At 42.2% G+C, this 72,089-nt stretch overlaps 1 long non-coding RNA gene and 1 pseudogene across 1 annotated transcript; both read right to left on the bottom strand.

Annotated features, from left to right (window-relative positions):
• Positions 1-13,203: 13,203 nt before the first annotated feature.
• LOC139018268 (importin subunit alpha-1 pseudogene) lies at positions 13,204-14,793 on the bottom strand (annotated as a pseudogene).
• Positions 14,794-33,978: 19,185 nt separating this feature from the next.
• On the bottom strand, positions 33,979-41,898 carry LOC139018267 (uncharacterized). The gene is made up of 3 exons (XR_011472900.1): positions 41,808-41,898; positions 38,043-38,252; positions 33,979-35,719 (listed from the first exon to the last, which is right to left on the bottom strand). It is a non-coding gene; the product is annotated as an uncharacterized lncRNA (long non-coding RNA).
• Between the last annotated feature and the right edge of the window lie 30,191 nt (positions 41,899-72,089).

Below are 72,089 nucleotides of genomic sequence, written 5' to 3'. Positions count from 1 at the left end.
TGGGACAGCTTGAGAGGAAGGGAGAAGAGTTATCATTCAGCATAGGAGAGACATTATTGACTTCACAGATATCTAACATGGAGGACTGCAGGGAACCTTTAACCAAGGAATTATGGTAGGTTTTGTGTCTTGTGAGGAAGAGAGTGACATTTATAACCATTTCATGTGCCTGGAGCTATATACCAAAGAATGGTCTAGCTGACGGACTCTCCAAATATGAAGGCTAGAGACCTTGCTATCCTGGCTCCCCCACACAACCAGTGTGAGCTTAGGCCAGTCATTCAACCAGTCTGGCCCAGTTGCCTCACTGGGCATGGGAGTAGATGAGCTCAAAGGTTCCAATAGGAAGGATTGTTCACATCTTCATGGGCCATCATGCCAGTGGCAGTCAATCTCATGAACACTGGCCTGAGAGAATAAATGATGGGGAGAATGACACCTCAGAAAGGAAGCCCCAAAGCTGTAGTGATGAGAAAGAAAGTCAGTCTGGGCTGGTACAGGGAAGGCAGGGCGCTGGTATCCCACAGGGTCTGGGACTCTTCAAGGTGCTCCTCTGACCACTTAGCTTGTATAAGTAAAGATATTGTCAAGTCAAATGCCCCACAGATTTTTAAGCCACTGTTATTGCTTTTTCTTTAAACTGCCAATCTTCCCAAGGGTTCAGATTGCATTATTATTATTATAATGAATTCTTTTTTCATAGCACAGTTATTTTAATTAGTTTTATTTTCTGGTCTCTTCCCACAGGGATCAGTATATGACATATGATGGCACCTGCATGCCCAGGAAGGCTGGGATACAGGGACGGACTCTGTGAGCTCATAGCTCTGGGAGAGGGTGGCATAGTCAGGGTGGGGAAGCTGTTGGGAGAGGAAGGAAGAGCCCAGCAGACAAAGCCCGCTCTGGCAGAGGCTTCCACATTGGCACTCAGTGACCCAGCCATGAATAATGCTGTTGGCCTGCAAAGACCACCCCTTAATTGAGTCTGGAATATTTTCCTTGCCTTGCATCAGCCTTGTTACTTACTCATTCTTTGTTTCCTGGATGATCTTGGCTGGAAGAGCTTTAAGAGTTGATATGCCCATCTAATTATAATTCATTAGGCCAGAGGCTACTCTTGATTTTCCTACCTTGCAGATGGAATCAGGCCTGACGAATAAGGAGCCTGTCTGACCTCGGTGACCTCAATGTCAAACATTTTGGGATGTTCCGTGGGAAAGTGGATGGTTGCATTTTTTTAGGATTCAACTTTTTTTTTTTTTAAATTTCAGGCAAAAGTCTTCTAAAGTTCCAGGCCAAAGAACAAGATATAGTGTCCATTGTGCCTCTCAATAGCTGTATGTTCTTGGCCAAATTCTATAATTCATCTAGTCTCAGTTTCCTCCCCAGTGAATTGGAGCTAATAATAATACCTACCACAGGGGAAGGCAAAGGGGAATTAGATAAGATAATGCAAGTTATGTGGCCAAATGGCTACATGTCACCAATAGTTTAGACCCAGGAAAGCCAAAATCAGCACTGTGAGGACTGAGTGGCAGGAAGGAAGAGGGAGGGGTAGGGCAACATAACTGAACCTCAATTAGGAAAAAGCGCAGCTTAGTGGGCCTAGAACACAAGTTTTATAGTCAGACCTAGGACCAGCTCCCAGTTCCACTATTTACTACACGGGCAGTACTTTCTTTTCTGAGCCTCATTTTGCTCACCTGCAAAATTGGAGTGCAAATAGTATTTGTTTTCTCGGGTTATCTTGAGAATTAAATGAGATAATGCATTGTGGCAGAGACTTGCTAGGTACACATCTTATCTGTTCCCTCTTCTTCTGGGGTCATCAATAGACTACATTTCTTAGCCTGCTTGCATCTAGATGAAGCTGTATAACTAAATTCTTGTCAAAGGAATGTAGGTAGAAGTGATCTCTGATACGTAATCTATGGCCCTCTCCTAAAACCTCTCTGTGATCCTTTATACTCTCTTTTCTCATCTGCTGGGTGGATACAGAGGATTCAGGGCTCATTAAAGGCAGAGCTACTATATGGAAGGAGCCTTGGTCTCTGAATGACTGTGTGGAGCATAGCACTCCTCCTTCTGGCCCTATTGACCTGTGTTGGGTCATGGCTTGAACTACTGAGACTTTTAGAGTTTTTTGTTACAATATTTAATCTGTCCTGATTTATTCATTCTCATAAAGCACATAGTAATTCTTCAATAAATGTTAGCTATTATTGTGTTTGCTCCCTGACTGGAATGGATGAGTGGGTAGTGTCAAGCACACCATACACAAATAAGACTTAATACTACATGTGTATTTTTGTTCTCTCCTCTGGCTAGAAGATGGACTCCTAAATATCTTCAATCTTCCCCAAAACAATTTATATGATTCATTCCTTCATTCACTTCTCTAATCAATAAGCATTCACTGGATGCCTGTTACTTACATAGTTTGATCAGGTGCTAGAAAATGCAGAGATGATGGCACCATCTTCATGGAATCTTCAATTTTATAAAGAGATGGACCATATTATCATGCAGAATCAAATGTGTGACTTCGCTGTCACCTAATCATCATTAGTTGTGGCTTATGACACTACTTCCTAAGAAATGAGTAATATTCCTTCAGACTTCAAGCCAGGGCAGGTCTATGGGAAAGTTTTGCCACTTTGCTATCAACCTTCACCTTGACCTGACATGCTCAGGGAAAGAGCAGGGAGAAAGGTTAAGCAGGAACTGTCGTTTCATTGAAAACCAAATGTGTGCATGTGTGGTGCTGCTCTGTGGCAACTTGCAGCCTTCCCAGCCCTTCCTTTCCTTCCTTCCTCCCTCCCCAAGATTGAGGGCCCCTGGACGCCTGCTCCTTCTGCACTGGGCACTGTGTCCTGCTTTCAATTGTGACAACCCAGTCATGCTGGTTCTCCTCAATGTGCCACGGCCCTTCTTGGAGCTCAGCTGTCCTATGTGTAGAATAGACTGCCAGACTGGAACTCGGTCACTGGACATGCAGAATTCCCTTCCATCCATTACAAACCACACTGAGGCTTCAAGGCACTCATTTCTGCTGAGCCTGAACTCTGCAAGTCATTGCAAGCTTCCTTCCAGACAGCTGCAGCAGTCAATCACCGTTGGCCCCAACGTGAGATGATCTCCAGGCATCTTTGGTAACAACAAAAATCATCTCTCACCCCCTTAAACTTATTTTTAAAGCACTTTTAGATATATAACCTCATAAGCACCTTGAGGGTAGCAACGTGTCTATTATTTCTGTACCTTTCCCCCCCTGTGTTTGGCTCTCATGAAGAGCTCAACAAATATTTGAGGATTGAGGAGGGACACACACACACACACACACACACACACACACACACACACACATTCCTGTTCCCCTCCTCTGCTCTTTGCTTCTATTTCCTTACCAATAGATTCTTTCTCAATCACAGGAACCCATCTCATTAGCATTGCCTGCTTGACCTGGAACTACATGACCTCATAGATTTATCTAGTCTATCCCTCTGCCCCCAAATAACCTATTTCCACAGTCATTCCAGGACGGACAAGTGCTGAATCTGTTGGAGAAGGTCAGCTGTCAAGGCCAAGAGTTCATTCTTGAAATGCCTGCTGGTAAAACCAATGCAAAGTCTTTGGATCTGTGTGCTGAAGACTAGTGGCCCAAAGGATTCCAAATCCTGATCTTGGATTTTTATTTCTGAATATATCATTAGGTCTCTGATTCTGTGCCAGACAGGCTCAGCGGCAAGACTCCGTAATTGTGCCTTTTCACTCATTATTATTTTCAGGGCAGCTATGTTTCTTATTGACGGGGGCTTATTGGACCCCTCCCTTGCCTTGTCGTGCTCAGGGCAGTCCGCTTGGCAACCCACCAAGGACCATGGTTTCCCGGAGGTGCTATCGCCCGCCTCTCTGAACTGGCGGGTACAGGCCTGAGCTAAGGCTGCCTTTGTTCTTTCACAGTCGGTTGCTTTTTCTTGAGCTCGGATGGCTCAGCAAAAGTTATTGGATGCTCTGCAGGGTGGGAGCCCTGAGCTGCACCGTTTATGTTGGAAACTCTGTACATTGTTCTGGGTTAATCTTGTGGTGCCTGCATTTTTCCTTTTTTTCTGACAGGGTGAATGGTATGGAATGGGAGTGGGGTGGGGAGGGGTCATGCACAAGTCAATGCAGTCTGCGTTGTATCATGGAGGGCTCGTTCCCAGCACAAGGGGAGAGGGAGCCAGTGAAGGTGTTGGTGAGACAACTGTTTAGACTCAATCAGTAAAACTGTAAAGCTACCCTCCAGCACAGGCAGGGGGAGGGGGAAAAGAGAAAGATAAAAGGAAAACAAAAGAAGGCTTTGGATCAGGGAGGTAGGGAAGAAGGTAAAAAAAGTGGGAGAAAATGCTTCTTCCGTAAATCCCATCAAGATTTCTTCAGCCATATCATTTGAGGTCCTATAGAATCTCTCATATACACCAAAATAATTCACCTCACACTGTACACAGATGTGCGACCTAAATGCCACTCTAGGCCTGCTTTTCCCTCAGAGATTGTACTACTCTTTGGCCTGAATTCCACTCCACAGCAAGTGACCATCGAGAGCCTTTGGCTGTGCTGTCTGTACCTCCCAACCTACTTCCTCAGGCTTCTCAATGTCCCCACTGCTGAGACTGCAGCCTCCCCAAAGCCTCCTCAAAGCTGCTGATTTCCTTGGGGGAAAATAAAATCCACTTATGCCAAGAATCTCATGAATGCAAAAAGCTCACTGAGAGTTGGAGGGTAAGATGTTATTCTAAGTCCACTTCTGGCAGCCATCTTGCCATTAGTTCACTTTGTGCTTTGGCATCTTTCTCCCGGGTCTTTGCCTCCTTTTCCCACATTTCCCTCAGTATGAAGCTAACTCCCTCTTCCCCCCTCAGACACTATTTGACAGTGGGTATTTCCTCAGTTATTTCTCTGGAAAATGAATGTCCTTATAGCACTTCACAAGCCCCATTAAAAACAAATCTTCAAAGCAATCCTATGAAATCCAGATATTCATTTAGTTTCTGGTAGAACTGGGCCTTGAATCTAGGTTGTGCTACCCCATGCCCAGTGTCCATCCACCTCTCAGGAAGAGCCAGGGACTTCTGTAGAGTGAGGAAGGGGAAGTAGGAAGCTGAGTCTCTGAGGTGGCGTAGAGGATGAAAATATATGAGGAGGTAGAGACCAAGGCTGTGCTCCATACAAATCTCACAGGAAACTTCTTGGTTCCTCAGAGACCTTCTTTGCCTATAGCTTTCTTGGTGTCTTTACTTTCATTTTCTCATTCATTGTAGTTTCTAATCATGGGTACTCTTCACTTATCCATCTGTTTCCTCATTCACTCACTTTTTACCCAATATTTCTTGTTGTCTACAACATTCCAGCAGAGGTATTTCTCTTTCCTTGTCTTTTGGTGGAGGAGCATGGACCCCTACATAGCCACAGGGCCAATGGTTCTATCCCAAGAGCCAGAGACAACCTCTTGGAGAATTCTAGCAACAGGAGGTAAATGGGGCCCTCCTCTTCAACAGCTCAACCTCCTGATACCTTCGGGCAAAGACCAAGGCTACCTGTTTTTCTATTAATAAAGACAAGATTAAGGGAAGACATCTCTTCATTCCAGAGAAACACTCCAAGCATTCCATCTTCCAAGAACTCCTCAGATGGAAGCAGTGGTGGTGATCCAGCTTATTTGCTCAGCCCTCCTTTATGAGCTTTCCACACATGACTTCCATTTACATGTCACCTCATTTTCCCTCCACCTCAGTGGCTGTTCTTTCTCAGGCTTCTGTGAGTTTTTCTTCTCTTCATGTTGGAGGTTCCAGGGCTCAGTCCTTGTCTTCTCTTACTATACTCACTGTCTTGGTGATCTCATCCAATCTTATACGGTTAAATGCTACCTATGTGCCCCAACCCCCCACATTTATTTCTTTACATCAAAGTCAGGCTGGCGTGTAACTGTGTAGCCAACATTGACACTTTGATGTTTAATAGACACATCAAGCTTAGTAGTCTAACAGAACTCTGAATTGTTCCTCATAGACCTCCTTTGCCTATAGCTTTCTCCACTTCAGCTGATGGCAACTCTACTTTTCCATATGCTCAGGCGAACAAACTTGAAGTCATCCTGGATATCTCTCTTCCTCTAATTCACATCTAACCTAATGGCTTGACACTAATTTCATGCAGAATCGCCCACTTCTTACAACTCTGCCACTAGTATCATTTCCCAGGTCACCATTAGCTCTTTCCTAGTTTGTTGCAACACTTCCTAACTGGTCTCCCTGCATCTTCCCTTGCCCCCCCTCCCCTGACTCCCAACCCTCACTGTCTATTCCCAACACAGGTGCCAGAGAGACTACTTAAAATATAAGTTGAATCATCTGAGATCCTTCTTGCCCTTAGTGGCAAATCTTAATGGAATACCTTGGTAGTCACAAAGTCTACAATGGTTTGGTAAACTGATTGCATAAGTGGCTGCAATTCTTCACCCCTCCCTGTAGCTGCCTCCTTTGCAAAGTAACTCTACAGCTGCTCCCAGCAAAAGGTGGAGTCTATTTCCCCACCCCTTGAATATGGGCTGGCCCTGTGATTTGCTTTGGTAGGATGTAGTATAAAAGAAAGTGTGCCACCTCTGAGCCTGGGACTTTCTTGGAACCCTGCAGTGCCCATGTCAACAAGCCCAGGCTAGACTATAGGCAGCCAGTCAATGGTCAGACATGGGAATGAGGCCATTCTAGAAAAGCAAGCCTTGGCCCAAACTATCACCTGACCCTCAATGAGCCAGTCTAGCTGAGATAAGTTCAGCCTGATCAAGACCATCAGAGCCCCGCTGAACTATGAACTCATGAACAGTAGCTTATTGAACTCATGAGAAGAAGCTTATTGATTTAAACCACTAGGTTTTGTAGTTGTTGTTTTTTTTATGCTACATTTTTTGTGACAATAAAAAACTGATAAAAATAACCTACAGGGGCCATCATGATCCACAATTTTCCTTATTTCTCTGACTGCATCTTCTACTACTTTCTGGAAGCCTTGCTCACCATACTCCAGCCACAGTGGCCTGTCTTCCTGGACTACACCAAGTATGCTCTAGCCCTGGGGCCTTTGCACTGCCATTTCCTCTGTCTGTAACACTTTTCTCTACACATTCCAATGGCTACTCCTATCATTTTTTCCAAAACATGCGTAAGTAAAATTTCAGCAAAGGTGACATTCAAAATATTTTTAAAATATTATGGTATGAGGGCAGACCAACCAAAAACAGTCGAGGTCACAGAGCAGGATCAAGGTCCTGGTTGCCTGCCTGCTGAGCTAAAAATTCCTCTTTTCATTGTATTGTGGGGGATGTTTCAATAGAGGGGCCAAGACAGCCACTTTGGTAGAGAGGGTAACTGTCATAAGTGTTTCCCTCCACGTCCTGCGTGGTTCAGGGTTCGGGTCTGGAAGTGGAACCGCACACAAATGAAATAGAAAAGACACAAGATAATTTGGGAATATGGGGGACCAGGCGAGCAAGTCCAACTCAAGAGGAAGGATTTCCACTGTGCTCAGGCCTCACCAAGCTTTTATAGTGACAGGTAAACAAGGTAGTGATTACCATAGTTACACAGTTCTTGTGAGTTTCACTTGTTTTGACCATGGTTACACTTCCTGCACTTCCTCATCCCATTAGCTTTCCCAGATAAGATCTAGGGAGTGTTATAAGGTCAAGCCTAATTATGCTAAGAGGACTGTGCCCTCTAAGCTAGGACTTGTTTGTGACTTTGCCAGCAGGTCAGTCCGAGGCTTAACCCTATATCAGTTTCCCACAGGTAACAATAGAGGGGTTCAAGACTGTGCCTTTTAGACAACTGGCAAGGAAATATTTTAAGAGAGAGCAGCTCTGATTCCCAGGAAGATATTTCTCCACCACCCCATCTTCCATCTTCCTCACCACAGTGTACTCTCTAGCCACCTTGTTTAACTTTACATTTCTCCAAAGTTTAACACTATCTTGTCTATAATATAGTTGTTTATGTACTTGTTCATTGCATTTCTACTCTTCTCCTCTCTCTAGAGCAGTGCCATCCAATAGAAGGTATGTGATGTTGGACATGTTCTGTTTTGAGCTGTCCAATGCAATAGCCATGTGACTATCAAGCACACTACTATATCCTCAGTGCTCAGAGCAGAATGTGACCCAAAGCCTTGTTGAATGAATGAATACATAGTGAATGAATGAATTTGGCAGGTCAGTAAGACTGTAGATTACAAGAGGAGATGTCCACACCAAATGTTTCAAGGTCCCTTGGAGACTGTAACCATGATGGAGTATGGTTTGAGGATACAGAATATGGGCTTCTCACCAGCTCCCCACATTAACCTCTCAGTTTGGCAAGATGTACTGAGTAGGGGAAGATTCCTCCCTTGCATTTATTTTTTACTCGGTTGTCTATTCAACCAGATAACAAATGAGATGGGTAGAATATCAATGGGAGAAAGAGGGACCCCATGACACTGAGGCTTTATTAGCCTATCTTTAGGCCACAGCTCAGATGCTGCAGGATGACTTCCCTACAACAACTGAGAGAGCCTGTACTTGGGAACTGTGCTTGGAGCTGGAAGGTCAGTGGGGGATGCATCTCCCCCTGAGCTTCGGGCAGTGTTCTGTGACTCTAGTGACCCAGGGAGCTCGTCCCAGGCACACCGATAGTCATTGACTTCCAGCCACTAGTGCTTCCATGCCCAACCCCATGATCAATAATACTAGCTAATATTATATCCTTGTTACACTATCCATCCCAGTTTGCTTGTGACAGTCATGGTTATACCTGTTGTCCTAATGCCCAGTCTGTTTAGTGCGCCTTTCACTGTCAAAAGTGTCTGGATAAATTAAAGAAGATCATAAATTATATGGTCATCCTACATCTAGTGACATTTTACTTTGCATCAGGCATTGTTCTAAGCCTTTCACACATTCCTTTTTTTGCATTTACACCTTGTAGCCCATGGGGCAAATGTTACCTCCACTATCCTAGCACATGAGAGACTAAAGGATTGGTCTGCTGTCCTGGAACCAAAAGGTTTAGACCTTGGTTGTGACCAAATAAATAAGCACCAGGAGCCTCATTCCTAGGGATTTCAGGAATGGACCAAGCAACTCCTCCCTCCTCCTGAAACATGTTTCCATTGGAGAGGAGGCCCTGTCAGGGAAGAGTCTCTCCCATGGCCGATAATTGCTTCTCTCTCAATTGCTTCTCTCTGCAATCAGTACCAGGATAATTCCCAGGGCGAAGGCACGGTGTCTGCTGGTGTGGGATCATTTCCCACATCCAGTAGAACAATGCCCACACTCTGGCCTTATTTAATGAGAGCTGATGTTTTGTCCATGGGAGGATTCAAAACTCTTGGGAGGAGTTGGAACCTTCCAGGGTGAGGTCCAAAAAAAGCTAAGGAGAGGCTCCAGTTCATTCCAAACCCGGTGTCTTCCCAACTGACTCTGGGCATGTCAAGTCAAGGCAGAGGAACAGCTGAGCAAACCAGAATGCACCAACCTCAGTGCTGCGATTCAAAGTGGAATCAAATTCACTCGTGGAGTTGGATGATTGCCAGATTGCTTATAAATGTCACAGAAAGGCAGTAGCAGCACATGGATATATTCCCTCTTTTTTCACTTTGGAATCTTTTAAAAAGAAGCTTTCAGCTCAATGTATCATTGAAAATGCTAACAATGGCTTACCATTGAGTAGCTCTTTATATTACATACTAGAGGCCCAGTGCACGGATTCATGCACCGGTGGGGTCCTTTGGCCTGGTCTGAGGGGATCAGGCTGAAATCAGCTCTCTGATATCCCCTGAAGGGTCCCGGATTGCAAGAGGGCAGTTCTCGGGTGACGCACCCAAGAATTGGGCTCCCTCCTCTCTGGTTCTGGGTACGTCACCCGAGAACTGCAGCTGCCAAGTCACCGCAGCTTGGCAGCTCCTGCGTTGAGCATCTGCTCGGTGATGGTCAGTGCGCGTCATAGCTACTGGTCAGACGGTCGCTTAGACTTTTATATATATAGATAATGTCTTTCACATCTATTATCTCAATGGGTCTTTCTTAGACCAACCTTAAAGTAGACAAATCTGTAATAATAACTTTGTTTTGAAAGTGAGCACACTAAGGTTCAGTGAGGTTAAGGGATTTTGCTCAAGTTCACCTGAGTTATGATAATAATAAGTATCATCTACGGAGTGATTAAGTGCTTTACATACATTATCTCATTTAATGCTCAGGGCCCCACTATGAGGTGGAGATGTTATCCTCTCCAGGGACACTGAGGCTCAAGGAGGGATCTGCCCACAGTCAAGTCATCCAGAGAGGAAGAGGTGGAGCTGGAACAGGAACAGAGTCCCCACTCAGAAGCCAATCTGACTTGAAATCCTCTGTCCTTTCCCATATGCAGGGGGTAAGAGCTCTTTCCAAAGCATTTTTTTAAATGGGAGGAATTGTCTTACTGAGAAGCCTGAAGTTTTTATTGGGCAAAGCAAGGTGGGTTAGAAGGAATCCCAGAGAGGAGAAAGGAAGAAGGAGGTAGGTTCTGAGAGGTGCAGCAAGGAAGCTGATCACGCTGCTGAAAACACATATGCCTGTGTAGCCACCACCATAATTAAGATTTAGAACATTTCTGCCATCCTAAAAAGTTCCTGATACCCAGTCCAGTCTCTTTTTGTCCCTCCCCCCCCCCCACCCCCCCAGCCTCTAGTTGCCACTACCGGGACTCTCAATGTCCTGTAACTTTTTGTTAACAGCCTTGTGATATTAATAGGTAATATTTTTATTTTCCAGCATATAAAAAAATGAGGCTCACATTAAATCACTTTCCCAAGAAAAATTAGGACTAAATTATTAGCCTGGAAAGGAGGTTAGAGTAAGAGATTATGATACTATGTAGGGAAGGGTTGGTGATATCAAGTAGTCTGGCCTTCCTATGGCAGAAGCAGGCAGGAGCGCGATTATACAGGTCCTTGTAGGCCATGCTGACCAACAATGACCTCTGTCTAGTAATTACAGTTTTGTTTCTCTATGTCAAAATGATGGGTAAGCAGACAGGAAGCTTCTCTCTGCGAGAGAGAGAGAGAGAGAGAGAGAGAGAGAGAGAGATTACATATGAATGGGTTTGCCATAGAACCTCATCCAAAAATATTTTTTATTGGCCTGTTAGCTGCCTAAATTATTAATATTATTGTTTGTTTTTCTTAGTATATAACTTAAGGCAGTTTTTTAAAAAAAGAATACAGAATTAGGATTCAGAAAAATTGAATGAAGACTTGTTCATTGTGTCCATGCTGTTTCTCTTCCCTGTTTCTCATAAGCCTCCTTGGTAAAAAGTGTGTAATAATAGTTGTCCTGATGGTGTAAAAATTCTTGAAAAAGTAAGAGCCCTTTTACAGCTGGTTCTTGTGTCCTCCTGAGCAAGGAACTCAATCCTTCCCTTTCCAGTCTGCTTCCTCCAGTTCAGAGAAAGGCCTATTAGTTGCTGCTGATTCATCATTTAAATGGAGAGCAAACATGTCTGTCTCAAACGTGGACGTAATATCTAGAATGATCCAAGGCTTTCCCTCAAGGACATTTGTTTTATCCCTTGTCAAAGCAAGGAGGGGGATGAAATGAAATTTCTAATTACAAAGAGATATGCCGAAAGGAATAGCCTTTTTTTGTGGTGAAACTATGGCAGGGTCAAGGTCAGTGATGGCGAACCATTTGAGCTCGGCGTGTCAGCCTTTTGAAAAATCCTAACTTCACTCTGGTGCCGTGTCACATATAGAAATTTTTTGATATTTGCAACCATAGTGAAACAAAGACTTATATTTTTGATATTTATTTTATATATTTAAATGCCATTTAAAAAAGAAAAATCAACCCAAAAAAATGAGTTCACATGTCACCTCAGACACGCGTGTCATAGGTTCACCATAACTGGTCTAGGTGACTTCTCTTGCAACTTTTAGCATTTCATAAGCACAGAAAATCAGAGAATCTTAAAAATACTTAAATATTTACACATACAGAGGAACATTTATAGCTTATGAGCCAAGTATAAAAAAGGACAAAAATGAATATCTGCACACTCACTACTGCAGTGTAAGAAAGGGGTTATTACCAGTAGGTCATTTGAAGCCCCACTAAGCCCTCCCTGCTGCACTCTCCCTCCCTCCCCAGACTTAACCACTATGGTGACTATGGTGTTTATCTATCCCAGGGCTTGTTTTAAAACCACAGATGGCAATGGCTCTTAAGTTGTTTTAAGTGGACTCATGCTGAGTGTACTCTTTTGCAACCTGCTTGCTATGTTCACGTTGACATTTGTGAAGTTTACCTGTACGGATGCATGTGAACCTACTCCAGATCTTTTCAAACATATATATGACATTAATATAGTGCTGCATTCTATGAATATACTGCAAACATATATATGTGATAGTAATATAGTGTTGCAGTCTATGAATATACTGCAATTCGGTTACTGTTTTTCTGTTGATGAAAATGCAATTGATTTCAATTTTTATTATTACAAACAATGCTTTTTTGAGCATTCTTGTCCATGTCTTCTGATGCAAATAAGTTTTTCTAGATTGTAGTCTCAGTACTGGAACTGCCAGGTCTCAGTATATGACATATTCAACTTTAGTAGGTGATGCCACATGGTATTCCAGGGAGAATGTACCAATTTGCAGTTCTACTAGCAATGTGCAAGGGTTGCCATTGTTCCTCAGTCTTACCAACTGCATATTCTGAGGCCTCTTAATATTTTCCAAACAGATGGATATAGAATGGTTTCTCACTGTGATTTTTCTTAATGAGGCTGAGCATGTTTTCATATGTTTATTTGCCACTTGTGTTTTCTCTTCTGTTATATACTTATCCATTCTTTTTTTAAATTTTTGTTTTATTGCTTAAAGGTATTACAAAGAGTATTACATATGTCTCCTTGTTTTTGCCCCTTGACCTTTCCCCGGCCTCCCCTAACCCCCAGTGTCTTGAGTCCATTGGTTATGCTTATATGCATGCATGCAGGTCCTTCTGTTGATCTCTTAACCCCGCACCCCCACTCCCACCCCTCCCCACAGTGTTTTAACAGTCTGTTCGATGCTGCTCTACCTCTGTATCCATTCTTTTCTTTTTCTTTTTTCACAACAAACAACTTTATTCCTCAGTTGTACAATCTAAAAGTTAAAGGTCACAGGAGTGCCATACTGAACTCGGAATGTATAACCTTCACAGGGAGTTTCTGGCACAACATTTTGATCTTCCTCTTCCTCTACAGAAAAATGGCGCTCAATCAATTTTAGTGACGCTTCGTACACAGACTCATTTTCATGGTATTGTAGAGCTTCAATTCTGTCCAAACCTCCACATTCTTCAATCATTATACTTAGTCTCTCAGTTTCACCTAGTTTCTCAGCATCCTGAAATATATTTGAAATGGCATCCAGAGTAAACAGAATAATTTTGGCATCTTTGGCAGTTAAGAGGTTCATCAGTGGTTCTATTACGCCACAATGAACGAGGTATACAATTTGTTCAACTGTTCCACCACTTGCATAGTTGGCCACAGCCCATACAGCTTCCTTCTGTGTCTGAAAGTCTGCCTTAGCAAGAACAACAATGAGGAATGGGACTAGTCCATGATCCACAAATTGCTGTATCTGGTCCTGGCGGCCAGCTGTGATGTTTGACATTGTCCATGTAGCTGCCTTCCGAATGTTAGTTTCGGAGTTCATTAGTAGGCTGGGAAAGATGGCCAGTGCTCCTGCATCTATTACAGCCTGCGTCTGTTCATCTGTGCCAGCGACAATATTTCCTATGGCTCTTAGCACAGGGGTCACAATTGGCAATTCAGTAGCTCCTAGGAGCTTCACACGTTGGAGTACAACTCCCGTTTTCACAATCATTTCAATCCGTTCATTTGGACCATTAGTGAGGTAGAAAATGGCCCAGCAGCTATCTGCTAATACTTCTGGATCATCATGATGCAGGAGACGAACTAAAGTAGGAAGAATCTGCTCAACAGCCTCTAACGGGGGTACAAGATTCTTGTTGCGACAAAGGTTTAAAAGTGTCCAGGTCAGAATACGTAAGTAACCACGTGCTAAAGACGACATATCAGGAACTGCAAGAAGAGCCAGCAGTAGGTCAACTGCACCGTACTGGATAACCAAGTCTCGGAAAACTGAACCATCACCTGCAATATTTCCTAGAGCCCACACGGCTTGTTCACGGATGTGAGCGTGGGGAGATGCCAACAGAGAAATGAATGCTGGAATAGCGCCTCACTCTACTACAGCCTTGGTCTGTTCCGAAGTCCCGGAAGCAATGATAGCTAGGGCCCAAGCAGATTCAAACTGGGTGGGACTACAGTCATTTCTGCCCAAGAAGCGCACAAATTCTGGGATCAAACCAGCCCGGATTATGTTGTCTATGGGTGGCTGTTTTTCCCTCGAAAGCAGTTTCCTTGCAGCCCGAGTAGCTTGGAGCTGGCTTCCCAAATTGTTGCTATTTATGCCGTTGACAATGTCCTCAACGGACCAATTTACAGTGCCCTGGTTATTGCAGTTTTCCTGCATTGGAGGCGTAGCATCATCCGGAAAGGAGCTCAGGTTTCTTCTTTTCAGCATCTGGTCATCCTTCTTAGCTTTCCTCAGCTCCACATTAACTTCTATTCGGCGCCGCCTCATTTCTGTACTGTCTTTCCCCTTGTTCTTGAATCTGTTAAGGCGGGCAGTTGGCAAATGAGCATTCTCGTTGGTGGGCATGGTTATAAGACAAAGGGAGAAGCTCCACACAGGGGCTCAGGCTTTCACAGGAGGCCCCTGAGCGGAGGACGGGCTGCGGTTCGGTGGCTCCGAGAATGTCTACAGCGGCTCAGCTCTCAGACAGGTGTGTTGGGGTCCAACCCCAGCAGATCCGTGGGCTCCCAAAGGTGTGGATGGAGTCGGCGAAGAATGGAGGACACAGAGACAGTGTTCAGTTGATCAGCAGCCTAGCCAGGATCTCCAGCCAAGTTCTGTCTGGGTCTTCCAGCCAGGTTCTGTGTTTTAGTGTCTGGTTACATCTGTATTTATACCAGTTGATTTTAATCCTCTCAATTTCTATTCCAAAGGTTAGGGCGTTTCTTATCTCCCTTCCAGGGAATAAAGATTATGTAGCTTAAGCGTGATTGTTCATAGTTAAAGGGATTAACCATCCCCCCGTCACTTAGTTAAGGGGTTTTACTCCCTCCCTAACTTCAGAGAAAAATCCCTACCTGGGGAAACAACCTTTCTCGGAGAGGTACCTTGGTTAAAATACTAGCACCAAGAAGGGGAGCAAACACATTAAGAACAGTATGCCATATATTCCAGGTCCCTTGAAACATATGCTGTGCAGATGCTTCTTCCCTGCAGCAACTGTGTCAAGCAGCAAGGATGGACTGGCTTCCCGAAAACTCCCCCTTTTTTATTTTTTAAATGATAGCTCATGTAAATCAGTGGCCACCTCTCAGATTGGTAGCAAGAATAGCTATAAACATAGTGGATAGAGTGCACAAGGAGCCTTGTTCCTGTAGAAGATTGCTGGCCTCTTCAGTCAAGGGATTTCAGCTGTCTTCAAGTCGGTGGTTTGGTTGTCCTTGTTGATCTGGCTAGCGGGCGGCGTCATTGGCGAAGGGTTTCCTGAAGCTTCAGCAAGTTGAAGGGCTGCATCAAAGGGTCCATCAGGGCTACTCTTGATGATGGTGTCGGTGTCCGGGGAGGAGTCAGCTGTGCCCTCTGGGTCGGCTGATATGGAAGATACCGGGGAGGAGGAGGAGGAGGCGGAGATCTCTGTATCCATTCTTTATTGTGTGATTAGGTTACTCTGATATAAAGAAGTTAGGAGCTCCTTATATATTTTATAAATAGTAATTTTTTATTGGTTATATGCCACTAATATTTATTCCAGCTTCTGGATTTTCTTTTCATTTCCTTTGTTGCCTTTTCACAAACAGAAAAGACATTTTGTTCATTAAGGAACAAAAATTTTAACTTAGATATAGTTGAATTTATCATTCTTCTTTTATGGCTGGAATGTATTACAGAAAATTCTTCTATAAACTGAAGTCATAAATATATTCTCTTCTATGTTACACTAAATTTTACATTTTGCCTTTCACCTTTGTGCCCTAATCCATTCAGAATGAGGATAATATTGTCTCTGCGCTATTTATTGACTAGCTGGTTCTTTCCCCACTGATTTGCAATGACCCCTATGTTATATGTAAGGAGAACCTACCTATACATGCAGGTCTGCTTCTGGGCTCTCTCCATTGAACTGTTTGTCTCTCCCTTAGCCAATATCACTCTGTTCAATTTTATTATCTTTATAATAACTCTTGATATATGTTAGGGCAATCCCTCCTTGTGCCATATACTTCTTTTTTAAAGGACATTTGGGAATTTCTTGGCCCTTTGTTTTCAATTTAAATTTTATAATCATCTTGTGAAGGTCCATAAAAATCCTATTTGGGTTTTAATTAGAATTGCATTAAAGCTATAGATCCACTAAGGAGAATTGACATCTTTGGGATAGTAAGTCTTCCTTATCCATTTATTTAGGTATTTTTTTAAATTAATCTTATCATTGTCTCCATAAAGTTTTCACATAATTTATTAGACTTATCTATGGATACTTCATACTTTTGAAAACCTTATGAATAGCATTCTAAGTTATACATTTTAAATATATATATTTTATTGATTTTTTTTACAGAGGGGAAGGGAGAGGGATAGCGAGTTAGAAACATCGATGAGAGAGAAACATCGATTCAGCTGCCTCTTGCACACCCCCTACTGGGGATGTACCTGCAACCCAGAATCGAACCTGGAACCCTTGAGTCCGCAGGCCGACTCTCTATTTGCTGAGCCAAACCAGCTAGGACCTAAATTATACCTTTTGATTTGTATAGCTGGTATTTAAAATTCAATTTATTTTTTTTTCAATTGATTTTTTATTAATCCAGAAAGCCTGATAAATATTCTTTTTAATTAAAATGTTTTCCCCTAGTTTCTCTTAGTTTTTTTTTTTAATGTAGTCAATCATAGCATATATGAAAAATGCCAGTTAAGATAAGATTTATTGGAGCCTTGAGACAACAGACACTGCATGTGGCTTTATAAAGTATAGACTTTTGATCTTGTCTCTTTTGTAAGTTACCTTATATAACTCTGACAGTTTTTACATTTACAGAACTCTTCAAAGTTTCCATTTATACTATGAATTTATTGCATATAGAATCTAGCTTAAGGAAAGGAAGTAAAGCTTTGCCTTTGGTACTCTTGGAAGGGCCCAAAGGGTGATCTCATCTCACTTCATCACTTCATAGTTAAATACACTAACACTCAGAGACACTGAGTGACTTGGGAAAGTTATATTGCTAGCTAGGGGCTGAGCTTGGATGAGAACCATGTCTCTTGATTCTTGAGCAGGATTCTATCTGTTACCCCAGATAGTTTTCACCTTTCTCCTCCACTTTTAGATCCTATTTGCCCAACAGGACCCTGGAATCCTCATCTTGTTCCATCACAGGGCCCTACTGCCTCTGCCCTCCATTACCAACCCTTTTTAACTGAAGGGTCACACGCCACTTCCTCCATGTCCCAGCCATAAAAGTACTACCTGAGCTCAGTGTTGAATCTAAAGAGCCATTATTAATCTGAGTACCAGTGACTGTTTATGGCTCAATGTGTTGCTCCTTATCTAAAGTAGCTCGAATGCCTCACCTCATGTGAACAACTAATCATGTTTCTAAGAGTTAAATTTATTGACATCTCACTATATGCCAGACAATGTGCTTAAGGATTGATATAAATTGTGTCATGGATATTGCGTGCATGATGTCATTATCTAATTGGAGCAATGAGTTGTAAGGGACAAGTCCAGTGAGTGATATATGTAGGGACAGGTGGGGTTATTCTGCCCCTTTTCAGTGATATCACTCAGGCCCTGATGCCTTGGGCATGGGGCCAACAGATGAGAGAATCCTGCCTCTCTTCCAGCTTCTTCAGCCCTCTGCCTGGTGAGTCCTCTGTGCATGCTGCCAAATGCCCAAGCAGTGAAAATTGCTGCCTAGGTGGGATCACCAGAGCTGCTGTTCTAGACAAGATTCTCAGAGCCTGGATTGCCAACATGCCTAGGGTTTCCAGGGCTCTGAAACTCATTGTTTGCCAATGAAGTGGGGAGCTACAGGACACCATATATGACTTAAGTGAAGAAGCACCCAGAGAAGAAGCCTTTGATGTAGAATTTATCATGATTTTATACCTATCAGGAAATTGCTTTAGTACCCATCCTACTGTTTGTCAGAGCAATAACAAAACAAAAGAAAACAATTATCAAATAATAACAGTAAAAAAATAATCCAAATCTCACAAACTCTCTGTGGTGCCATTATTGTAGCTCTAGTTGAAATAATTATTTTAGGGTTTATTTATATCTATATCTATAGTAAAAGATCCAATATCTGCACAGCGCTTTGTGATTCAAAAAGCAGCACACTATAGCAACTTTGACTTTCAAAGCTGGATGTTTTTGAAGGCTCATTGCTCAGGTGCCAGTTTTAAAAGTTGGGGTGCCAGGTGTGGGGTTCAAATCCATTGTTTCTCAGGGAGAACCTTGGGTTAGTGAGTTCCCTCCTAACTGTGGGTCACCATACTGGAATAGATTCTTGGCAAGATTGTGTCTTAGGCTCTCTTATCTGCTTTGATGTGTATATGTGTGTGTGTGTGTGTGTGTGTGTGTGTGTGTGTGTGTGTGTTTCAGTCTCCCAATGTGCAAGAGTTGCTCAGCTAGTTTTTGGTGTATTTTCCCCCCAGAAGAAATTGTTCTGTATGTAGCTGTAGATTTGGGTGTCCATGGGACTAGATTAGTTCAGGATCCTCTTACATTGTCATCTTGAACTGGTCCCTTACAGCAACTTTGAGAAGATGGTTATGAGGAAACAGACTCTAAGCAATTAAGTAAATGACTGAAGGTTGATGTTTGGGTCTTATCCAAATACAGTGGTCTCTTCTTACCTACCTAATATTGCCATTGCTTTGGGAAAATCAAGCCATGAATATATACATGTTCTTATGACCCACTAGGAGTGGGTGAATTTATATTGAAAGCAACTTATTTAGTGCCTTTTGAGAGTGTGCTCAAAATTCCCAGGATACTCTGCATTGTCTTATTTGAAACAGTTATAACACTGCCTCTTAGACAAACCCAGTCTTCTCCTATATGTGTACTAATTTCTGCTGTCCATATTTTTATTGTCAGATTTATCTATCATTATATTATAAAGTATAATATGAAGACTTTTGAAAAACCACTCCCTTTGTATCTGTGTGTGTGATTTGGTCGAATGAGACTATAAAGAAGAATTCATTAATTAATGGTTTTCAACAGATAAACTGTATCTGATAATCTATGCCAACAAAGCTTAAATCATCCACTGGGGCTAAGGTGTTAATCATCATCTCAGTTTGTGTCAACAATGAGCAGAGCTCAACATTCAGACTAGAAAACAGAACTGGAGTGGGAGGGTCCAAGTGGGTAAGGAATATTTTAATCGGGGTATTTAACTTTTGGATGTTTTTACTAAGAGGACAAGATTTTTGCTAGATGAGCTCCCAGATGTGGGCTAGATGACACTGGAAGACATACAAGAAGCTAGAGACGTTCTTAAGTCTCTATGACTCTGAAGTCATTATTCTCCAGGGAATCACTACTAATTGATCAGAGCTGGTGACTAATATGAAATTTCTTTGCCACACATGACCTAGGTTAACCACATGATTTTTTCATGAAAGGTAAAAAGAGTCTAGGCAGTGGTTCTCAACCTTCCTAATGCTGCGGCCCTTTAATACAGTTCCTCATGTTGTGGTGACCCCCCAACCATAAAATTATTTTCGTTGCTACTTCATAACTGTAATTTTGCTACTGTTATGGATTGTAATGTAAATATCTTATATGCTATATGTGTTTTCCGATGGTCGCGACCCACAGGTTGAGAACCGCTGGCTCTAGAGAGTTTGAGTAATGTAGGCCTTGCAAATTTGTAAGGAATGCTAAAGGTGTTCATTGTTTTTATCAAGGACAAAAGCCAAGTTAGTTTATAGCAATTCTCAAACTTTAGTGTGCATCAGAATCACCTGGAGGGTTTATCAACTCTGGACTCACCTCAGAGTTTCTGATTCAGTGGGTTTAAGGGCTGGCCCCCAAATGTGCATTTCTCACAAATTGTCACTTAATGTTGCTGCTGCTGGTCCACAAACCACACTGGTTTGTAGGATACCTGAACTCAAATATGATTACCATGAAAGTTCTCTTTTGCATTGTTTCTAAGGCTCAAAAATATTTTGTAAAATACCGTACTTCTCTATGATTTCTAGTGAATAAACTTTAAGACAGGAGAAGAGAATAAAACCGGTTTTTGTGATGTTTTTCTGCTGCTCTTAAGGCTCTGCTTTTGTGTATTCAATAAAACATTCATGTTGATTAGTGTAAATGTTTAATCATTGGACAGGAGCCAGCATGGAGTTTAACACTAATTGGAAGAAAAATCAAACTGAGGTATATGAGAAAAGAATTAGTCAGAGGCCAAGGTAAGAATGGAGTAGGACATAGGAAACTAGAAAATAGGAACCATTTGAAAAAATATATATTAGACAAAGCTTGGCATTTGGGAAGAAAGTGGAAAGATCTGGACACCAAAAAATAAGATAACTCAAGTGTTATCAGATGACTTATCTTCAGTGGACACATTCATTGCTCACAGCAAATAATTGAATGAATTACAGCTTGAATGTTTATATGGCCACCCCATGATATAGGGATGAGGCTTTAAAAAAAAAAAAAATTAGTATTGATTTCAGAGAGGAAGGAGGAGGAGAGAGAGATAGAAACATCAATGAGAGAGAACCATGGATCGGCTGCCTCCTGCATGTCCCATACCAGGGACTGAGCCCAGAACCTGGGCATGTGCCCTCACCCAGAATTGAACCATGACCTCCTGGTTCATAGGTTGACACTCAACCACTGAGCCACACCAGCTAAGCTGGGATGAGACTTTTAAAGGATGCTTCAGAGAGCCGAACCAGCACCAGTGGCCAAGTTTCAGGGAGGCAAATTCTGAAAGAGCTTTCTAACTACCATTGCATCTGAAAATGGGCTTGGCTGCCTCCAGAGCAGAGACTTTCCGAAGGTTGATATTGTCTGAGCAGAGTCAGGTGATCCCTGTAGAAGGAATTTAAGCAACAAATGTGGAGGCTAGCCTTGGAGGATTGGAAATTATATTAGTCTGCATTTTCCTGGGAACAAGGGAACTCAAGAACACTCTAATTTAAAATAAGAATAAAAAGGAGGTGGCAGACAAGGTGAGAATTACTTCATTGAGGTCTGGAAGGAGGTTGGATGTGGGACTCCTACAGGACCCAGTTCAACTTGCAGTCCCTCTACCCTCTGAGACACAGTCTGTCATCTGTAGAGCAAGTGCAGAAACAGCTGCTTCCGAGTGTCCTAGTGAGCGTTAAATGGTGTGTCATGAAAAAACTGTCCCTGGCACACAGGAGGAGTTTAATAAATATTCCGTACTCCCCTACTTCCCCTTTAGTAGGATAGAGAAAACCAGACCCAGGGAAAAGCTGAATTTAGAAAATCCAAAGCTATGAGGTCCCTAAGATCTGTCTCTGAGGTGTACTTTCCTAAAGCTATGATGTTGAACTTTGTATTTTCATCTATGCTTATCTATATTTCCTTCCCTAGACCTGAGATCCTTGAGATCCCCCATTCACTTGAATAGCAGTTTCCTGAACTATCTCAATGGCCTGAATTTACATTGGTGGGGATCACTGAATACTGACAGTCATACAGAAAAGCTGAGAAGGTTCAAGGTTCAAGATCCTTTTTCCTAACGGATATCCCCTCCCCCTAAGTCTCAGCAGCAACAGTGAACATTTATGGCAACACAGAATCTTCCAACACTGGTCAAAGTAGACAGAAATCAAAGCAAAAGCTGAGACAAGTAGTTAGGATATTCAGGTCCCAAGCTTATAGATCCTGGATGGAGCTGGTTTGAGAAGGATCTTAACTGAACTTATCTTAGAAACTTTGTTAATGTTAGTACTCTCTGAAATTGTCCCTGTAGATGGGTTATGATGGCCATCACATGCTATCAAAGTTAAGAAAGAAAGGGTTTATAAAGAATTTGTTTTCAAAGAATACGTTGGATCTGATAAGGTAGAGATTATTGATCTGGACACACAGTGCCTGAAGTCACTGGCTACTTTTAGTCATGGTGGGGAGGAGGCACTTGATCAAACTGAAGAGAACGGCATCTGTTCCTTAATTGGGGAGACAATTTTTCATCACTGTCCTCGACAGGTGGATTTGGCAGCCATCCAGTGACTATGAAGGGACATAGCTACACTCTTGGTGGGTTCCTGAGCTGGGAGGGTTCCTGAGCTGGTCCCCAATTCTGAGACACACATCTAGAGTCACCCTGTATATGGGCTTCAGTATGTGAGATAATACATTTCTTAATTGTTTAAGCCAGTGTTAATTCAGTGATATGGGTTCTCATTATAATCTTTTCTAACCCATTTGATTTTTAAAAAATTCCATGCACTTGTATTAGTTTGACTTTTTAAATTAAATTTTAAGGGGTCCTTTTTTTTCATAGGAATTGAGGATGACTGATAGAGATATTAAACTTTTTAAATGCTTTTTAAGAATTGAGAAGAGCTTGGATTCTTGAAATTTCAAAGGCTAAATCAACCAATTGATGTAATCTATTTAGTTAAAAATAACCCCACAAGTAATTCCTTAAAAATTTAGACATGTTAAATCCGTTCACTGCCACACGGGTAAACAATAGTTTAAATGGCTTCATTATTTCACTTTCCTACTAGTTGAGTGTCATTATGCAGATAGGGTATATTATAACATTAGAATTTAGTAACTGGTGATATTGTACCGAACTGTGATTAATACATTGTGCAGCCAGAATTCAATGAAGCAATTTTTAATGCTCTATAAATAGCAAGACTCTTTGCAAAAAAAGAGGGTCATATTCCTGGCAAACATGTCACAGCTAATGTCCATCAACTGACTAATGTTCATTAGCATCCAACACATTAATAGATTGTCTTTATGTGGGCACTTCTGTTCTTAATTTATAGTTCTTTGTGGTGTAGTGGAAATACCATGGTTTTCTGAGGCCAAACTCAGGCTGAAATTCCAACTTGGAAACTTATTAACTTGGTCAAGTTACTTGATATTTGTAAGCTTCAATTTCTTCATCTATTAAGTAGGGATAGAACACTAAACTCTCATTAAATTGCCGTATAGCTAGAATTTATATGTAAAAGAAACAACCATGTTCCTTCACATATTAAGTAATCAATACATGTTATTTTCCTTTCTTTTACTTCCTCTAATTTTTCTCATTAGAGGTTCTTAGATCCTCGATATTCAGAATAGAAGAGAGAACCTCTGTGGAAGAATATCCAGAAAAGTCTGCAACTACCTGGGCAGCTGGTGAGCCCACCAGTCAGAGACCTATTTACATGGCTGTGTGGAGGCTCCTGGGAGAGAAGGCAAGCTTTGTGCCATTGGGATCAGCCACAACAAAGCATGTCTGGGGTACTTATGGGACTGGACAGCAGCAGTCAGGAACTGAGACATCTCTGGGTGGAGGTATGGGGGCTGAGGGGCCCTCTAACCTCAGACAGAGCTCATCATCAGAGGGGAAAGGTGATCACAGTTGTGTCCTATTTTCCCAGTGATTGTATGAATCCTAGAACAAGGAGCCTGTACAAAAGTAAAAACAGGCCTGGCTGGTTTGGCTCAATAGATAGAGCATAAACCTGCGGACTGAAGGGTCTCAGGTTTGATTCCAGTCAAGGGCACATGCCTGAGTTGCAGGCTCAATCCCCAGTGGGGAGTGTACAGGAGGCTGCCGATCAATGATTCTCATCATTGATGTTTCTATCTCTCTCTCCCTCTCCCATCCTTTCTGAAATCAATAAAAATATATTTTTTAAAAAGAGCAAAAGCAGTGTTCACTAAATTATATAACTCATTTGGAAATGGACAGGCTGCAAGGAGTCACCTTAAACAAAACGCAGCACAAGGAGATTGAGGAATTCTCTGTCCTCCAAGTCGCTCCTCCTACTGCCCCCACAGGAGACCTCTGGCTCCTTAACGGCACAGAGAGCTGGTATTGGGGCCTGTGAGCTCTGGGGCCCAACAAGCTGACCTGCTGTGGTGCTGCTAACCTGGCACAGCAGCAGAAGTGACCACAGTGCACAGAGTAGAGGGAGCAGCCATTACCAAGATCAGGAATGAGTGCCTATGTGTTCAGCTACCTACATGAGACACAGACTCCCCAAACTACAGCTGGGTGAGGCTTGACATTATTTATCACTTTTGGGGGCGCATGAAGATATCCACAAAACAATATTTATAAATCATTGCAACTTATAATGAAAAAGAATCACTTATGGGAGCATACATATTACAAATCAATATAATATATTCCTGAAGCTCATTTGTTTTATGGTTGCATGTGCTTTTTACCATCTGGGAATTCTTAAATGCAAAGTGTTGAAAATTCATATCCCCTAACTTAAGGAAAAAATGAACAACTGTTTATTTGGAGCTGAGGTGTCAGCTGTAGACAGTGCAGACAAGGATCCGAGTCACATCTTGGCCATATAACCACGCTTAGCCACAGGGTAATCATCTGAAGTCACTCACTGTGCACTTCCTCGATGTCAAGCTCTGAGCTCTGCGCTTGGACTATCAAGTGTCCTTTACACATTTCTGTGGACAGCAGCAGCCCTCTGGGTGGATAAGACCATCCCCACACTACAGAGTTTCAGTGCCTTCAGTCGCTTGGTTGTGGAGTAGATGAATTGAGACTTAACCCAGGTCTGCCCAGCTGTAAACCGTGCTCCCAACCACTATCTAGTATTTCGCATGTGTTTGATGATCAGGTTTGATTTTAGTTAAACTGTTGGTAACTGGGCCTATGTCTAGGCCTTTAGACCTGTCACACTGGCACCACCTGGGAATTGTTGGAAATAAAACAGTCCAGGTCCACTCCCAAACCTGCTGAGTCAGAATCTGCATTTTAACAGGATTCCCAAGGGATTTGTATACATAATAAGGTCTGGGATGTACTGCTCTGCATTACACTCACTTTCTCTGCCCAGGTACCTTTCAAATCTATCCATTTAGTATCAAATCAATATTAGTCCATTGTCTAAGATCATCACACAGCTCTGAGGAAGGACTAGCTAATGCAAAGTTTATCCATTTATCTTTCTGGCTGGATTTATATGATTTCAAAATAATTGGTTGAAAAGTGCAAAGTTCAGGCAGGCTGATTATCTGATACCATGGTTGCCCCAAACATACTTTTAAACATATTTTTATTGATTTTTTTTTAGAGAGAGAAAGGAAGGGAAAAGGAGAGAGAGATAGAAATATCGATGAGGGAACATAGATTAGCTGCCTCCTGCACATCCCTCACCAGGGGTCAAGCCCACAACCCAGACATGTGCCCTGACCAGGAATCGAACCAGTGACCTCTCAGTGCATGGATTGACCCTCAATCACCGAGCCACACCGCCTGGGCCAAACATACTTTTAAGAAGTCTACGTTTCAACAGGAACGACATCAATCATAGTTGTTATGTGAATAACTACAGCCAGCATCCATTTTTAAGACAAGCCAGAAGGACTACTCCATGCCTATCTTGCCCTCTCCCACCATAAAATTAACCCAGTATGAAGTCAGGCTTGAATCAGTTGGCTGCTGCCTATTTGTCTAAGGAAAGAATTGTGGGACAAATCATATTCATTAGAGACTGTGTTTCCAAGGGCTCCAGAAGGGTAAGCTTTAATTACTTCTTTGAAAAGTCCGGAACAAAAAGCTGTCCATTACTGTGCATCCAAAGAGTCTGTGGTAATTGTGGAAGAAGTTTTTGTTTTGTTTTTTCATTGTTGTTCCTGGCACCTGGGGCTCTTATTCACTAAGAACATTGGGAGGGAAAACTTGAGATCCTTTGCTCATAAGATGACAACCCATGTGATAAATAGAGTATGTGCTTTGCAAAGGGATTCAAAGGTTTGTCCTGGATGAGAGAGAAGGAAACCAATTACCAGAGGATGGTAGTGATAATTAAGACAATGTTATGATTCACTAAGAAAAGCCTGGGCTATGAACAATGAACACTGTGGCATGAAAATTACCTGAGAGCAGAGTTTAATGATGTGTTCTTTCTTATTAATTGCTCATTTGGTGACATGGTCTGTAAAAGTTATTTTCTAAAAGAAACAAAAGAAGTCTCATCGTAGCCTTGGCAAATGTTACACATTGCGAAATTTTATGACCTTGGAGTGTCTTTACCTAACCCAGCATGCATCAGCACGAGCTATAATTTGGTTTTATATTTTTGTATGATAATCAGGAGATGTGATTCCATATGGAATTTCCATAACTCTAAACAGTCGTCTATTAAATAGCATAAGTTGAACTTTATAATTTAGCACACTGATTATGTTCACTCATTCATGCAAAATGTTCCCATCTTTGATCGTATCTCTTCTAAATCAAACCCAAAATAACATTTATTTGGTCTGGATTAATACATTTTGAGCCGTGGACTGGGCGTACGCGCAGCTGCTGAAGCAGACTGCCGCGAGCTAGCTATCACTTTGGCCATCTTCCCAAACAATCCCAATCACAGAGCCTAAATGCCAGATGGAATGATACTGCGGCCATGACGATGGGATCACGGCTCAATCAATCAGGGAGTGTAACTGACATCTCTCCAGCCTCACCAGCTGGTGGGTGAGAAAAAGTATTAACATTTGCAAATGACGTTTCTTAAATTTCAGTTCACAAAGGTAGTCCAGTTCTTCTGAGAGATGCACATCCTTAAATATTTCTGGGTCTTTTTAAAGGGGCCTTACAAGTGTGGCCTGAAAGCTCCCCAGTCCCCATCAGTTTTCAGGTCTGGGAGAGTCCACTCTTTCTCCAAGAGACTTTTGGGGCAAGTTCAAGGCTTTTGTTCCATAGAGGAGTTAGGGGAGAAAAGTCTGAGTGTGGTGGCTGTGTGCTTTCATTGCAACCCCTACCACAAAGGAGATTTTCTCTAGTCTCTTGCCTGGACCCCATCCCTCATATGAACACTTAGTGAGGTCGAGGGGGAAAAAACCTTCAGCTAGTAGGAGTTCTATAATTTAGTGCTAGCTCTTATTTGGCCTATCACAGTTTGTTAAAAATAAAACATTGCATTTTCTTACTAGTTTATATGGTATTCTGCATCGGCTTACATCCCATCTCCCCTTGGAGACAGTGTCTTGTCTTAGATTTCAGGGTAGTTGGGTGCCTTGGCACTTTGGAAGTTTGATGGGTTCGAGAGGAGTTATAGTTCTGTAGGTTATCCAGTTTTTTCTTGGAAGTGCAGGAGTGACTCTCCAGTTTTCTAGATCCTAAATAAAAAGTTTACATATTATCCCAAATGCAGTAGGAATACATATGAAGGGCTTAAGCGGAGAATCAGTTAAACTGGATTTATATTTTTAAAAAGATCACATGTTTAATATTTATTGGGCCCCAGCGATATGCCAAGAAAGGGAGTTTCCAAGATAAATTTAAAAATAGCAAGAACAGTGTCCTCAAATAGTTCATAATCAAGCAGACAAGTCTTACTGATTTTAACAAGTAGCTAACAAATTTTTCACTGCAAGTATTCTTAAGTGAATCTCCAAGCAGAAAGTTTGGGGAAAATTAAGAGAGGGGGATCTAATTTTGGCACATAGGGATAGTCATGGAGAAGATGACATTTAATTCATATCTTGAAATTTAAGTAGGAAATGGTTTCAGAGGAAACTTGAGTAAGATGGATGTGCAAGGTTTTCTTGTAACTTGCTTTCTAAATAACATCATTTTAAATTTCTCATAATTTATTTCTAGGCAAAAATGAGTTACCAAGAAAGAAAGGAAAACATTCAGCTTTACCAACCAACTATTGTCACCACCTCCACCACCAACTAACACCTTTCTTTCTATCAAAAAAGAGTTTCTAGTTCTTGCTATCTATACATGATAGCTTGTTTGCTGAGATAGAACAGTAGAAGTAATAACAAAACAACTTGGGAAATTTGGATTGTGTGCTGCTATACTTCCTAAACTGACTGACCAATCCCTTGAATGCTTTTACAAATGGAGATCTTGGCACTTAGTATCCAAGGGCTCAGATTCATGCTGTGGAGGTCAGGATTGTATACTTTGTAAAGCTCTTAAGATGAATCTGGAACCAATGAGCATATGAAAAGCAGGTTGTGTTCCATATTTGCAATTTTTAAAATCGCAGTTTGGGTTCTTCCAAAAGCAGATTCTGAGACAAAGACTTGATTGCAGAGTGTTTATTTTAGAGGTCATCCAGGAGGCACAAGAGAGGAAGTGAGGATAATAAGAGGAGAGGAAAGAAACCAGTAAAGCTTGATTCAATGAGCTCCTTACCCCTTTGGGCATGTGGGTCTCAATCCCACTGGGCATTTTCTGAAGAGCCTACACATAGTCCTCCTGAAAAGGCAGACTTTGACCATGTACCTCAGTTTGCTTGCCTTATTTTGACCACTATATCTCTGTTTTCAGAAACAAACACCTGACCAAAGGCCACCATCTATTGTCTTATGGTATAAAAGATAAGCCCAGCTGATCAAATTCACTCACAATAACAAGGTGCTTGGTAGGGCTGTTTGAAACTGCTGAGAAGCCATGAATTATAGATGATCCGCACATTGAAGCATGAGAGAATACAAATACCATTGGAGAGACATGAAAAAAATAGTCTCTGAAGCTTTCCAGGGCTGTGATGTTTCTTGTTTCCACAATGCCCACGTGAGTAACTGTACCTATCTGTCTGGAGATAAAGTTGTCACCAGTTATTGGGGGCCCATGTAGATGTATCCTTATAAAAAATACCGTCCCATTACTCATAATAACTTGAGTGGGTTGAAAAAGCCTTGATTTAATGAAAGGTAGCCACAAGCCACAGATGGAAAAGAGGACACAAAACAATCTCATCAGCCACAGTTTTAAAAACCTGGGAGCAGATAATCAGAACGCGATTGTAGTATAATTATAATGATTAGTGCTAAGTAACAGCACTTTTTCTTTCATAGAACTGTCAACGCTCTGGTAAAAATAAACTGATTGTAAAGATTTTTACTCTCAAGTGCAGACTGGAGAGAGAGCACAGCTTATTTTTGTGGAATTCCTCTAATGTATTTCCAGAGATCTGAGCCAGTCATACGGATTGTGCTTTATGTACATATATTTTCTGAATCTTCATATAACCAATTTAAGGGGGGAAATATTACATTCAGATGTGTTCTTTTCAGGATATAAAGTGAGGAGTGCAGTATATTTATTGGACTGGGTCTGGGAGTCAGCTTCTCACAGTCAATCATTAACACCCAGGTAATCCTCTGATCTGATCACAGCTAATCTTTGGAGGAGAGAACTTGTCCTCTGATAACTGTCCTGGGGAAAATTCTGTCTTTGGGTGAATTCGCTGCTCTTGCTGAAGCCAGTGGTAAAGGCACCCATCCATGCATTTGGAAAACTAGAGTTTCCAGGCAACTATTATTATTATTACTAGAGGTCCGGTGCATGAAATTCGTGCACTGGGTGGGGGAGGGGTGTCCCTCAGCTCAGCCTGCACCCTCTCCAATCTGGGACATCCCTCTCACAATCCAGGACTGCTGGCTCCCAACCGCTCGCCTGCCAGCCTGATCACCCCCTAACCACTCCCCTGCCAGCCTGATTGGTGCCTAACTGCTTCCCTGCCGGCCCAGTCTCCCCCAACTGCCCTCCCCTGCAGGCATGGTCAACCCTAACTGCCCTCCCCTGCTGGCCTGATCTCCCACAACTGCCCTCCCCTGCAGGCCATCTTGTGGTGGCCATCTTGTGGCCACATGGGGGCAGCCATTTTGTGTGTTGGAGTGATGGTCAATTTGCATACCGATCATGACAAATTAGTATATCAGGGCTAATTAGCATATCCCTCTCTTATTGTGTTGGAGTGGTGGTCAATTTGCTTACTGGTTGTGACTAATTAGCATATCTCAGCTAATTAGCATATCCCTCTTTTATATAGGATTATTTATTTTTATTATTATTATTATTACTTTGCAAAGAGTAGCTCTTTGCAAGAGGCAAGAGCTGTGCAAAATGGGATTGACAGAAAGAAGGGGATTTTAAATTACTTGATAGCCTGGACTTTGATTATATTTATTTTAACAAATACTTATCACTTTGTGTTCTCAGCATTGTTCAATGATAAAGGGAAATGGAAGACCATAATTTTCCTCAGAAAGTCTACACTATATATGAATGATTAATTGTGAAATAAATTAATTCTATAAATTCTATAATATTGCATAATTTACAAATTGCTTAGATATGTGTGTATGATATATGAATATATATTATAGATAATACACATATATCTACATATACACATATTTTGCATGCATCTCTTATTTAATTCTCACAAAAACCCTCTAGGGTAAATGGTATTATCATGATTCCATTTTACAGGCATAAAAATGAGTTGAGCGAATTGTGTACTACTCCATCTCCATGCTTACCACACTGTGTGATCAAATCTGCATATGTGTTCATCCCTTCCAGTGGGTCAGGAGCTGGGGAACCTGGACAGCGTCCTCTTTGCCTTCATACCGCCAGCAGCTAGCAGTTGTTGACAGTTAGTGCATCTCAGCCCTGGTCTCCAGGTTACCCACGTTGTCACAGAATAAATGTTCTCCGGGCCTCCTGAGGCTGCTTGTCAGTCTTCCCTTGCATCAGTGCCCCCAGCTGTGCTTCACTCTTCAGATCCCAGGTCAGCCTGCACTGCCCAAGTCTCCTCACCAACCCTCACCATTGTTCCCTTCACCCCCTGCCTGCCTGCAAGCTACCTGCCAGATGCAGATGGGTCAGCTCTTTCAGAGGCTATGAGCAGGAAACACTCAGTAATTTGCAATCCTGGGATCCTTCTGTAGATCAGTTCCTATGTATACTCATTTCTTCATATACATTCTTTCTTTTGCACATCACAGGAACCTACATATTATTACAGATGAGAAAATAGGTTGCAAAAAGTGGTAATTTGCCCAAGATCACACAGCCAGCGAGTGGCAGATTTAAAGCCACGCCTGTGTTCTTAACCATGGAGAATAAATATCTGGACTGCTTACCTTCCTGAATGCCCTTGTAAAAGCACTTGCCTTGCTTTGGAATGTTAAATACAATGTTTAGAGAATGTCAATAAATCTGTCCAAGAGCAAGGTAGTAGGAAGGCCTTTGCAATTATTCATTTCATTCCATGTTTCTTTTTCCCACACCCTCCTCCAGACGGTGAGCTCCTTGAAGCTGGGCCTGGGCTTGATGTGTCTGTGCCTAGTCCAGCACATTGCCAGGAACAGAGAGGGTGCTCTAAAAATGCTTGATGAATGAAGACATGAATAAAGGAATTTCTTTCCCCTATGCCAGTGGTCGGCAAACTGCAGCTCGTGAGCCACATGCGGCTCTTGGGCCCTTGAGTGTGGCTCTTCCACAAAATACCACGTGCGGGAGCGCATGTAAAGTGCAATTGAAACTTCGTGGCCCATGCAAAGAAGTCAGTATTTTATGGAAGAGCCACACTCAAGGGGCCAAAGAGCCGCATGTGGCTCGCGAGCCGCAATTTGCCGACCACTGCCCTATGCAGTTTGATCTCAAGCTTATGGCCTTTAAGTGTTGATACCCCATTCAACCTTGTATGAAATACATTAATTATCATGACACTGTCTCGTTTTCTCCGCCACTGGGTAGAGAGCTTTTCTCCAATGGAAAATCATCTCAAAAATAGCTATTGCACACCTGAGGATGATAAAGGAGGGGCTACACTTTTAAAGGTAGCACATGGAATAATTTTGGTGACATTCATGTAGCCCTTACCACAGTGATGGCGAACCTATGACACGCGTGTCAGAGGTGACACGCGAACTCATTTTTTTGGTTGATTTTTCTTTGTTAAATGGCATTTAAATATATAAATAAATATCAAAAATATAAGTCTTTGCTTTACTATGGTTGCAAATATCAAAAAATTTCTATATGTGACACGGCACCAGAGTGAAGTTAGGGTTTTTCAAAATGCTGACACGCCGAGCTCAAAAGGTTCGCCATCACTGCCCTACCAGGACTATAACAAAAGAGCGAAGGAGAAAAGGTTGATCTTTGGGCTCCTTCCATCTCTTTCAGGCCCCCTAGCCTGTATCCTGAGTCATCCTCTCCTTTCTCATCTAAGAAATTGATGCTTTTTATAGTAACTTTCCTCTCTAGTTGATCCATGTTCCAAAGTTTCTCTCCGACTCCACTCCATCAACGGATCTATGTTCCCACTGCCTATATTTTCTAAGGATCAAATTATTTCATTGTGCATTTTATATTGATCCATGATTGACTGATAAATATTAATCCCTTGGCTTTCTTTCTAATTGAGAAAAACTATTTAATCAAAGTGAATTTTAAATAGTAAAATAAGAGGAGGGGAGATAATGACTAGGGTTAGAGTGGATGAGGGTGGAAAGACTTTGTATCTGAGGCAGATTTGGCTGATTATAGTGGAAAGACAAAATGGCTTAAAGAAAACAGGTGTACTTCTTTTTTTAAAAAAAATATATTTTATTGATTTTTTACAGAGAGGAAGAGAGAGAGATAGAGAGTTAGAAACATCGATGAGAGAGACATCGATCAGCTGCCTCCTGCACATCTCCTACCGGGGATGTGCCCGCAACCCAGGTACATGCCCTTGACCGGAATCGAACCTGGGACCTTTCAGTCCGCAGGCCGACGCTCTATTCACTGAGCCAAACCGGTTTCGGCAACAGGTGTACTTCTGATGTATCAGTTCAACTCCTGCTCCAAGAGGCTATTGAAATTTAAGTCCAAAAGTAGAAGGGAGGGAGGTATAGCAAAATTCAAGTTCCTGCCCACTGGCTGATCCCTTTTTAAGACACTTTCCAGGAAATCCCACCCCGACATTTTCACTTCCATCTCATTGGCCACCCTTGACTACAAGGAAGGATAAATATAGACTTTTGGTTGGGCATATTTTTACCTGGAATAAAATCAGCGTTTTTTTGAAAAGAAAAAAAAAGAATGGATAGGCAGGTGAGACTCAGTGCCATCACCAAGCTCTTTGAGTCGGTAGCCAGGCTGCACGGGGCTTCGGAAGTCTCCAGAGCACATGTGAAATCAGGGAATATATCACAGAGGAAGGTATCATCTCCACTGTAGTTTCCAACTTCTGTTCCTTTTCTGGATCCCTGGATACAACTGTTCTAGAGAGTTAACTAACAAAGCATAATAAGAATCAGTGAGAACCTAAAAGTCAGCTCCACGAATTTCCACATAGGCCATCCTGCCTACACACACAGAAAAGTTTTTTTAACTGAATGGGGAGAAAGTGAGATATCCCTCCCCCTCCCCAAGCCAGAAGTATTTAACTCAACAACCCTTGGTTGAATGTCTGCTATCAGCAATTCCCACTGTTTCCAATATCAATAGCAGTGCTCACCTCACCTCTCATTACCTTCCTTGGGCAGTTAGTGGTCTCTATCAAAGAGGTCAGACGTGTGCAGGATGAATGCAGCAACAAGTATGCAATCCCTGTTTCCCTTTAGGATGAGTCATGTTAAGAGCCCGTTTTAAAGAACTATTTGCATTGACCTACAGAGACACTCCATATTTGCTGAGTCCAGCACCAAGTTATAGAAGGCATAAAAGAAAAACAAATCTCATATGGTTTTTTTCTTTTAATCTTACTTGGAAGATAAAGCACATAAAACAGTTAATACTTGAAATGGGTATTAAACAAACAAATCAAATAGGTCAGTGATGGGGTATAGGTGACTACACAAACAGGGGAGGCCCAGAGGTAAGGAGGCTGGTGCACGATGGTGGGTAGTCCAGCATGCAAAGGGAGGGTAAGGAGACCCAACACCATGGGCAGCCTGACAGCGAAAGCAGGATCCATCATGAGGAATCAAGCCAAAGTGGAGAAGTAGGGAAGACTTGGGAATTGAAGCAGGTGACTAGAGTTGGTGCTTTGATATCCAGCCCAAGCAAGAGGGTATACATAGGAGTTTGGCTATTAAGTCAAATGTTGGGGTACAAAGCTCAAACCAGGCACGAACAATGGTAGGAGAATATGGTACAGACTAAAATAGTTGTTTTAGCACAAACAAGTCTGCTCAATAGGGACAGAGATAAGATTGATGGTCTCAGGACAGGGACCATTACCCCCTCCATTCTGGTTCTCAGCCCCCTGCTTTGGGAATGCAGATTATGTTCTGGAAGTTAATTTGCAGCAGCCAGGGGAGCAAGTGTCTATGAGAGCTTGGGCTGTGATTGCAGCCCAGCAGGAGAACTTGTCAGATGCCTCATATCAGACTATGTAATGCCTGATATCAGGTTAATTGAATTTCCTCTACTGACAATGCCGGTATTTTGGGTCGACTTCAGTAGAAGTCGTAGCTTTGACATTATACCCAGAGAGTCTCTGATTTCAGAGGAGAATTTTCGTACGGTTGGAGGAAAGACCTTGTTGAAGGGCAAGCTCCTCACCTCCAGAGGGTAAGCTGTGTGAGCCAGAGAAACTCAAGCCCAGGGTGTGCCGTTAGGCAGCACACGCTCTCTGTGGTCTCCACAGACACCAACAATACATCTTATTTTCAGTGACTAGGTCAGAACTATTTGGTGTGTGGAGAGCCAGTGACAAATGTTATGTCTTGAGTATCAAGGTGAGATGAATGGCCTTGCAAAAGATTGAAAGAATTCTTTATTTTTCAGCAACAGCAGGTATGTACAGAGTTTTAGCATTTACAGTGTGCTTACTATGTGCCCTGCACAGTGTTAAGTGCTTCCAGCATAAGTTTCTACCATGTTTGGAGCATTTCCTATGTGCCAAGCAGGTGCTAAGTGCTATAGGAAGAGTTCTCCTACCTATCTTCTCCTTAGGAGAGCAAGCTGGAGCCTGCACTTTCCATATCTCATCACAACCCTGCAGGTCACACATGCTTGTTTTATGTTTTGTACATAAAGAAACTAGGGTCCCGAGTGGTTAAATAATATGAAAATCAATGAAGGACAAAGTTAGAATTCCCTCCCTGGACAGTAAGCCTGTGATCATTCCATGATACCCACTTTAACTTGATTCAGAGCAGAGGCCACAGCTTTTTAGTTCATCTTTACACACAAAGTATTAGAACAATAGTGGCCTGTGCTTCTTTCATAATGAGGATGAGCTTGCTGAATAACTGGGTGTGGAGCTCTTTGCTGACAACGAGACTTTGCTATCAAGATGGATCCTTCAGTTCCAGCCATCTTTTGATTGGTGCGTTGGATTTCCCGCCAGGTCCAGAGCTTATTGGTTCTATTTGCCTTGCTTCCTCTTGCAGTAGCCACCTTCCAGGAATATGATTAGAGTCACACTGAGCCTTCGACAGCGTGTGGTCTTGAGGTTTGAAATTCCCGGAGCAGCCAGTATGGGACAGTTCTTCAAGGTAATTAGTTAACCTCTCCCTTCTCTCAAAGTCTCAAGAGCTTGGCAGGAGAAGCTGTGGAAAGTGTGAGGCAAGGAATTGAACTCATCCTGTTCACAGTCATCAGTCAGCAGGCTGAAGTGCTTTCTGACAGAGTGAGCTGGCTGCCCTCTGTGTACAGGACAGCACGATTGCCTAGGGTCATGTCAGGAAGCCCGGAGTGCTGTTCTAGCCATTACCTCATCGCCTCCCGTGAGATTCATGGGCCCTGGAAGGAGCACAGGAGCTGGTGGAAAGGCTTCAGCTCAGCTCCCCTGCCCCAAGGTCAAGGGGCCAGGAGACAATCTTGGGGGCCCTGACAGCAGAGTCACAAATCAGGAGACCTGGCTGCCTTGTGGGGAGACTGAAGCCCCAGCCTGGGGCCTGCGCAGCCACCTTTATGAGCTCACATGGTAGTTAGGCGCTGCTCCCCGGGGGCAGTCACACATATTTATTGATGTGGAAGCACTGATCTCATTGGTTTTTAAATAACACAGTCTTGATAACTCATTAAATCCTAGTCATTTGCAGCTGGCTCCCAGAAATAGGAGAAGGAAGCTACCTTCTCCTTCAGGTCTCTAATAAGAACCTGACATTACAGAACACTTTCCTGAAAGACCCTCAGCGTTTTAATAGAATTCATCCTACCCTCGATTTACAGGTGGGAAAATGGAAGCATCAATTAAGCAACTTGACTGGCCCAGATTAAGTCTGGAGGAAAAAAGGTAGACCTTAGATAGAAGGTATATGGAAACTCTGCTGTGAACCTAAAACTGTTTTAAAAGATAAAAGTTATTATTTTTTTATTTTCTTTATTTTCTTTATTGATTAAGTTATTACATATGTGTCCCTATCTCCCTATTGCCCCCCACCCCACCCCCCAACTCATGCCCTCACCCCCCTGTTGTCTGCGTCCATTGGTTAGGCTTATAAGCATGCATACATATAAGCCTTTCCCTCTTACCCCACCCTCACCCTAGAACAGCCGTGGGCAAACTACGGCCCACGGGCCGGATTCAGCCCGTTTGAAATGAATAAAACTAAAAAAAAAAGACCGTACCTTTTTATGTAGTGATGTTTACTTTGAATTTATATTAGTTCACACAAACACTCCATCCATGCTTTTGTTCTGGCCCTCCGGTCCAGTTTAAGAACCCATTGTGGCCCTCAAGTCAAAAAGTTTGCCCACCCCTGCCCTAGAACCTACCCCTGGCCACTCTGCATTCTCCCTAGGCAGACCCTTCCTTGTTTGAATTATAGAAGGTGCCACGTCCTAGAATATTCATAACTTGCCAGCAGTCTCTATTCCCCCAACCCTGCTAACGAACCTAATTGATTTTCATTCATTTTCTAAAGTAATTTAGTAGCTTTCTTTTCAGCAACAACTAGAAAGACCAAAGGTAGTTTTCTATACAGACCACCTGTTACTGTGCTGGGTTGCAGGGGTGAGGTGTGGAGAATATATTTTAAAAGTACTTATATAATGTGCTAGGCCAATAGTTTATCCATTGCATCAGATTGTTTTCCTCAAAGTAAAGAATGATCTCCAATTTAGTTCCAATTTTTCAATCCAGATTGCTACATAATGTGTTGAATTAAAATGCAACATATGTACAAACTACATTTTCTTTTTTTCTCTCTATTTCACTGACTGTTCCTTCTCAGTCTCCTTGTCTAGATCCTTCTCATCTCCTGGTCCTAAGAGCATAGGAGTGCCTGAGGGCTCAGTTCCTGATCCTCTTTCCTTCTCTAACCAAACTCGCTACCTTGGTGATCCACCCAGTCTGGTGTCTTTAAGTGCCATTCCAAATATATGCTTTATTCCAGACCTCTCTCTTGAACCCAGACTTACCCAGTTGACATCTTCAACTCAGTATGTCAGAGACAGAACTCCTGATCCTCTCCTGCTAACTTGTTCCACTTACAGCAATCCCATATCTTGATGGCAACTTTATCTCTCAGTGTTCATATCAAAGAACTTGGAGTTATTCCAGACTTCTGTCTTTCTCTCTCTCTCACTCCTCATCCTACCTGTCAGGACTCCTTTTGGCTTTCGAATCAAAGTATATCCACAATCCACCACTTCCTACCACCGCCATTGCTGCCACCGTCTGAGCCAGCATCATCTCCAACCTGGATGTGGGCACTAGCATCCTGATCATCTCCCTTGAGTCTGTTCTCAACATGGCAGCCAGAGTTGTTACCTAAAATATTAGATTCTGTTACTCCTCTTCTCAAAATCCTCCAATGTCTTCCCACCTTCCTCAGAGTAAAAGCCAAAGTGCATACAATGGCCACAAGGCTCCACATCACACAACCCTCCTTATACTCCACTGTTCCCTTCCATCTCTGAACTCACCTTCCATTATTTTCTCCCTTTCTGGCTCTGTTCCAGCCAAGATCCAGCCGTCTTGCATTTTGCGTATTCTTGCCAAGCACACTTCCACCTCATGGCCTTTGCACCAATTGTTTCTTCTGTTTGGAATGTTCTTCCTTTAGAAATTTGCATAGTTATCCTCTTCATCCCCTTCCAGTTTCTTTCAATTCTCAAAATGGTAAACTCTCCTTCCTACATGAATTCATAGAAATTAGAGAAGAGACAGTTTTTAGATTAATTACATACACACACACACACACACACACACATACATATATATATTATATATACTAGAGGTCTGGTGCACGAATTTGTGCATGGGTGGGGTACCTCTGGGTGGTCTTCAGGGATCAGGCTAAAACCCTCAGTCCAATGCCACCTGCAGCTCCTACCTGCTGTTCCCGCTCATCCCAGACCTACTGTGCCTGCACAGGCTCGCGCCCAATCAGTCCTGATCGGCAGAGGTTCGCACTGCCACAGCAGTGCCCTGCATCAGTGCCCTCCCAAGGGGAGTGGCCTGCATGATCAGGCTGAAACCAGCTCTCCGACATCCCCCAAGGGGTCCCGGATTGCGTAAAGGTGCAGGCCAGGCTGAGGGACCCCACCAGTGCACAATCAGGCTGGGGAGGGACCGTGATCAGGCCAGGGCGGGACTGTGGGAGGGCTCCAGGATGTGTTCAGCCCATCTTGCTCAGTCCCGATTGCCAGACCCCAGCAGCGAGCTAATCTACTAGTCGGAGTGTCTCTCTCCTGGTGGTCAGTGCATGTCATAGCAAGCAGTTGAGCACCCTTAACATATCATTAGCATGTTACACTTTGATTGGTTATTTGGTTGTTCTGCCATCCAATCTATTTGCATATAGTTGTTCTCAATAATAGGAGAACTTCCAGCACAATAGAAAGAGAGCACTTCCTAAAAGTTGGAAAGCAACAGGATTGGATTAGTGTAGCAACCTGTAGGTGGAGATGTGAGCAATAGCATTGCCATTGCCATAGAAGAAGGTGAGAAGGATAACTATGCAGAACCTAAATAAAAAGCATTCCAGACAGAGGAAACAACTGGTGACAAGGGCTGGAGGTGGGAGTGTGCTTGGTGGGAATAGGCAGGGCCTCTACATCCAGAGCCAGTGGAAGCTTGGACCAGAAGGATATCCCAAGACACTCAAACCATTACAACTCTGCCTTGGTCTTCCCATGCCCTAGAGAACACATGGGGCTCATATTTCTGGGGCCCAGACTCCAACATAAAATACGTCAAGGTGAATAAGGAATGGGAAAAGGTAGGTCACAGCGTTTAGTAAGAGGGTCACTGGGAACCTTAAACAGAATGGTGTGGAAGTATGGTTAGAGCAAAAGTTAAATTTGAGGATTCACCAGAAGAAACTGGAAGGTCAGGATCAGGGACTGTGGGTTTAAAGTTGAGACTCTAAACTACTAGTGTAGGAGGCTTGGAGGTCTAGGAAAAAAGAGCTTGTATTCAGGGGAAATAATGATAGTCCTCGACGTAAAGGCTAAAGTAAGCTGCCTTCTGATCCATGTCTGTCCTGTTAATAAGAAAAATGTTTTCCAAGCAGGAAGGGGCTTCTTGGGGAGGAGGCACAGGGCGTGTACTTTAGAGAAGAGAGGCTCTGGAACTCTGGAGGGACATTAGGAAGTGGGGAGGTGAGAAGGGAGGAGAGCCCTACGGGGAGATCTCTTCAGAAATACACTTCACCCGCCACAGTCCTGCTCCCTGGGGTTGGGTAAGGAGAGGCCTCTTTTGTGCACTCATTCCAGTTCTGCGATGCTGGCAAAGGAACCAGGATGGGAGAAGGAAACTTTAAAAAAAAAAAATAAGTGAACTTGTTTACTTGTATTAGTCATATTTATTTCTATTAGAAAAAAGTGATGTGATTCAGTATTCTACATTAAAATCAGCCCATGAATTATCTGTCCCATCCTGTCTCATGTAATTATTGGGCAGCAAAGCCACTTCATGATATTTTCCAAAAAGATGTCTTAGTTACTTGCATTTTAATATAACGTTAATATTCCTGGAAAATATGTGACATGACATACTTAAATAATCAAATAACACCATACTTTATAAACAGTTATACATCATAACTTATTACAGGAAGTCCGAGACAGGGCAAAATTAGGTCTCATCAACATAACTTCTATGCATACAATAGAGAAATGAAGTGTTTATATAATACTGTGACTATAAAAAAAATATCAGATATTTCCATGAAAGTAAAACACGCTTATATCACTGTTTCATAATACTTTCTCACCCCTATTTCTGTTCATCAAGCCTGGCTTCCTGTCCTCAGCTGAATGGTTTCCACAGACACCCTTTTGGGAAACATCATAAAAAACCTTCACTGGCCAATAATTGCGTGGGACAGGATGGACAGAGATTCATGGGCAGGTTATAACGCACCTAATAACATCACCTCCTTCTCAGATCCTGACCTTGTGGAATCATCCTCTTCTTTTTCTTTTTTAATATATTTGTATTTATTTCAGAGAGGAAGGGAGAGGGAGAGAGAGAGACAGAAACATCAATGATGAGAGGGAATCACTGATTAGCTGCCTCCTGCATGCCCCCTATTGGGGATTGAGCCTGAAACCCAGGCATGTGCCTTGACTGGGAATTGAATGAGACTTCTTGGTTCATAAGTCCATGCTCAACCTCTGAGCCACACCAGTCGGGCTCATCATCTTTTTCTTATTTTCAGCTTGAACAGGTCAGGTTCTTGCTTCCTATTGGCCATTCATCCATTCTTTAATCCATAAGCCAGTTACTCAGTGCTGGACAATGAGACAGAATTTGAAGATAAAAGACAATACGTCCCGCCAAAACCGGTTTGGCTCAGTGGATAGAGCGTCGGCCTGGCGACTGAAAGGTCCCAGGTTCGATTCCGGTCAAGGGCATGTACCTGGGTTGCGGGCACATCCCCAGTAGGAGATGTGCAGGAGGCAGCTGATCGATGTTTCTAACTCTCTATCCCTCTCCCTTCCTCTCTGTAAAAAATCAATAAAATATATTTAAAAAAAAAAAAAAAAAAAAAAAGACAATACGTCCCTGCCAATACTTTCAAGAAGCCTGCTGTACAGTGCAGGAGACAGGCAGTTGAGACAATTCCTGGGCAAGGTGTTAAATGGCATGATTGGTGTGCTCATTGGGGCCTGGAGCAGACATCCTAATCACCCTGGAGTCAGTTCAGGCATGTCCACCGGTACATACCCCTAAACTAACTGAATTCAAATGGGGTAAAAGAAGGGCATTTCAAGCAGAGAGCGAGCGAGTTGCACAAGGATCTGGAGGCCGAGACAATACAATCTAGGTGAAGAGTGTCTCTGAGTCTCCTGGGGACAGAGCTTTTCTGGATCTTCCTTGTAGAAGGAACGAGAGGCCTTCCCTGGTGTGGAGACTTCACTTCATCGTGGGAGTTCAGCAAGCCTGTGTTGGATTCCATGTACTGGCTTCTCTCCCACTCCTACCATAGGAAAGCACATTTCCCTACAGATCAGAAATATATGTAAGAAGGAAAGCTGTCTACGGAGAAACTCAGATGTGAGTAATATATTTGTGATGAGTAGAAGACTAGCAATCCTTCCCCCTTACCACATGGGGGAATGTCTGACACCTGCCTGGCAGTAGACAGATGCTGCTGTTATTGCTTCTGGAATAAACATAAGGGTCACATAGCAGAGCCCCCAGCCAACAAGAGGCCCAGTGGGAAGGAAGTGATAGGCAACCTTCTGGAGGAGACAGGGAAGCTGTTTCCCACTGTCCCTGTAGGTTGTAGCTTGTGGGCTCCTGGAAGACTTGCTTGGACAATACATCTGTTCATCCGTTTCTCAAGTTTCCCACTGGTTGGAGTTTCGAAGATATCTGCTGAAAAGCACAAATGTTATCCAGTGAGATGTCTCATTAAGCTGACACCAGATGATTGCCCTTAGTCTGAATTCAATGATACCAAGCAAGGTCTGAGGACTAGGACAAAAGAAATAGGCAAAATTTAACGGAAAGAAGAAAAATTTACAAGGTATGGAGCATGGGGTAGGGTAGGCGAGGGGTAGTAACAAGAGGCTCTTTGTGCCCTTTGGGGGAAGGGTTCTACATGAGAACAGGAGATGATCCAAAGAACAGGGCACCAAACTAACCTCCTCACAACTTTGCATAATGCCAGACCTCCTGTACAGAAAACCTAGAAGCAAAACATTTTGTCATCCTTGGACGGAAAGTGCAACACAGAGATGCTATCTCAAGGAAGGAGGGGACGACTCAGAAGTGATAAGAGTCTAGGTTAGATGGATCATGGGGCAAAAGGTATGGAAGCTGAAATGTTATTAAATAGTGATTAAATAGAATACCGGCATCATGGCTGCTTTGCTACTTCCTGTTTCGAAGTTATCTGACGTTATTCTTTATTCCTTTTCACCTGTTTTTCCCCCACTGTACTTGTTTTCTATTGCTGTGTAACGGATTACCACAAATTCTGTGATTTACAACAACACACATTCATTATCTCACAATTTCTGTGGGCCAGGAGTTTGAGTATGACTGAGCTGAGTCCTCTTCTCAGGTTCTCATAATACTGAAGTCCAGGCATCAGCCAGGCTGCAAACTTATCTGGTGTTCAACTGGGAAGAGTTCACTTCCAAGCCCATTCAGGTTGCTGTAGGTCAGAGGCTGACCCCCAGGCCCTAGAGCTTCCCCACATCATTCCTTGCCATATGGACTTCAACATGGCTGCTTGTTTCAGCAAGCAGAGGTTCCTGTCCAGTCTGCTAAAAGGGAATCTTATGTAACATAAAGTACCCCTGAGAGTGACATCCTATCACTTTTGCCATAATCTATTGCCTGGAATCAGGTCACAGGTGGGAGTGTGTCCCACCCACACTCAATAGGAGGGTATTATACTGGGAGTGGACACAAAGGGGTGGGAAATATGGGGGACACCCTAAGGTCTGCCCAGCAAACCCACCCTCAGTCTTGTGCTAGGTGGCTGCCACTAACAACCTCTTCTAAATTAGATTCTTATCCTCCACCCCTAGGGAAAAGTCTTCAGCTCTAGAAGATGTTGGTATCATGTGTTTGATCCTGCCCTATACGTAAGCTTGAATTAATCATCTTAGAATATGGAGGCACTCCGTTCTCCTCAAGTGCCCATCTCCTCTGTGGTTTTTTCTCAGTACCTGAGAGTGATACTTGGAACTGTAATGTGCTTCTCATTATGAATCCAGGCTTGCTGTTATTCTTCCTGTTCCTTCTATCCCACGGCATCTATATTTATAGCAGCTCCTCTTTCAGGAAAATAATTTCACCACAATTTTTGGCTTCTTGTTTTCCTTCCTTGACTGAGTACATGACGAACCGCTGCATCCCAGGGGCTGTTTTTACCTGCAGTCTTTGAATTATTATACTACTGGCCAGCTTTGCCTACTGGGCCCCCTCGCGCTCTTCACTTCTCTACTAATGTGATTTTTCTTGTGAGTCCTTGGTTTTATCTTCCTGCATCTCACCTGCCTCTAGGGAAATTATCAGCTGTGAGTGAGATGGCACAGTCTGCACCTCACTCTATCTCGAGGAATGCTTCCTGCATAATCAATTGAAAAGATACCAGGCTAAGAAAAACACCACCCCTGGCAAACAGCTGCTGGTGCGGCCTAATGAATACAGTGCTCACTGGGATTGTGTAGCATTTCTGCATTTCTCACATTCTGAGCAGAAATCTAATCTTTCTTACTCCTGCTTTTCCCTCCTCTCTCATACATTTGCTTGAACTCTCTCTCCTTTTCACATTACCTCCAGACTTCCGTTTTCACCAAATGTTTTAGGTCCCACAGACCTGACTTTTTCTAGTCTTTACCATGAAGTAAAGACTCTAATCCCTTACTTGGTGGCCATCTCCCATGTAAGACCAATTCTTTATGCTGCAAGGGGACCAATTAGGAAAGTATTTTTCTTTCCCTAAAGGAATTTCATCATGGCTCAAAATAATTCAGCCAACTTCCAGAAGTTTCTTTCTCCCAGCATGTTTAGCAGCAGGAAGAGTCAAATGTTCCTTAGTGCCTATGGCTCGCTCCCCATATACACAAACAGGTTTGACGAAATTCAGTTTTTAAAAAAACATCCAGTTGAGATTAGAAAATCCCAAATGTTTTTCAGCTTGAAGTTTCCACTTCTCAACCAACTGTTTTTATATCCTGTTGGCTCAGCCTAAACCACTGACCATTTGGAAATTGTGTTGGTAGGAGGCTTGTTTATTTTCCAGGCCACTAGGAGACCTGGTAGGACATGATTTTTATGGCTCTGTATCAAATGCACCACTAATTATGTGTGCACTGCAGTACATATAGGCAAGAATAAACCTTGTTAAGGTGTTATGATATAAGACATACTCCTTAATGAGTTTGTTCTCAATGGGTAATAGACGAAGGCCTGCAAATATTACTTCTATAACACACAGATAAGTTATATATTAACTACATACAGTATTTTATTTAATACTAGAGGCCCGGTGCACAAAAATTTGTGCACTCGGGGGGAGAGGGGGTCCCTCAGCCCGGCCTGTGCCCTCTCGCAGTCTGGGACCCCTCGGGAGATAACGACCTGCTGGCTTAGGCCTGCTCCCGGGTGGCAGAGGGCAGGCCCAATCCCTAGGTGCAGCCCCTGGTCGGGCTCAGAGCATGGCCGATTGGGGAGTTGGGGCGCCGCCCCCTGTCATGCACAGAGCAGGGCGGATCAGGAGGTTGCGATGCCACCCCTAGTCACGCTCAGGGTAGGGCCGATTGGGGGGTTGGGGCACCGCCCTCTGTCACACTCAAGGTAGGGTCGATAGGGAAGTTGCGGCGCCACCGCCTGCCACGCACAGAGCAGGACCCATCAGGGGGTTGGGGCTCTGTACCCTGTCACACACAGAGCAGGGCCCATCAGGGGTTTGGGGAGCTCCCCCCTGTCATGCACAGAGCAGGGCCAATAGGGGAGCTGGGGCACCGCCCCCTGTCACATACAGAGCAGGGCCCGTGGGGGGGGGGGGGGATAGTTGAGGCGCCACACCCTGTCACACTCAGGGCAGGGCCGATGGGGAGGTATGGCTCTACCCCGTCTCACATAGAGCAGGGCCCATAGGGGGGTTGGGGCGCCGCCACTGTCACACACAGAGCCGCAGGGCAATCAGGGGGTTGGGACGCCGCCCTCTATCACCCACAGAGCAGGGCCGATCAGGGGGTTGGGGCACTGCCCCCTGTCACACACAGAGCCGCAGGGCAATCAGGGGGTTGGGGCGCCGCCCTCTATCACCCACAGAGCCGCAGGGCAATCAGGGCGTTTGGGTGTTGCCCCTTGTCACGCTGATCTCGGTGCCGGGAGGCCTCTTGGCTCTGCTGATCCCGCCCGGCAGGGTCACAGATCCGGGTCCCAGACTGCAGATAGCCTTGCCTGCTGCCGCCTGCCTTCAGTATGCAAATTAGCCGCCATCTTGTTGCTTCAGGGTGGGGGTCCCCACTGGGGTGCCTGGCCAGTCTGGGTGAGGGGCTGAGGGCTGTTTTCAGGCTGGCGGGTGACTGAAGCTCCAAACCTCTCCTTTTTTTCTTTTTTTTTTATTCTGGCATTTATTTACCTTCTATGGCTGTCACTGGAGCTGAGAGCCGGCTTTCTCTCTGAGGCTCGGCTGAAAGCAGGTTTCTGGCCTTTGTTTTCTGTATTTGAAACAATGTTGCGACTCCAGCTCTGAGATCCCCGCTGACTGACAGGAGGTTTCTGGAGTTTTGTTTATCTTCTATAAATGTTACTATGTTTCCAACTGAAACTCAGAGGCCAGCGGGGAACGTTGGAGTCCACAGCAAGCAAGCCTCCTGTTAGCTTCCAGCTGCCTGGCTGCCGGCCGCCATCTTGGCTGACAGTTAATTTGCATAAGGATACGCTGATTAGCCAATGGGAAGGGTAGCAGTCGTACGCCAATTACCATGTTTCTCTTTTATTAGTGTAGATATGGGTTATATTATATATTGACTAAAGTATATATTGACCATACATAACATGTACATATATATATATATATTCAAATAATATTTGAATGCTGACAGTAAAAAAGCCACAATCTCTTCCATGGCCTCTGACTCACCTACACTAGTCCTGATCCTCAGAGATAATCAGTTTTTAATGATTTCTGTTTGGAGGTTCTGTGGTAGTTACCCTAAATAATATGCGTTTATTGTTGTTTCTGGTTTGTGGACTTTAGACATTTAGCTATTAGCTTCATACTATATGATCTATGAGGGTTTAGCTTCTGTTTTTCCCTGTCCCTCTCTCTGGAAAGTTTTAGGATAGTCTCATAATCTTTGCTGTTCTAAAAAACTCACTATATTGTGTTGAGGGGTATCTGTCTTCATTAATTATGCTGGGCATTGAGTAAGCTCTTTATATTTAAAAATACTTTCCCCTCAACTCTGGGAAATGTTTGTTTTAGATTTGTTTTGATCATTTTCTGTCCTCTCTTACCTCTATTCTCTAGAATTCCTGGAATGAAATGTCAGATCTCATTAGGACTGATCTTCAATGTCTCCTGATTTTTTGCTCATTGTTTCTTCCTAACTGCCTTTTGTTTTATTTTCTAGGAGCTTTCCTCAGCTTGGCCTTATACCCCATCTACCAAATATTCCATTTTCACAATGTATTTTTAATTTCCAAAAATTAATTTTGTTTTTTTATTATGCCTTTTGAAAAATATACAACATTGTATTTTTTTTTGTTTGTTTTCTCCATGCGAAAAATTTTTAAGTACTTCTGAATATACGGAATTTGTTTTTATTTTTCTGTAAATTCTCTTCTACTCACTTAGGTTTCTCTTCCCTCTTGGGAACAGCTGATGTCTATTTATTTTGGTGTTTCTCTTTCAAATGCTGGGAGATGTTTGGTGGTCCCTCTAGACAGCAGGATGAGCAGTAAGCAGACTGCCCAGGAGCTCTGCTTGTGCTGCAGAAAGTCGCAGCTGGCGGGCTTTCTCCACACTGAATGCCTAGGGTGGGTACAGTGATTGCTGGTGGAGAGCCCCAGGTAACAACTGAGAAGGGCCTTGCCTTACTCTGGGTTACCAACACCAATACTGGCTATTCTAGTTCTTCCCCAAACAGTTCATCCCATCCTGTTAAAGACAAGCTTTTGGATTAATTTGCTTGTGGGCAAGGACCTGGATTTCTATTGCGTGTGGAGGTGAGGGAAAGGTGCAGCGGAGGCCACCTGTTCTAGATAGAGACCTTCTACTTCAATGCTCCTTTCTACTCCCACCTTTTACAATCCAGAGCCACTTCGATTTCCCAAGGCCGGTCAGCTGCCTCCTGTGCTGCCAGATCCCACTCACATCCAAGGTTTCTTTTGTGTCTCCTCCCTTGCACTTTGTTACCTGACACTCTCCTTCCACTTTCTGCATTCTACAAACTGCTTGAAAATTCCCACCCCCCTCCTCTTCTTTTCGTTGCTGTGACCATTTTTGGTTTTGTTTTGTTAAATTTTATTTTATTTTTAATGTCCTCTCAATGGGGTCTCAGCAAAAAAAAAAAAAAAAAAAAAAGTGATAAACACATAGGGTCATTCCATGATCCTGAACTGAAAATCAGAATGAGAATCATGTCTCCAGTTGCCTCTTTCTGGAACTCAGGTATGTTAGTGCCTGCTGGGTTGTTTTTGTTTGTTTTTTATTGAACTGTAAGTATCAATGAAGCTTTCAATAATTGGACTCACACTGGAATAAGTTACTTGAAAGAATTACTGTAAACATCCATGTCCTCTACTAGTATAAGTGAGGATTATAGTACCTATATGGTTGTTCTGAGAATGTAAGGATTATATGCCCAGCACACTGCCTAATACATAAAAGGGACTAAATTAAAACTAGTTCTCTCTCTCTTTCCCTCATCACCTGCCGAGTATGTGTATTCACTTGAAATAACTCTATTATTTTAAAAGTTGAATTATTTGATGTCATCTCACCTCCACTCCTGCCCATGCACAATCAAAGAGTTCACATGCACTCGGTAGATCCTTACAGGCACTCTGCTCATGATCTGAAGGTTGGGGTTGATGATTCCTTTTTGATTGATCACCTGGTAGGTGTGGTTATTATCATTGGCTTCTTATTATTTCCTTGCCTCTACTATTTAAACTCCAGTTAGGCAATGGAAGGAAACTCTCTCTCTCTAAATTTTGTTCAGCTAATGGATTTTGCAATCACTGGTTTCAGAAATTTCTTTTAATAGAGTTCAACTAATTGCTTCATTTGGAAGGAGTCAGCATCCAGCGAGCCCAAGTGTTGAAAGAAGGAGCAATGATGCTGTGGTGCCAGAGGTAACTCCAGCCTGGAGGACACAGCACAGAGTCAGCTCATGAATCAAGAATGAACTCCATACTGTAAATAAGCCGAGAAACTTTACACCAAGCCAGGGTCGAGCTGACGAATGCTCTGGGCATTATTAACTAGTTAGGTCTTGCCGAAATATGAGGATCATGGCCGGGTGGAGGCGTTTCTTATGATTCATTTATTCCTAAAGCTGTGTTTGGCTGAGGCACTGCAGCATGTGGAAGCATGTGTTGGGGTAGGATGAGAGACCTGTATTCAACCTTGACCTTACCTCAGCTTTTATTTCATTAGGCTAATTGCATCACCCCTTTAAGCCTTAGTTTCCTCATCTGAAAAAGGGGGTTAATAATATTTACCACATAGAGTTGTGATAAGGATTACAGTTTAAGGTGCAAAGCAGTGTGCTTGGCACATGGTAGAGTTTGGGATGTTAGTTGCTGTCCTTCTCTCTGTACTCCATATCTTCATAGCTTTTCCTCTGAGGAAAACAAGACAGTGATTACAAGATAGGCCAGGACAGTCTGTGAAAACACTGAGGAGCCCAGGCATTGTTTGGCTGGATCCTGGCCTTTACGCACTTGCCCTCTCCATGACCGGGTGACTCATGAAAATGATGGGTCTTGGAAGACAGGGAGCACAAATTTAGAACAACTGAAAGAATCAGCAAGTAGATTAAAGCTATTTACAAAACCGTGGCATTATGCAATCAATGCTATTCCTAAATATTAACTTCAGAATAATATATTGGACCTAAGGTTTTTTTTAGGGGGTTAGTAATTTACAATCACCTTTAAAAAAAAAATCATTTTATCTTGACTCCACAGCGATAGTAGGTCTTTTTGTTTTGTTGTTGCTGTTGTTAAGGATTTTTCTTGAGGTTGAGGAAATGAGGAGCAAAAGCAGGAATTTTCTGTATATTAAATCCATGGGGCATTTACCCCTTCTCTGGCTAATGATCTAAAAATCAAACAAATCATAAATAGCAGGGGGGAAAAAGTTTGACAATTTTTTTTAAGTTTGACAATTTTATGAGCAAGGGTCTTTAAGCCTAGTTAGTGAGGGCATCTAGAGTAGGCTGGAAGTGGTATTTCAAAACTGTCCCTTTCATTTTGTTTCTGAGCTTGAAAGATATCCAAACAAATAGCCATAAAATTCTTAAACATCCCCCCAAATACTAGAATTCTCAGGACACAAGAACTGTAAATGACTGAGGCCATGTCCCCACTCACTGCAGGACGTCTACAGATGAAGTCTTCAGAGTAAGAACCCAGATACTCAACAGAGCATTTTCTTTTCATGCTTTCTAATTGCTTTAGAAAGGTTGTGGGGCAGGACACTACCCAAGTATATCTGAAACACTTTTGGCAAAGAAATTAGGCAATTTCTAAAGTAGGCCCTTTGGAAGCTCAGAATGAGTTTACCAGTATTTTTTAGAGATTTCCAATTCACAATGGGCATGAAGAACGAACTCACCAATTAAGGTGACTTGATGGAGAAAAAAAAACCCTGCTGCTCCCCATATTCCATGTTTAAAAAAAAACCCACTTCAATTCTACTTAAGTCTGAAAACCTGTTGTTATAAGTTAATTTGTTGGGCTCAAGATTTTGCTCCCTAAGGAGATTTCAAATCTCGTCATGAGCTACTTAACCATTTTTATTGTGGCTTGTGTAGTTTGAATGAGTAAACTAGATTCTCACATGACAGCTAGTTTTGATGGGAAGCATAGATGGAGATAACAGGAGAATCTTGAGTCCTCTATGGGGAGGGATCTTTATGAGTTGGAGAAAGGCTATTTCCTTCCATTCTACATGGTTTTGTTGGGAGCCACACGCAATTTTATTCCCAGCCTTACTTCCCCTCCTACTAGGAGAACAATTTGGTTTACTAATAGATAGGCAATATAGCACAATGGTCAAGTAAGACACTACTGAACTCAAATTCCAAGCTCATTGCTAGTTTGGACAAGTTATTTAAACTTGTTGAGCCTTAATTTATTCATCTTTATGATTTAAATAATAACAGCTACCTCATAGGATTATTATGATAATTTAACGAAACAATGCACATCAAGTCTTTTGGGTAGTGCCTGGTATATAGTAAATACTCAAAAACTGTTCACATCATTATCATTACCATCACCATCATCATCTGGTCCTAATAGGTATGGTCTTTGAACAGAAATCATTTGTTACTTGCTAGGTGCTGCCCAGCGAGACTTAGTTCTATTTTATCCTGACTTTTTATTTGTCCTTCATTGGAAAACGAGGTGTACAAAGCATACCACCCGATTTGACCTTGGGGATAGGATCAGACTACTAGGGACACACATGCCCATTTCTCAAATTTCTACTGATCTTAAATACCTCTCTGAAATTGTATCTGTGTCTTATTTAAGATCCTAAAGTCCTGAATAAGAAGATATAAATAACCACAGGGAATTGTAGATGAATTTGGATGGACCTAGACATGGGGCGGCTCTTCAAGAGGTACAAACTCTTTTCCCGTCTGTTTAAAACGTGTGGATGTACAGGTCTGAGGGAGGAGAAAAGAACAAGTAACAACGTTTTTGGTCTGCTTTCATATCCTATGGAATCTCTCGGGATGATTTCTTCAAAGTTCCCCCAGCGTGTGACTCTGACCCCATGATATAGCATTTGTGAACAGCTCTGTGCAAACAATATGATCTTCTTTCCTCCCTCTCTTTCCAGTTCCTTGTGGGATTTTCCAGGATGAGCAGAGCCTTTTCATCCCAATAGCAAGCAGGACCAAGTATCTTCCCTTGTCACTAGCTGTCCTCCCCACCCTTTGCAAAACCTTCATTTAAGGATTTATGAAATGAGCAGGACAGGTCCTGATTTGTTTGTTGTGTGCAGAAGCTGAAAGGAGCCAGAAAGAAAGAGCACCATTCCCAAACCTCAGGAGTTTCAGAAAGTGTAGTTTAATCAGAGAAATTTATTCAAAGGCACATCTTTCCAGTCTATGTAAAATGAACTATTTTTATGAATAAAAAAATGAAACCAGAATGCAATAGTGCAGTGAAGGTCTGGGGAGGAGGCTAGTGGGGTGGTGGTCTGGGGGACATCTGTAATTCTTTCAACAATAAAGATACATTTAAAAAAAATTTTAAATCTAATTGTCCTTTCAATAGCCTTCTTGAGACTTATTTGTAGTAAGACCAATGACAAACAATCAATCTGAAAATGCCTTTGTCATTCGGATGAGAACTTAAGCTATGACGTAGGTAACTGAGATGTGACTGACTTGATTTCCCCATTTCTGTTCTGTGGAAAGTCCAATGCCTTCCTCTGCTCTCTGCCGATCCCCAGGGGACTTACATGCTCACGATCACCTCTGAGCTACACAATTTACAGTTCTCTCCATGAAGCTTAAGCCGACTCTATTTTGAAACAGTTACCGAACAGCTTCCTTTCCTGACTTTTACAAAAATCTACCGCATGAGCCATTTCTGAATGTTGGTGAAAGCAGGGAAGCAATCATAAAGGAAGATAAAAACTGAAATTTGCTCATTAGCCATATCTGTCTTTAAAGATGTCCTTCAGATACCTCCAACTTGGCCACCAGTCTCCCCCTGCTGCTGGGCTCTTCCCTGTATCCTCCCTCATCATTCCTAGTGGAGAATTTCTCTCTCTCTCTCTCTCTCTCTCTCTCTCTCTCTCTCTCTTCCTTCCTCCCTCATTCCCTCCCTCCCTCCCTTCCTCCCTCCCTCCCTCCCTCCCTCCCTCCTTCCCTCCTTTCTTCCTTTTATTTTTTGTCTCCTTTTGATTGTCTCCCATTTATCTATGCCCACAGTGACTAAACTAAGGTATTTTTCTGTATAAAAGCATTTCCTTCCCAAAAAATTTTGGGGCGAGTCGCTAAGATAATAATGGGTTCTGAAACCTTTACCTATTTGTTCTGGAGGTGTATGAAAGTTCACTGAAAAGTGACACCACTCTGAAATTAATTTGAGGAAAGTTCACTATTTAGAGGACGGATACACTGAATTCACCGGCAATGTGAGAAGTTCCTCTTTGGGCTTTCCAGAACATTTTAATAAGAGAATATTGAGTTGTCATTCTTTCTACCTGGCAAAAGAACGGGTGGAAAGAGCTCTGTGATATTTCTTTTCATAATGAGAAGGGTTATGGCCAAGTTATTTATTAGTTTCTAAAGGAAGATATGTACCACATGCTTCCTAGCTGTATTCTGTTTCCAGCTGGTGGTGTCTGGGCCTTGTTCCCACATGGAATGCACACATAAACACCTTCCCCCATTACCATCGGGAAGTATCCCTTTCTTATGCATCAAGGAAGAGGCAGACACTTATATTGTCATAATTTAGGAACATGGATGAAGAGCCCTGTTCTTCCCAAAATAACTCCTCCAATTTTGTTCTGACTCCTGAAATGCTTTTAACAGAAGATTAAAGTCCTCTATTGATATAGGGCTTACAATGCAGTCCAAGAGAGGAATATGGGTGGTATATATAAACACTAAGATGTAAATTAATATCAGATCTTTTTTTTCCTGAGAGTTTTTTGTTTGTTGTTTTTAATAGGGAAAAGAAACCCAAGGGCCTTGAAGTAAGGGAAGTTGAAAAAGTGAACAAAATGGAAATGCTGTGATATGAAGTTTATTTAGAGAAGGGAGAAGATTGGAAGGGAAAGGAGACTAATGTTTACTGAGCACCTGCCTATGCCAGGCAATGTTCTGGGATGTTACCAAGTAATATATCTTATATAATTCCAAAACACTCTGAAGGAGAAGAAAGATTGCCTTTTGTACCGAGCCACATCTGCTAACTCTCAGTCATGCGAACCCACTCCCTAACTGCAATGCATAATTCAACAAACATCTATGGACCTTCTCTCCTTCCTCCCCCACCCGCCCCAAGCACAGAACGAGGCAGGGAAAAGTCTGGGGACCAAACACAGAAGATTTTAATATTACAGTAAGGGGTTTAAAGTTTACTCTGTAGGCCAGGATCAGTCATTAACAGTCTCGAGCTGAAAAAAAATGTGCATGATTAATTTTAGCTGAAAGCATTCCAATGGCTTCCTATTGCCTAAAACACTTCAAGGGCTCCTCATTACTCATGAGATAAAGACCAAAGTTCTTAGTATGGACTCCAAGGCTTTGCAATGTCTGGCTCCTATCTATCTCTTCAGCCTTGTCTTTAACTCTCCCCCTGCTTGGTGCAAGTGGGCCTCACATGTCTTCCGTTTTCACGCTGTGCCACCCCTCACCCCCCACAGGGTCTTTGTACAGGTTGTTTCTTCTTCCAGGAAACCCTTTCTCCTTGGCTTGATTAGCTTCTCCTCCTTTAGATCTCAGCCAGTCATTACTTCTTTGAGAAAGCTTTTCCCAACCCCCACACCCCCAAACCCTACTAGGTCTAAGCCCCTAGCATAGGCACCTATATATTTGTGACTCCTTGATTACAGTAGTGCCCCCCACCCCACCCCACTTATCCTCGATTTTACTTTCTGCAGTTTTAGTTGCCTGTGGTCAACTGCAGTCAAAAATAGTAAATGGAAAACTCTAGAAATAAACAATTCATAGATTTTAAATTGCATGCTGTTCTGAGCAGTGTGATGAAATTTTACACTGTCCCACTCCATCCCACCCGGGACATCTTCCCCTGGTCTGTGCTATATCTGGCAATTTGGATAAGTCAAAGAGAAGCCATAAAATGAAAAGGTGAGTATGTAAAGGAAAAAACATAGTTTATATATAGGTTCAGGCATCCAGTGAGGGTCTTGGAACATACTCCCCACAGATAAGGGGGGACCTGTCTTCTTTACTAGGCTATAATCAAGGACAAGGACTATGTTTTGTTTATTATTTTCTCTCCAGTTCTAGTATAGTACCTGGCACATTATAGACATGCAGTAAACATTTATTAAAAGCAAACAAAAACAGAAAATAATGTTCTCTATAACAATGTAGAGGTTGGTTTGGGGTGAGGCTTGGGTCGTAGACAGGAGTATCATGGAAGAAGCTTGCGCCCTGTATACCTTCACACACTATAGTTCAGTGTGTAGTTGTAAATGAATAACCTCTGTGGCAGCCATGGGCTCATGGAAGTGATGACTTCACTAGCAGCTTATTAGGCAGCATCCAAGGGCTGATTAATCCCACTCTCCAGGAATCATCCCAGTTCATCTCTTGGGTGTAAAACATCCCTGTCATTTTTCATTGGTTAATTAAGTGCAGTGACTGGCCACAGATCAGAAAGGTGAAAGTATCATATTGAATAAGAATGTGCAGAGAGTGGAAATATAGGGAGTTCTAGCTGTGTGTGAATAAAAGGGTTAACATTCAAATTACAGAAAGGAGACAGCACAGGAAAATTGCTTTATTACAACTGTCTCTGAAATTGTGAAGGGTTAGAATAAGTGGGCTGATGAATCAGTGCTTTTCCCTTCATGCTGATGACTGCATGAGAATAAGTAGGCTCAATCCATAGGGAGAGAAATTTGAGCAAATTATTTCTCAACAAATTTCCAGAGGGATCTTACAAGGTCTTTGTCTCTGGGGAAAGGATAAAGTGAAATCAATAACTTTCACTGCTTTGCTGATGAGCATTGTCTTGCTTTTAGATGATGTGAGTGGTGGTGATGGAGGGGAGACGGAGGGGGGGCAGGGGGGTTGCAGGCGCAGATGCAAGCAGTTCCCCTAACCAAGGATTGCATTGCCACACAGGGTTCTGAAGGTATGGAATGACCGCTCTGTGTGACATTTCTTGTTTTAATCTGATAATGCTTTGCAAACCCCATGAATCATCAAATATCCCATGCTTGAATGATTTTGACAAGTTTTATGAGTCCACCTAGTGCTATTTATTTTTGTTCTCCCTCATTCTTTCTCTATAGGGAGGAGCACTTTCAAGGGCATCCTTCACAGAATTGGCCAGGAGCCACAGTGGCAAATTTAACTCCATCATCCTGGGGCAAGGAGTAGCATGTTTCCCTCTTGCCAACTCCCCGGGATGGTATTAACATGACTGATGGAGTCAGGTATTTGCACAACCAGTAACCAGAGCAGATTCCAGGAATTCGCTTGAGCAAGTGAGATGCCATTTTTAATGTAAATAAGCCATGCTGGGATGTCCAGATCCATATGTTTGTTGCCGACCTCGTTGGTAGAATTTAATATTCACTCATGGGCTCTGTCCCAACTATTTCCAACATGGCATAGTGCCTAAAACATCATCTACGACAATTCCTCCTTAAGGACAGGGCATTGAAAAAACTATAAATAAGCATAATTCCTATATGGAAATAGTAGCAAAAGGGTGCTTTTTTTGGTCATCTAACTAATTAGTCTAGTTGGCTTAATTATCTAAATTTGTGTTGTCGATTAGAGTGACCACTAGTCACATGTTGCCATTAGCCCTTGAAATGTGACTGACAAAATCATTAAAGTCACTTAATTAATTAATTTATTATTTTTTTTTCTATAATTTCACGCTGAAGTTGCTAGAGGGCCATACCATTATAAATAGGGAAGCAGGTTGTTTACCACAACAGTAGAAGTGATTCTCCTCTGAAGATATGGGCAAACAACTCGATCCAACATCCCCCGAACGAGGGAGATATATATATATACTGAGTGGCCAGACCACCATGACCATCCCATCAGTATAAAGTCACTTAATTTAAAATTCATGAGTTTTGATTATTGTTAAACTCCAAAACAAAGTAGGGATCCATGTTCAGTGAGTTTGAGAAATCTGACTTAAACAAATTAAAATTGTTTTCTGCTGCACAATTTCTAAGAGCCTTCAAGATACCAATGTTCATTACGTCTTCCTCAGACTGGGAGCTGTAGGCCAATTTAACAATGAGATGTAACCATGGGAGACATTTTGCTTGTTTCCACAGTGGATCTCAAGGAACACCATTTGGGAAATGACTCTTTACGTGAAGAGTCCCCAGAAGGAATATGCCAGGCAGAGATCTATGCCTTTAATAAGAGAAGATCTGTCCCTGGACTACAAGCTTCAGGGAGGTAAGACTTAGCTCCCTGGCTCTGTATTTATTCATACTGTTGTTGTTGTTGTTGTTTGTGTGTTTAACTTGGACATCCTATGGACTTTGCCTATCACCTCATACTATTTTGACCTTAGCTACACTGCTTCTCTTTTGAAAAATGACTGGATTTGACACTATGCGCTATGTAAACTTTTCAAAGTTTAAAACTCTGTGGTCCACTCCTCCTGGCTCTGATACTTAAAATTCCCACTCTTTTGCTTTCAAACCCTAGTGGGATAGTGTCTAAGTCAGAGAATAAATAAGCTAAGGCCGTCTTCAGTGGATTGCTGCATTCTGTTTCCCTGAGTGTCTCCTAATTACAAGGGGTGGGGGGAGAGGTAGACCATGAAGAGAAGTACACAGTCCTGAGAGAGGTTCATGGTACCAAACCAAGAAAATGGTTACAGAATCCTGAAGAAAAGGTAGAGCCATTTCTTTTAAGTAAGTAAAGTGGTCTACAAGGGCTTTAGATGGTAAGTGTTTATCTTGATAATAATTGTGAGCCTCTGAAGACAGAGAAGGGACTTAGTTACTGATTGACCAAGAGTCAAGAGTGTCTGGTGAGGTATCTGTGTGTACTTGAAAGTGACACAGCTAGAATCAGAAATACCAATTGGACATTATAGATATTATCCAAGTGAGAGGTGTTGGCCAAGGATCATGCCCAGGTTTTTAGCTTAGACAACCAGGTAGATGGAGATATTTATTCTAGGAAATAGGAAGTATTGAAGGATTGGCAGGTTAGGGGACAAGAAAATGATGGCTTCAAGTAGGGACATGTGGACTTTGAGATGTCTGTGACATTTGCCAAATGGTTATATACATATAGGAAATTAGGAATATAGATCTGGATCTTAACAGAGAGGACTTGACTGGAGATAGTCAATAGTATAGGGGAAAAGGCTAGCTATAGTCATACAGAATAATGGTTAAGAGAGGGAGCTCTGGAGCTCCAACACTTCCCTGCTGTGTAAACTTGGGCAAGTTACTTACCTCTCTACACCTCAGCATCATCTGCAAAATGGGGATAACTGTGGTTTCTACCTATTAGAGTTGTGGTGAGGATTAGGTGAGGTAGCACATGTAAAACACGTAAAAGAGATGCATGACGTACTTAATAAATATTATTGTTACAATTTTTTCCTTTTCAAAAATAAGGAAACTGAAGCTAAGAGTGGATAGATACATAACAGGCTGAATAGGACACAGCTAAAATTGCAGTGTCAAGATTCAAACCCAGTTCTTCCTGAGACACATCCAATGTTCTTTTCATTAGGTCACTGTGGCCAAAAACTTTAAGTATTCAGTGCATTAGCTCTTCTTTTATGAAGTGGGAATAATAATAATAATACATACTTCATAGGATTGTTATAATACTTGTAAGGCATTTATAATAGTGCCGGGGATGATGTGCTAAAAAATATTTGCTAATAATAATAATAATAATAATAATAATAAAAATTTGCCCATACCCTGCTGTTGAGAAAAATAAAGTGCCTCCTTTTAGAACTAACTCAGGCAAGATTTATTGAGGCTGGAATGGGGCAGGTGCAGGGAGTCAGTAGGGGTGTGTCAAATGCTCCCTTTGCATAAGAAGAGAAGAATCCTAGGACCTTTGTGGACAAATTGAATGGAGCTGGCAAGGCCAAATGGCTGTTATTCTCTGGACTGGACAAAAGGGCTTGGGAGGGGATAGATAGAACAGAAAAATTTCAAGTCTTTCAAATCTGCAGATCTTCAGTGACAGTGGCCACATCTGGGGTCAACCAAAACATATGCTCAAAAGAAATAAATACCTCTATAAAACGAAGCTTGGAGGACAGGTACATGGGGGAAATATGAGGCCAGGGGTAGAAATAAGTCTGGCTCCTGGTTTTCCGCTCTCTGATCCGTTCAGGTGGCCCCAGGATTTGTTTATGATTGTTTGTGCAGTTGAGAATCTCCAGGGCTTCATGGTTGTCCTTTATTTCAAAGTTCAACACAGCAGGATACAACTTTTATGCTGCTACTCTTGCTTTATCAGGAAAGAACAGAGTGAAAACTTTTTAATCTGCCCCCTACCCCTACTCCCAACATTGCTGAAATGATTTAATGCTTCATAACAGAAGTAATTTTGTGATAATGACACAAAGGCAGCAATTAAAAAAATATTGCTTGTTTCAGGGCCTATAAATTGGCTGTTGGTAATTGACAACAGAATGTGTTTTCTAATCCACTGAAATGATATCTTATTGCAAGCTGGCATGGTAATTACTGTATTTGTACAGTACCAGAGGAGTTCCAGCCCGAGTTTGACAGGGAGTTGATTAAATCACCCAGGTGTAATTGAAGGTTTGATTGCATTGCCTCTGAGCTGATCAGCATTAGTAATAGCCCAGCTTTCTGCTGTCATGTGTTTTTAGAGCTGGTGGTATATCAGCCCTTTCAATCTCCCTCCCAGCCCTCAGCCTCTATTGTGCTGGTGTCAAGTGGAGCCTAGAGAGCTCCTCAGGGCAGAAAAAATGAGAACAGACAGCAGGTCCCTCGAGCTGGACCTGGATGACATCATTTGAAACAAAAAGCAACCTGTTTCTAACTGCCTGCCCTGTTTCTTTGGGTGGGCAGGGTAGCACCATGGCCCTAGAAGACGTGGCTTGCACGTGGTCTGTCACTGCAGCATAAGGACGTGTGTCCATGCTGCACAAAACAAGGGCTTTTGCTCGTTATTTGCTCATTTGGTGATTTAAAATATTTGAAAAGCATCACTTTTCAAAAGTGGAAATTTAACCTGTGGATCCTAAATGCACATTTCAGTGAGTTATCAAGAAAGCTTTTGTGATGATGATTGTGCAGAACCTTTGCATGTGGGGGGATTGTTTCATTTATATGGTGTTTTCTGAATTATTGTTTTGCGTAAAGCACATTGCAAAAGAGAAGGGAAGATAAGCTATATAAATATATTACAACACGAAGCTGAAAATGATAAAGGCCTTACAAATAATAATACAGGTTTCCCCACTATTCGAAAGTAGGCTGTTCCTATAATTTTCCTAAGCTAAAATGGTATAAAGGGAAGAAGCAGTTACCATTAGTGTATGTGGAAAATTTTTTAGCATTCCCAGATCCCCCAAATCATACCAAATAACACATAAGACCTAAAATAACACTGACATATAATAAAAGTAGTATCACTCTCACTGCTTGGGATGCATTGAGCCTCTGAAATAACTTACTGCAAAACAAATACTATTTTTGCTTTTCACCTTTTTTAATATAAGGGAAAATATGGTTTGGATTTCTTTCAGTTATCGAAAACAGATACTAATGTAGGTCTTTCATAAAACCGAAGAGGCATGGTGCAAACTTTCGAGAAACGGGGGATACCTGTGCACTTTTAACAACAGTGATATGTTCCAAGGAATGTGTTGCTAGGCGATTTTGTCTGTGCGAACATCATAGAGTGTACTTACGTGAGCCTAGTTGGCACAGCCTACTACACACCTAGGCCATGTGGTATACCGTTGTCATATAGGTGGTCCATCGTTATGGAGTGCATAACTGTAACCTAATTGAGGTAGAAAATATTCAGCATCCCACAAACACTTATTGAGCACCAGCTAAGATTATCTGGGAGTGACAGGAAGATGAACCAGACTTCTCCCCTCTAGGAATTTACAGTCTAATCAAGAAAACAATAATGACAACCATGAAGTTATAACAGCTAATATTTTTCCCTTTAATGCACACCCTCTGAATTTTCATGGGCACTTCTGTTAGGGAAGCAATCTTTAATTCCCATTTCACAGACAAATCAAATGGGTGGAGAGAAGTTAAGTAACATCTTCAAGAGAGATTTAGAAACCGATGGATCCATAAATTGACTCCAGGCCTTTCACAGTAACTTGGCAACATTATAGTTATCCCCATTTACAAGTAAGAAAGCACCCAATTCAGATTAGGGCTGGTCAAGGAATTCTTCATAAAGGATTCAGCTTTTGAGTTGAGACCTGAGAATAAAAAACTAAAAGGCGGAAATGTTGAGAGGGCTTCTTACATTAGGGAGATCAAGTCCAAATCAACTAGTTTTCTGTGGTTTTTGGTTTGTTTTTTTTTTTTGCTACCTATCCTTAGATCCAACAAAGATATGGACACTAAAAAGAGAGAAAATTTGTACAAAAGCAAATTTGCTAGCAAGAGAATTATGAGATTCTCTTACCCACTGCTCTTCCCGTTTGTGTGACAACTGATCACTGGTTATGAAATCCAGATCTCTTTCTTCCAATAGTAAGTCTAGTAAATAGTCTCCATGCCAACCCGAGCCCCACCTGTGTTCTGGAATGGATGGAACCTCTCGCAAGAAATGGCCTCCTTCCAGGTTCTATTGTTTCTATAGGTTCGAGGGGAAAACAGTGGGTCACTTTCAGGGAGAATCAGAAGAACTTAGTGGAGATTTCAAGTACTCATTCCAATGTTTGAACAGTGTTTCTCTGAAGACCCCCACAGAGGGGAAGTTTTAGGAAGGGTCCTTCTTCCTAGGATGGCATCATTGGGCAGATCTACGTCTAGTTGTCTGAACTGATTTTCTCAGTGTTTAAACCAGTGAGGCCATCTTACAGTATTTCCTCTGGGAAGTATCTGGCTGCATCTACAGGGATTCAGCAGGGTTTTGCTATCCAATAGGAGATAACTATAGCTCACTTAGAGTTGAGCACATTGACGAAAGAATGACCCCCGAATGAACTTTGTTTCCTATGCAAACTATGCGGCCAGGGTCAGTTCGAGAACACATGTTTGGAACTCTGCCATTTTCTGTGCTGATGTGGCCTAAGTCATTCTTAATTCTCTTGTAGAAGGGCGGGCGGGGACACAGAGGAGGCAAGTAAACTACTCGCTCTGGGCACAAAATTTAAGGAGGCGCCTTAAATTCAAAATCTAGATGAATGCTCCTCTACCCCCAAATCCATCACGAAAATAAATAAAGACAGGATCAGTATTACAGATTTTTCCCTTTGCTTCAGGCTCCAATAGGACTCAGCAGAGCACTGCAGAGGTGTGAACCTTTGGTAGTACCCAGACGTGCAGCTGCTGAAGGGAGGGAGAAGAGGCCTCAACAGCAGTTTAGATCCCAAGGATCCAGTCTGACTTTCTGGAGACCCGATGGACTAAGATTTGATTAGTTACAAGGACCTTGTTCTAGTACCCAAGCATTCGAAGGATTCCTACAACCCTCTGCCACCCCAACTCTGTTAGATGCTCCTACTATTGTTTTCAGTAATGTGTTGGCAGCCAGGGGTCAGAGCCTTGCAAGTATGGTCAGAATGTACATCTGTAGTCATAGTACATGTGGGCTAACAGATGTATGAATTAACATAGTGACTAGTTCATTCTCATTGCTGAGTAGATACATGGATGAAAAGATGAATAAATGGAGGAACAAGGACAAAGATGTAGGACATTCCAGTAAATTCCTATGGCATGGCTATTGCTTTTATGCTTGTTGGTATGCCTGCAGTGAGAGCATACTGAGTTCCCTTAGTAATCTTAAGACATTATTATAGGATAGCATTAATCACAGATTTATTCAGCAGCTCTATAATGGACATTTAAATATATTTTTCCATTTTCAAAAGATAGATTTCTCATCTATTAAAATAGGTGTAATTAAACCTACTCCTAAGGTTGTGCTGAGGGTTAGAAATAAATTGTGGCAAATTTTATGATTATTGAGTTGAAATTGAAATAGGGATATAGAAAGAATATGAACTATAGTTTATATATAGTATTAATGGGAGCAGACATTAAATGGGAGCAGATCCTATGTTTCTTCACAAAATAAAATTGAAGTAAATAATTTTATAATATCTATAGGGTTTTATACATTTTTAATACCCAGGAAATGTTAAAGATGCTAAAAATGCAAGATAAAAGACATTAATCTTTTGAAGGAATCACAGTGCTTTATTTTTTAAGAGGTGCCAAAGTAGAAAATGCATTGCATCTAGTAATTATGTACATTAACTTATCAAGTGAGAAGATTTAACTGTCAATCAAAGGGCCATTAGAAATAAGTTTCCATTTATGTTCAGCCTCTCCATGTACAACTGTAATAGAATTATAGAAAATGCTACATGCTCTCACAAATTTAACCAGGATGTGATTAAATGTCAAATCAGTTCCAACTGAACTGTACTGGAAAGTGCCATTGTTGGGTGGGGATTCACTGAAAAGAGGCAAAAAAAAAATAGTCTCTATTTCATGGCATGGCTTGTCCTATGATACACAATGAGGAAATAGGTCATAGGAAAATGAACAGAGCAAATTGTTGCTCATCTTCTAGGCGCAGATGCGCAAAATGACTTGCCCAAGGCTGCATAGCAAGTAAGGAGTACCAGGTTATGAAATTGGATCTTCAAATTTCAAAGCCCACATGCATGCCACTGTGTCACTGCATAGTCTCTCCTCGCTTCCAAATAATTTCTCAACTTGCCCATCTCATCCCATTATTCCGCCTGCATCTATCTCCACCTTTGGCAGTATTTTTCTAAAGTCATTAATTACTACTAATTTTCAAATCCAATTATTTTGATACAATCTTTCTTTTTTCCTTGTCCTCTCTTTAGCATTCTACCATGCACTACTCCATCCCCCTTGAAACTGTTTTTCCTTGACCTCAATTATGAACAAATGACCCATCCAGTTTTTCAAATCAGAAACCTAGGCAGCATCACTGTCATTAATGCCCCCTCTAACTGTCTTTCTCTCTCAAATACATGCGCACACACAGAATTTTGATCACAAATCCATCTTCTAAATATCCTTTAATCCCCTGTTCTTTTTCTTTTCTTTCTTTTTTTTTTTTATTTGAGAGAAAGAGGAAGAAAGAGAGAGGGAAACATCAATGTAAGAGAGAAACATTGACCAGCTGCCTCCCACATGCACCCCGACCAGGGATGGAACCGAAACCTGGGTATGTGCCCTGACCAGGAATGGAATTGAACCTGTGACCTTTTGGTGTATGGGACGATACTCCAACCAACTGAGCCATACCGGCCAGGGCTAATCCTCTGTTCTTGATCTTAACTATCTCTGCCTTTATTTTCTTCCATTGACTAGACCAGCCGTGGGCAAACTACGGCCCGCGGGCCGGATCCGGCCCGTTTGAAATGAATAAAACTAAAAAAAAAAGACCGTACCCTTTTATGTAATGATGTTTACTTTGAATTTATATTAGTTCACACAAACACTCCATCCATGCTTTTGTTCCAGCCCTCCGGTCCAGTTTAAGAACCCATTGTGGCTCTCGAGGCAAAAAGTTTGCCCACCCCTGGACTAGACTCTGTGGCAGTAATCCTCTACATGGTTAGTTTCTAAGCCATCTATCTTTCCTCCATGTACCCAACCCTTGCATTCTTCACTAGATCTCAAAATGTGACGCCAGGGGCTACGGAAGCAGCATGAGAAAGATGAGTTATATGGCAGAATTTCCAACAGATATTCAATAGATCAACCCTTAGAGGAGATCTACAAGTACAAAGGCAGCTCTTTATTTGTTGGGCTCTTTTTCCTTCCTCTCCCCTCCCCCACAGCCTTTACATTCTGCCAGGAGGTCCAAAGGGAGGGAAGCTATGAGCAGGTAGAACCACACGGAGGATGTGAAAGTGAGCTGTGGGCTACAGATGCAGCACAGAGTGGTGGAAATAGCACTGAGTTTGAGTTTTATCTCAACCACTTCCTAACCATGTGACCTTGAGCCAGTCCTTGAACTTCTTTGAACTTCATTTTAAAGTAGAGTGACAATAATACCTGCCTGCCTGAGAATCTGTTATTTAGTTTCAAATAAATATTAAGTGTGATAAATATAAAATGACTTTGTCAGCCATATACATATCATATATATATATATATATATATATATATATATATATATATATTTCTATTATTAAGGGAGATATTTGAGAACTATAGCTCTAGAGAAAGTGAAGGTAAGAAAATAGTGACAATGAAACAGGGAGATGGATAAAAATAGAGATTAGGATGCAGAAGCAATTGCTTAATGCAGATGTTTGCACTCAAGTTGAGAGAAAGTATAGCCTAGAGTTTATGACTAAGTTTAGACTGTCCTCAGTTGTTCTAACTCTCCACTTATAAGTTGGGTCCAAAACATGTTAACAACTCTAAAGTAATTAGTAATAATAATATTCCCTAACCTTTATTGGTATGTGTACTAGGGACTGTTCTAAATGTTTACATGATTATTTCTGAGTTTCCCTTTCTTTGTGTATCTTTCTTCATGTATAAAAGAGCAATAGTAATTACACTTTCTTCACAGGATTACTGAGAATTAAATGAATCAACATGGTACTGGCCAAGTAGCTACAGCTCAAAACACAGCAGCCAGATTTTTTTTCCTTCTATAAGGGAAAATGGCGACCAGCAAGAAGGTAGGGAGGGAGTGTGAGAGCGCAAGGAAGTGATAGAGGAGTGTGTGGACGTGTGTGGTGTGTGTGTATGAGCTAGGGACAGTTAGATTCTGCAGGTCTTCTAAGGGGCTGCTAAACCGGGCAGTCTTAGGCGGCGGAGTCCCGCTCCCGGCGCGGACACTGCTGGGCGGCCAGCCCAGGCACAGCGACCACGCCATCTTGGGAAACAGAGCTGCTTGAGACTAGGATCCTGGCCTCAGCACCACCCAGTCTGATCTCAGACGCATACCAGGACCCTGTAGCCACTGGGGTCAGAGACCTGTGACCACAGCTACAGACCTGCAGACACCAAAAGTTCAGAGATCCCCGCAGCAGATCCGTGAGTAACAGAGCCCATCCCCCCTTCCCGCAGGCTCCTGGGCAGAGCCAGAGTAACTAACTGATAGACCTACCCCTTGCCGGGGCGCAGCACTGCAGGAACTTTGGCCTGGAAGTGCACGAGCACCTTGGAACTGATCCTTTGCACACTGCCAGCTTCAGAGCCCTGGGCTGGGAGCAAACGCGCGAATGGGAATTTGTCCCTGTAGCACAGGCACAGGGACCCCGTTTCTCGGGGCAGGTGGCAGCACCAAGCACCAGTGACCTGACTGTGTTTCTTATTACCTGCACCTGAGATCCTGATTCCCTGTGCATTCATACTAAGAGCCAGTGAATCCAATTCCTGGTGCAAGGGCACACAGGGACCCTGATTCTCAAGGTGAGGTCGCGTGAAGCAACAGAGACTCTGATACTGGTCTCTTGGGGAACTCTGACTCCTGGCGCATGCTAGGGGGCTCTGGTTTTTAACACGGTGCAGGCAGGGTCCCTGATTCTAAGGGCACGTACCAGGCCACATTGAGCGCTGGCAACACTGACTCAGAGCGAGCCTGGTTCCCACCAACCAACAACAACCACACATCTTAGTGTCAGAGCTCTTCAGTGACATTAGGGTTGTGGGAGGCTCCCACTGCACACGGCCCAGGCCCACGCAACTCGACGTTTGAACCATCGGGAGATAATCAGAATGAAGAGACAACACAACACCCAGAGGAAAGACAATGAGGAATCACCAAGAAAGGAAATTAATAAAGTTGAAGCATGCAACATGACAGAAAAAGAATTCAGAATAATGGTTGTACAATTCATTCACTGGATGGATGAGAAAATCAACAACCTATGCAAGAATCAGGAAGAAATGAAAAGTGGTATAGCTACAATCAAAAACAGCATGGAAAGTTTCAACAGCAGACTAGAAGAAGCAGAGGACCAAATTAGTGAGTTAGAAGATAAGGCAGATAAATAAGCTCAATCTGAACAGCAACTGGAGAAAAAAATTAAAAAACAGGAGGAGAGCCTAAGGGAGCTTCAGGACAACATGAAACGAAGTAACATACGCATAATAGGGCTGCAAGAAGGACAAGAAGAGCAGCAAGGATTAGAAAATCTATTTGAAGAAATAATGACAGAAAACTTCCCAGATGTGGGGAAGAAAAAAGTTACACAAATACAGAGAGTCCCAGGCAAGATGAACCCCAAAAGACCCAGACCAAGACACGTCATAATAACGATGGCAAATGTACAAGACAAAGAGAGAATCTTAAAGGCTGCTCGATCCTGAGAAAAAACAAAGTAGGTGGGATCTCAATGCCAGATATCAAGCTGTATTACAAAGCCACTGTTCTCAAAACTGCCTGGTACTGGCACAAGAACAGACATATAGATCAGTGGAATAGAATAGAGAGTCCAGAAATTAGCCCGAACCAATATGCTCAATTAATTTTTGACAAAGGAGGCATGAACATACAATGGAGCCAAGATAGTCTCTTCAATAAATGGTGTTGGGAAAATTGGACAGATATATGCAAGAAAATGAAACTAGACCACCAACTTACACCATACACAAGAATAAACTCAAAATGGATAAAGGACTTAAATGTACGACAGGAAACCATAAAAATTCTAGAAGAATACAAAGGCAACAAAAATCTCAGACATATGCCAAAGCAATTTCTTCACTGATACAGCTCCTAGGGCAGTTGAAACTAAAGAGAAAATGAACAAATGGGACTACATCAAAATAAAAAGCTTCTGCACAGCAAAAGAAACCATCAACAAAACAACAAGAAAACCCACTGCGTGGGAAAACATATTTGCCAACATCATATCTGATAAGGGCTTAATCTCCAAAATTTATAGGGAACTCATACAACTTAACAAAAAGAAGATAAACAATCCAATCAAAAAATGGGCAAAGGATCTAAATAGACACCTTTCAAAAGAGGACATTCAGAAAGCCAAGAGACATATGAAAACATGCTCAAAGTCACTAATCATCCGAGAGATGCAAATCAAAACAACAATGAGGTACCATCTCACACCTGTCAGAATGGCCATCATCAACAAATCAACAAACAACAAGTGCTGGAGAGGATGTGGAGAAAAAGGAACACTTGTGCACTGCTGGTGGGAATGCAGACTGGTGCAGCCACTATGGAAGACAGTATGGAGTTTCCTCAAAAAATTGGAAATGGAACTCCCATTTGACCCTGTGATCCCACTTCTGGGAATATATCCCAAGAAACCAGAAACACCAATCAGAAAGGATATATGCACCCAGATGTTCATAGCAGCACAATTCACCATAGCTAAGATCTGGAAACAGCCTAAGTGCCCATCAGTAGATGAATGGATTAGAAAACCGTGGTACATCTACACGATGGAATACTATGCTGCTGTTAAAAAGAAGGAACTCTTACCATTTGCAACAGCATGGATGGAACTGGAGAGCATTATGCTAAGTGAAACAAGCCAGTCAATGAAGGAAAAATACCACATGATCTCACCCATTCATGGATAATAAAGACCATTACAAATTTTTGAACAATAATAGATACAGAGGCAGAGCTGCCTCAAACTGATTGTCAAACTGCAGTGGGAAGGCCAGGGAGGGTTGGGGGACAGGAGGGAGGGGAGTAAGAGATCAACCGAAGGACTTGTATGCATCCTTATAAGCATAACTAATGGACATAAGACACTGGGGGGTAAGGGAGGGCAGGGGTTTGTCAAGGGCGGGGGGGGGGGGGGGGAGAAGGACAATTATGTAATACCCTTTGTAATACTTTTAGCGAAAAATTAAAAAAATAAAATAAAGAAGAAAATGCAGAAAAAAAAAAAAAAGAATCTTAAAGGCTGCAAGAGAGAAACAGAGAGTTACCTACAAAGGATCCCTCATCAGATTATCAAACGATTTCTCAACAGAAACACATCAGGCCAGAAAAGAATGGACAGAAATTTACAAAGTGATGCAAAGCAAAGGACTGAATCCAAGAATACTCTACCCAACAAGGCTATCATTCAAAATTGAAGGGGAAATAAGAAGCTTCACAGACAAAAAAAGGCTAAGGGAGTTTATCACCACCAAGCCAGCAATGCAAGAAATGCTAAAGGGACTGGTGTAAAAAGAAGAAATAAAAAGCCCAGAAAGAAAACAGCCACAAAAAAATAGAAATGGCTACCAACAAGTACCTTTCAATAATAACTTTAAACGTAAATGGACTAAATGGCCCAATCAAAAGACATCAAGTGGCTGAATGGATAAAAAAACATGACCCATACATTTGCTGTCTACAAGAGACCCACCTCATTAGAAGGGACTCACACAGACTGAAAGTGAAGGGATGGAAAAATATATTTCAGGCAGATGGAAATGAAAAAAAAGCTGGAGTAGCAATACTTATATCGGACAAAATAGACCTCAAAATGAAGGCCATAACAAGAGATAAGGAAGGCCACTTCATAATACTAAAGGGGTCAATACAACAAGAGGATATAACCCTGATAAACATATATGCACCCAATGCAGGAGCACCCACATACATAAGAAAACTCCTGGAAGATATCAGGGGAGAGATCGATAACAATACAATCATAGTAGGGGATTTTAATACACCACTGACATCACTGGATAAATCCACTAGACAAAAAATCAGCAAAGAAACAGCAATCCTAAATGACTCACTAGATCAGATGGACTTAATTGACATCTTCAGAACACTTCACCCAAAAGCCACAAAATATACGTTCTTCTCAAGTGCTCATGGGACATATTCAAAAATAGACTCCATATTGGGTCACAAACAAAGTCTCCCCAAATTCAAGAAGATTGAAATCATACCAAGCATCTTCTCAGACCACAACGGCATAATATTAGAAATAAACTACAATAAAAACAACTCAAAATACTCAAACACTTGGTTTTGGTATTAGCTGAATAGCATGTTATTAAATATTGATTGGGTTACCAATGAGATCAAAGAAGAAATTAAAAACATCCTGGAATCTAATGACAATGAAAACACAACAATCTAAAACCTTTGGGACACAATGAAAGCAGTCCTGAGCTCTACAGGCCTACCTCAACAAACAAGAAAAAATGGTAGTAAATCATCTAAATCTACAGCTCAAAGAATTAGAAAGAGAGCAACAAGAAAACCCCAGAGTGAGCAGAAGGAAGGAGATAATAAAGATTAGAGCAGAAATAAATGACATAGAGACCAAAAACCAATACAGAAAATCAATGAAACCAAGAGCTGGTTCTTTGAAAGGATAAACAAGATTGACAAACCTCTAGCCAGGCTCACCAAGAAGCAAAGAGAGAGGACCCAAATAAACAAAATCAGAAATGATAGAGGCGAAATAACAACAGACCCCACAGAAATACAAATGATTGTTAAAAAATACTATGAACAACTTTACTCCAACAAACTAGACAACCTGGAGGAAATGGACATATTTCTAGAAAAATACAACATTCCAAAACTTAATCAGGAAGAATCTAAAAATCTCAACAGGCCAATAACTATGGAAGAAATTGAAGCAGTCATCAAAAAGCTTCCAGCAAACAAAAGCCCAGGACCAGACGGCTTCACAGGGGAGTTTTACCAAACATTCAAGGAAGAACTAAAACCTATCCTCCTCAGATTACTACAAAAAATTCAAGAGGAAGGAATACTTCCAAGCTCATTCTATGAAGCCAGCACACACTCATTGTAACAATGTCAATTTCCTGGTTTTGATACTGTGAAATAGTTATGTAAGGTATAACCAGTGGAGGTGGGGGAGGGGAATGGGTAAAGAGTATTATCTTTGCAACTATGAAACTATAATTATTTCAAAATTAAAAATGTGCTTATTCTTTTGTTTTAAGTAAGTACAGAAAACAGCAAGGGAGGGAGCTTGTTTTAGTACCCTGGGTCAAAATTCAGAGACCAGCAAGGATTGGGAGTGAAATTTTGAACACTTGTTATTACCTCTGTTTCCTTTCAGACTGCTAAACTTTTGAAGTTACTTGCAGTAAAAAAACAAAAATTTGTCAGAGGCCAACAGGCTGCCTCCAAACTCAGCTGGTTTAAGGCTCAAAGCATCATCATAAAAGAAGATATAACCATCAGCCAAATGTGTCATCACACTATTCAATGCTGGGGTGGGAGAGAGGGTGAAAAGGGAGATTATGAGCGTGACACATTTTCACGAAAGAAATGCTCCATTTTCTTGAGACTGAGCATGTTCTCATGCTCTGCCAACAACAATATTCAGTTCTGAGATCCAGCTTTGGATGGTAAAACCTTCAGCACTTTACAAAGCGGTTTCTTCTCTTCACAAGAACATGGAAATTCGATTACCTTCTGAGAGTGGAACAAAATTGTGCTCAACTCTGTGGCTAAAATTGTTTGAGAACATCCGTGTGTAATCATATAATCTTGTGTGGTAATGGGGCATGCCTAGATTGCAATCATAACGAATTAATTATACTGTCTTGTGCCTGAAGAAAGAGTGCTGATGAAATAGAAAGAAATAAAAGGGTAAAAAAAGGAAGCCCAAGCGGCATGAATTTGTCGGTGTTTGCCCAGAGCTGTGCTGGAGGTTAGAGACACGGGGTCTCGCTCCACCCAGCCCCACCCCGGCTCTGTGCCCTCTGGATCTGAACCACATTATCTGGCTCCTCACTTTCCAGCTGTGAGAAATGACTCTTGTTCCCCTGTGTCCTTTCCCCTGATAAACTCTCAGTGCCTCTAGGAGAGACCTCAAGCTAGTTCCACTCATTCCTACCCAGTAGAGGTGAAGTGGGCTCTTCTTTCTATTTTAGGGTAGCAGCTAGGTTTCTAATGTAAAAAAAAATAGGTCAAAAAACCCCACAGTGGCTTAAATAAACGAGAAGGCAACAGTCTAGCAGTGAGTGGTGTGGGTGGAGGAGTATGCTTTGCGCCATGCTGTCTTCGAGGACCCAGATTTCTTCCTTCTTGCTGCTCTGCCAGCCTCAGGTGCTGTTCTGGTCACAGGCCTGGATCTGGGTCTTGCTAAGTTTAGTGGCACAGCCGTGGAAACGGAAAGGTGGATGGAAGAGTATGTGCGCAATGTTCCAAGTCCACCTGAAAACTCCATGTGGTATGACTTCTCTTTACATCCTAGACACATGGATTTAACTGGCTATAGAGGAATCCATAAAATGCTGTCTCTGGTCCTCTAGCTGGGCAACCAGGTGTGCAGCTTAAACTGAAGGTGTGTGTGTGTGTGTGTGTGTGTGTGTGTGTGTGTGTGGTGTGTGTGTGTGGGTGGGGGGGAGGTCTACCCCTTAAGTACTGGGGAAACAGCAGCCTCACCACATTTTCTATATCATCCCCATTCCCCTAGATGTCAAGAGTCCCAGCCCCCAACTCAGCAATTTGTTGTGTCCTGAGATGTTGATAAAAGCGGGCTCCATTTGAGTAAGTCTGACCAGAACAGAGTCTTAGGACACAGGTGGTATCAACTAGCAGTGCCCCTGATGTTATTGAGGCCTTTGCAAGATATTAGCGGGCAGAGCGACCAATAAGACAGGTGAGGGATGGATGGCATTCCCTCCAGTGTATGCTGTTCGATTGTTTATTCCAAGACCTTCCATTCCTCTGAGGTCTCATTTTCTAAAATTCAAAGACCAACATCTTCCCATCTCTGTTTCGGCTCTGGCCTTCTGTCCATGAAGTAAGAAAGGGAGACTGCAAAACTGACTAACAGAAGGGGGTGCCCGAGGGGTGAAGAAAATGTCAAGAACAAAATTAACAAAACCAGGAGCATATTCTTGATCTATGTTTACAGTCTCAGAACCTAGAACAGTGCCTGACATATAGCAAGTCTTAAATGTTTCTTGAACTGAATTCTATTTC

The sequence above is a fragment of the Myotis yumanensis genome, unplaced genomic scaffold (genome assembly GCF_028538775.1).
Source record: "Myotis yumanensis isolate MYYU_CA2020_CCGP unplaced genomic scaffold, mMyoYum1.0.hap1 SCAF_10, whole genome shotgun sequence".
Lineage (NCBI taxonomy): Eukaryota > Metazoa > Chordata > Mammalia > Chiroptera > Vespertilionidae > Myotis > Myotis yumanensis.
This window is presented reverse-complemented; position numbering and strand designations above follow the sequence as displayed.